The 53,729-nt window shown below is 42.1% G+C and overlaps 1 protein-coding gene across 3 annotated transcripts; it reads right to left on the bottom strand.

The window, feature by feature from the left end:
• Positions 1–14,282: 14,282 nt before the first annotated feature.
• On the bottom strand, positions 14,283–53,310 carry RNF8 (ring finger protein 8; the record flags this gene model as incomplete). Of its 3 annotated transcripts, none has more annotated exons than XM_079712862.1 (8): positions 14,607–14,746; positions 20,235–20,439; positions 22,646–22,753; positions 24,813–24,902; positions 29,963–30,025; positions 33,216–33,956; positions 47,323–47,451; positions 53,200–53,310. In XM_079712862.1, 8 exons carry the CDS (start codon positions 53,308–53,310, stop codon positions 14,730–14,732), a joined length of 1,464 nt encoding a protein of 487 aa, XP_079568988.1. The 3 variants fall into 3 exon arrangements, with proteins under 3 accessions (XP_079568990.1, XP_079568988.1, XP_079568989.1); XM_079712863.1 differs by lacking the exon at positions 14,607–14,746 and adding an exon at positions 19,243–19,274; XM_079712864.1 differs by lacking the exon at positions 20,235–20,439 and having other exon boundaries at positions 14,283–14,746.
• Between the last annotated feature and the right edge of the window lie 419 nt (positions 53,311–53,729).

Here is a 53,729-nt window from a genome sequence, read left to right as displayed (position 1 = left end):
TAATGGTTCTTGTTTTTTACATCACAGTTTTTTCACAAAGTTTTTATCATATATATTATATCACATAGTAATACAGTGTTATCATCTTATGGTTTTTAGGATAGTCAAGAAAAGAAGGAAAAATATATTTATAGAGTCTTCCATATTAACCCAAGTATTTACCATTTCTAGTGCTCCTCGTTTTTTCCTATGGATTTGGGTCATTTTCTGGTGTCATTTCCTTTCAGTCTAAATTACTTCCTTTAGTATATCTTATAAGGCAGCTCTAATAGCAACATGTTTTCTGTCTTTACCTAGTAATGTCTTTATTTTGCTTTCATTTTTGAAGGGTAGTTTTGCTGGATATAGAATTCTTCATTCAGCACACTGAATATGTCATTCCACTATCTTCTGACCTCCCTTGTTTTGGATGAGAAGTCTGCCAACAGTTGTATTAATGCTCCCTATATGTGGAATCATTTTTCTCTTGCTGCTCTCAGATTTTCTCTTTGTCTTTGAACACTTAGACTATGATGTGTCTACGTGTGGATCTCTGTATTAATCTTTCTTGAGGTTTGCTGCATTCTCGGATACACAGATTCATGTTTTCATCAGATTTGGGAAGCTTATGACCATTATTCAAAAAAAAAAAAAAAAAAAGCTCTGCCCTTTATTCTCTCAACTCTCCTTTGGATACAACCATTAGACATATGTTGTATGCCTAATGTCTGTAGGATGTTGTCCCACAGGTCTTTGACCACCATTTATTTTCTTCAATTTTTAAAAAAAATCTTCAGTTGGGTAATTTCTACTTATTTATATTCAAGTTCAATGATTCTTTTTTCTGCCATCTAGAATCTGCTACTAAGCCCCTCTACTGAATTTTTCATTTAGTTATTATACTTTTTGTGGTAAAACATATATAACATATAATTTACCATTTTAACAATTTCTAAATGTATATAATTCAGTGGCATTAAGTACATTTGCATTGTTGTGCAACCATCACCACTATTCATCTCCAGAACATTTTCATCTTCCCAAACTGAAACTGTTACCCATTAAACAATAACCCCCTATTCCCCCTCTCCCCTCAGTCCTTGGAAACCACCACACTTCTTTCTATCTGTATGAATTTGCCTATTCTAGGTACCGCATATAAGTGGAATCATACAATATTTGTCCTTTTGTGACTCACTCTCTTTGCTTAGCATGTCTTCAAAATTCATGCATGTTGTAGCATGTGTCAGAATTTCCTTCCTTTTTAAGGCTGAATTATATTCCACTGTATGTATATACCACATTTTGATTATCCATTAATCCATCAATGGGCACTCAGGTTGCTGCCATCTTTTGTTATCATGAATAGGCTTCTTTGAAAATGTGTGTACAAGTATCTGCTCATGTCCCTGCTTTCAATTCTTTTGGGTATATACCCAGAAATGGAATTACTAGATCATATGGTAATTCTATGTTTAATATTTTTAGAAACTGCCATACTATTTTCCACAGCAGCTGCACAATTTTACATCCACACTAGCAATGCACAAGGGTTCCAATTTCTCCACATCCTCCCTAACACTTGTTATTTTCTGGGGATTTTTAGTGGTTTTGTTTATTTTCATAATAGCCATCTTAATGGGGGTGATAATGAAGTGATATTGCAATCTCATTATGGTTTTTATTTGTATTTTCCTAATTATTAGTGATGTTGAACATCTTTTCATGCGCTTATTAGACATTTGTATATCTTCTTTGGAGAAATATCTGTTGAAATCCTTTGCCCATTTTTCAATTGGGTTGGGTTTTTTGTTGTTGAGTTGTAGGAGTTCTTTATATATTCCAGATATTAATTCTTTATCAGATATATGATTTGCATATATTTCTCCCATTCCACAGGCTGCCTTTTCACTCTGCTGACAGTGTCCTTTGATGAACTAAAGTTTTTAATTTTGATGACGTCCATTTATCTATTTTCTCTTTTGTTGCCTATATTTTTGATGTCATATCCAAGAAATCATTGCCAAATACAATGTCATGAGATTCTCCCCTATATTTTATTATAAGAGTTTTATAGTTGCACTCTTACATTTAAGTCTTGAATCCATTTTGAGTCAATTTTTGTAGATGATGTAAAGTAAGGGTCTAACCTCCTTTTCTTTAATATGGATATCCAGTTTTTCCAACACCACTTGTTGAAAAGATTGTTCTTTCCCCATTGAGGTCCTTGCATCTCTGTCAAAAATTATTTGACCATATATGCAAGGGTTTATTTCTGGGCCCTCTATTCTATTCCATTGGTCAACATGTCTGTCTTTATGCCAGTACCACACTGTTTTGACTACTGTAGCTTTGTAGTAAGTTTCAAAACCAGGGAGTGTGAGACCTTCAATTTGTTTTCAAGATTGTTTTGGCTATGAGGCACCTTGAGATTCCATATGAATTTCAGGATGGATTTTTCTATTTCTGCAAAAAAGAAGTTCTTGGGATTTGGATACGGATTGCACTGAGTGTATAGATTGCTTTGGGTAGTTACTGTATTCTTCAACTCCAGAACATCCTTCGGTTCTTTTCTTACTATTTCCATCTCCTTATGAAGAATCTCTATTTGTTGATTCATTGTTATCATAACGTCTTTTAATTCTTTAAACATAATTTCCTTTAGTTCTTTGAACATAATTATGTTCAGCCTCTTTGAAGTCTTTGTCTGCTAAATTCAATATCTATAGTCACTCAGAGTCAATTTATTTATTTATTTATAAATATTTATTTATTTATTTTGGCTGCTCCACGTCTTAGCTGTGGCACGCAGGAGCTTCGTTGAGGCATGTTTAGTTGTGGCATGCAGGATCCTTAGTTGCAGCATGTGGACTTCTTAGTTGCGGCATGCAGACTCCTTAGTTGCAGCATACAAACTCTTAGTTGTGGCATGCATGTGCGATCTAGTTCCCTGACCAGGGATTGAACGCAGAACCCCTGTATTGGGATCACTGAGTCTTACACACTGGACCATCAGGGAAGTCCCCCAGAGTCAATTTATACTGACTATTTTTCCAAGTATGGGTCACACATTTCCATTTCTTTGTGTGTCTTATAATTTGTGGTTGTTGTAGTTCTTGTTGAAAATTGGACATTTTAGATAATATCTTGTAGCAACTCTGAATTATAATTCCCCCCCCCTGCAGGTTACTGTTATTGCTATTTGTTTGTTTCTTTATTGTTTCTCTGATTAGCAACTTGTCTGGGCTAAATCCATGAAATCTGTCCCTCCTGCAGTATACAGCTAATGATGTCTCTGTTCTGTTTTTGTTTTTGGTTTTTTTGCGGTACGCGGGCCTCTCACTGTTGTGGCCTCTCCTGTTGCGGAGCACAGGCTCCGGACGCGCAGGCTCAGCGGCCATGGCTCACGGGCCCACCCGTTCCGCGGCATGTGGGATCTTCCTGGACTGGGACATGAACCCGTGTCCCCTGCATCGGCAGGCGGACTCTCAACCACTGCGCCACCAGGGAAGCCCTGTTATTTTTTTTTTAATTTATTTTATTTTATTTTTGGCTGTGTTGGGTCTTCAGTTGCTGTGCGCGGGCTTTCTCCAGTTGCGGCAAGCGGGGGCTACTCTTCGTTGCCATGCGTGGGCTTCTCATTGCGGTGGCTTCTCTTGTTGCGGAGCACAGGCTCTAGGCACATGGGCTTCAGTAGTTGTGGCACATGGGCTCAGTAGTTGTGCCTCATGGGCTCTAGAGCGCAGGCTCAGTAGTTGTGGCGCACAGGCTTAGTTGCTCCGCGGCATGTGGGATCTTCCCGGACCAGGGCTCGAACCCATGTCCCCTGCACTGGCAGGCAGATTCTTAACCACTGCACCACCAGTGAAGTCCCTGTTATTTTTTATTCTTATTTTTATTTCTGTCTTCCTGAGGATTGCCTCATGTACTGTGTAGCTTAGTGGCCAGCCACTGATCCTGATCAAACAGAGCTTGTCTTCAGCCACCTCAAGCCAGTAAATCTTCTGCCCTCTACTGATAGATCTGTGTATGGGTGGCGAGTGTATTCATAGTTTAGGCCGTTTTCAGTCTTATCCAGCTTTTACTTTCTGCCACATCCTTTTGTATTTCCTCTGCACATACATAAAGCCTCAGGGCTGGCCAGGAGTGTGTTGCTGACTTGGGCCCTCTCTGATCTCTGTGCATGCATGCAGCCTCAGCCTGGAACATGCTTGCCCCAACCAAGACTACAACCTCAAGCTAGCAGAGCCACTGGCCTTCCTCACTTCTACCTCTGAGATTGTCACTTTCACCAAAAACACTGTTGGGTGTGGCCACTGTCCTCTGCTCCAAACTGAGTGAGCCCCCATTGACCACAGCAGAGAAGGTGCTGGTCCTGACTGTCCTAAAATTTAGAACCTCTGTGTCAGATAACCAGAGGGGGAGTGTGATGGAGCAGGCCCAGGCCAGAACATCACAGATTCTCACTATTCTTACCTGAAGTTCAGCAGTTTTTCAAGCATAAATGCTTCTCAGATTGTTGTATGATTTTGTTTTGTTTCTGGGGAACTGAAATGGTTTTGTCAATTTTTCTTTATGTCAACTATTCCTTTTGTCCTAGTTTCTTTTGGGGTAAATGATATGCTGATCTCTTCACTTGGCCATACCTGAAAGTCCTGCCTCCAGTTTTCTTATTTTAAATGCTCAGTATTTTCTAAGGAAAAATAATATGCAAATATAGCCTGTACAAATACTGTGTGTTCGTTCATGCCTTTACTTCAAAACACAGACAATGTGCAAAGAGAGTTCAAAAACAAAAGTAAAAGAAAGAACCTCTGCTACTTGCATAACTTGTTACTCTATACATGGCCTGTATTATGTGTTAGCAATAATAAATTATCTTAAATAATATCCTGTAACAGTTACCTCAACTGTTAGGTTTGAAAATTCCTAGTCCACACATCTAGACTGCACACTTGCTCACATTACACAAGGTCAAGCTGCCTTATGGAGAGCTAAGAATTCCCATTTGAACTGTCTAGTTTGCAAAACCTGGACCAAAAATGGAAACAATGTACTTTTGTTTGTTTTTGTTTGATCACTTGGTGCAGAATTGCCCAGTGGCTGGCCAGCTACATAACACAAACATGGAAGACCATAGTCATGTATTATCTAGTAGTAAATCTAATAATACTGAAATTCTGAAGGATGAGTAGAATATTTTTAAATATCCACAGCAACTTTAATGTGATATGAAAATAGCTGTGGTTTCTATTGATGGCAAAGACACAGATAATCTAATGTTCTGGGGCTTGTTGCCTAATGTATTAGTTATCAATTCTGCATAACAAATTGCCCCAACATTTAGTAGCTTAAAACAACATCTATTATCTCACACCATTTCTGAAGGTGAGGAATCTAGGAGCAGCTTAGCTCAGTAGTACTGGCTCAGGGTCTCTCCTGAGGTTGAAGTCAAAGTATTGACCAGGATTACAGCCATCTGAAGGCTTGACTGGGCTGGAAGATCCACCTCCAAGCTCACTCAAATGGTCATTGGCAGAAGCCTCACTTCCTTGATGAGCCCTTTTCAGAGTAGGTCAGAGTGGGAAGTGCCCTCTTATCTCTTAGAGTTGGTTACTGAGACCCACAGAAGCTGGGTAACTGGCTGAAGGTCACAGGGCAAGTAAAAGGTAGACTTGAAGCTCAGACTCTTCCCCATCACATTTGCCACCTACACAAGTAATGGAACCTCATGCTGCCAACTCAAACAAAAAGAAAATGTTTTGGAAGGATACAGGCCAGCTCACAGGATTAAGGCAAGGCTGGACCAGGCTGTGTCAGTCTTCTGACTCAGGTGTAAGCAACAGAAATGGCTTCTGGGCACAGTAGTTAGAAACGGAATATACTGAAAGGATTAAAAGGATATATCAGAAAGAGGTTTAGCAGCTATGCAGCCAGGAATAACACCCCAAGTGGTACTACAGAACCAGTCTGGTGGTTCCATAGTCACTACTGCCACCAGCACTTGGGCATGCACAACAAAGCTTGTATGGCAAATACCTGTGACTATGGACAATGCTGCAAGCACTACTGTCACGACTGCTTCTAGAAACACCTCATCAGCCACGATTCTCACAGAACAGCATCTTTGCATCACATTTCCAGTTCACAGCTTGAATATGCCTAATTAAGGCATCCTTGTTCTGTATGCAGCTCTAGCCACAAGGGATTCTGGGAAAGCAAGTATATGATACTTTCAGTTTCTTTCTGGGGAAGTGGGCTTTGCTTCATGAGGAAGGGAACTAGTTAATAATGTGAAAGTAGTTTGGGTGCTGGATAGCCAAAAAGAAGGACAAATGTAGGTGAGATAGATACAGGAAAAGAACAGGAACCAAAGACTTTTGTATGCTTAATTTGTTCCTGCTGTTGCAGCTGGAGATTAAGGTGGAAGACAGAATGGGAGATTAAGAGGTATAATAAGAATATATTCTCAAAAATGAAGAGTTCTTATGAATATATTAATATACTATTTTAAAAATTAATATACCCATAAGGATGTATCTATAAGAACAGTGTATTAACATATATAATATTAAAATTCATATATAAATTATACTTTTATATTTGAATAAATTTATTATATAAATAAAATAATAAATAATTTATTATATAAATATATATGATCTATATAATTAAAAAGAACAAAATTATTTTCATGAGGGAGAGTGCTCATGAAACAAAGCCCATCATTTTATTTTGGGATAAGGACATCCATGTTTGGTTGTAGAACTGTTCCAGCCTTTAAATACTAAATCCACACATCAGTTCTCTGACTTCCAGCTCTCTCCTTCAGATACTGTTCTTTGACCCTGTAGATACCTCCTGCAGGCCCCGGACTCACCTACTGTCTAATTATCATCTCCCTCCTGTCTTCATTTTTCACCCTAACCAGGCTTGAATCCAAGCTCCATCACTTCAACCCCATGGCACCCCCTTAACCAAAAGCCCAACTCTGTAATGTGGGGGTGTGGGTGAAGACACACCCAGTATGCTAGCTCTTGGGTGGGTAGGCAGCACTGCTAAACCACTTCCACAGAATCTGATAAAACCTTTGTGGGAAGCTTTTGACCTTTCGACCCTTTATTAGGATGTAGCTCACAATGGCTTTTTTCTTTTGTTCAGGGCGTAAACACCTAGAGCGGTGCCTAGTAAAAAATGGGCATCAAATAACTATTGCTGAATTGAATTTATTGGAAATATCCAGAATTCAAATAGCCACTAGATGACAAAAAATTCACACCAGATTCAAGTATTCACAGAGCCCGAAGGAGGTGGACAGCAGGGATAGTGGGTCTGGAAATTGGATTTAATGTGGGGATCTGGGTTAGACTCTGGTAAAGCAACAACACGCTGAAAATACCACTTGGAGATTAAATTAATGAGCTCAGGTAACCCCTGGTGGGCACACTGTTTGGGGATATTGTTTGGGGATGCTGCAGAGGAAGGAGGTCCAGCAAATGAGCATTTATTGTGCAGGATTCACAGGCTCTTCTAAAATGAAGAAATCAGCTAAACAAGACAGTTCATTACTTTTCATCAACACAAGGCCCCATCTTCTCCTCAGGAGCTCCTACTCCTACTGCCTCAACCCCCATTTACGGAAAAAGCTAAAAGAGTTGACCAGCTGGGAAGTTTTACTGGTGTTCAGAAGAACAAGCCCTTGGCCTACGCTTAACAATGGCAGCATTCTGCTCAAACCAGGCCCTGCATCTGTTAACAAGACTGCTTCTCTGGGTAAGAGACAATGATTCCAGGATTCTAACCTTCTTAGATACTTCTTAGGTTAGGACCACAATGCAAGTTAGATGTCCTTTCTCTTAATTTCTATGTCAAGCAGATTTAATTGTAGAATTTTTTAGAGGCCTAGGGGAATGAGTTGTTGAGACAAACAAACCTAGGGCACCCCTGAGTTATCCTTAGATATGAAGTGAGACGATTCTATACAGAGTCAGGCTATAAAAAGCAAACAGGCAGTGGGAGAGACCTGCCCATCCCAAGCACTCTTGCAGATGTGGTGAATGCCTGGATGGTTGTTCACAGAGCAAAAAGTAGTGAGAGAGAAGAGCTGGAGATAATGAGGGGATTTAGGTCTTTCTATAAAAACAGCAGTTTCAAATCAGAAAAACAGATAACAGGTATCCAGCTATCCAACCCACAAAGGGCAAAGTCCCCCACCCTGGCACAGCCTGATTGCTGGGATGAAGCCTGCCTAGAGGTAGAGTAAGCCCTTTCTAGGTTAATGTAATCAGATGGATATGGGACACCTGCCACTCACTGCAAAGCACTTCACAGAGCTAGCTGGCTGCATTCATCTGCTTAATAAGGCCAGAATCTGAAACAAACCCTCTTTACCCAGTTTCTCAGAGCCCTGTTTTAGAGAACATGCCTTTAATTAAAGCCAGACAGCACAGTGGTGGGGCTCAGCTATACTGTGGTTTGGTGCTGCAAGGCAGAAAAGTTACCATGTATCTTTCTAGGCAAGCAAAATGTAGATGGTGTTTAATATCAGATTTCCCTCGAGGAAAAGAACATACTGTAGCTTGGAGAAGTGATTTCAAAGTTTGGGTTAATTTTTGGTTTGTGTCCTTTAATAACAGAACATTCAAGTTTATGTTTGTGAGCAGTGCAATAACTGGAATAATTATTTAGGCCTCACTATAACACATCACAGTATTTTAGAGATGGAAAAACGGAGGCTCAGAGAGGTTAAGTTGTCCAAGGTCACACAGTTACAAATGGCAGGGCTGGGATTCAAACCCAACTAGTCTGACTTTCAAATGTTTTCTTTTTTCTTTTCTCTTCTTTTTTTTAAAGTCTGTATTTAAGAGCTCACTTTCTTAACCTGTGTGGCACACTTGAGAGGAATGTGGTGTTCTGGAAGGAGAGGTTGCAAGTCACTCTTGTGTCCAGCAGCCAAGGAAGAGAAGGATCATTCTGTGAGATCAGTCTCTGCAGACGGCCTTCAGGCTCTTTGAGTTGAGATGTATCTCCTTTGAGGATCTTTCCTCTAATGATGTACAAGGGGGTTCACCGCAGAATTGTCTTAAAGAGTAAAAAGTGGGAAGCACTGGTCCCCAATATGACAGCCACCTGACTATGCAAGAACCAGTTAACTGTACAAACTACACAGCTCATTTGTAGTCACCCAACACAATTATACGTCACTCAACATAAATTATAAGAATTTCAGTGGCAATGACACGAATCTTACTAGAAATGAAGTTGACTTTCTGAAGCCCTTACCTTGTCAAAATGTAAATGGCTATTCATACAAAGTGATGGTTGCACTATCTTTTTCTTGGATTGTTGGGAGCAGATACCCTGCCTTGGCTTTATTGAAGTTTTGCACTGTAGGGTTTTGGGGAATCGGAAGCCTAACTGATTTCGTTCTTATTTCAATGTAGACTAATGGACCTTCGGATGGAAGTAGTTATACTAGATTGTAGAACCAGACTTACTAGACCATTACTAACAAAACATTTAGAAAAAGTTATATCCGTAAATATTTTTAAAAAGAAACAGATTGAGCCTCCTTGATTTTAATAGAGAACTCCCACTAGGTGGATTTCCAGATTTCCCTTTTTTCCTTCTTCACATACCACTTTATGGGTTCTACGTCATTTTTGTTGCCATTATTTTTGTTGCCATTATTTTTGTTTTGTTGTTTTAGTTAAAAGTATATATTCTGATATTTATTTAATAGGACTTTGTTTGAGAGCTGTATGAAGAAAAGAAAGAGTAAAAGGTTTAAAGCAACCTGGATCTTAAAGAAAACTGGAGAAACAAATTATGGTGCAAACACATAATAGAATAATAGGCAGCTGTAACAAAGAAAGAGGAAATTCCTTACGTTCTGACATAGAACAATCACCAAGATATAACTGAAAAAAAGCAAGGTACAAAATACTGTGCAGTTTGTTATCATTTGTGGAAAAGAAGGGAAAGAAGGCCTACATGTGTGTTTTTGCTAGTATAGACAGAGAAGATCTCTGGAAGGATATACAAGGAAACAGCAACACTTGTCACTTCTGTGCAGGGAAGTGTCACTGGGGGACAAAGATGACAGGGTTTTCTCTTTAGGTCCTTTTGTACCTTCTGATTTCAAAACATGTGACCATATTGCCTTTTCAAAAAATGTATATCTGGTAGATGGAGAAAAAACAATTTACAAAATTCAACATTCATTTATGATCAAAACTCTTACCAGGGATTTCCCTGGCAGTCCAGTGGTTAAGACTCCACACTTCCACTGCAGGGGGCACAGGTTCGATCCCTGGTCAGGGAACTAAGATCCCACATGCCACAGGGCGTGGCCAAAAAAAAAAAACAAACTCTTACCAAATTGGGTAGAGAGGGAACATATCTCAACATAATAGAAGCTATTTATGAGAAATACACAGTCAATATAATACTCAATGAGGAAAAGCTGAAAGCATTCTTGCTAAAATCTGGAACAAGACAAGGATGCCCACTCTCACCTCTTCTATTCAACATAGTACTGGAAGTCCTAGCCACAGCAATCAGACAAGAAAAAGAAATAAAAGGCATCCAAATTGGAAGGGAAGAGGCAAAACTGTCATCATATTCAGATGACATGATTCTATATATAGAAACTCCTAAAGACTGAACAAAAAAATGACTAGAACTTATAAATGAATTCAGCAAGGTAGCAGGATACAAGATTAACATACACAAATCGGTTGCATTTCTTTACACTAACAATGAAATATCAAAAACAGAATGTAAAAAAAAACCAATACCTTTCAAAATTGCACCCCAGAAAATAAAATACTTAGGAATAAACCTGATCAAGGAGGTGAAAGACTTATATGCTGAGAACTATAAAACATTAATAAAGAAAACTGAAGATGAATCAAAGAAATGGAAAGATTTCTCATGCTCTTGGATTGAAAGAATTAATATTGTTAAAATGGCCATACTGCCCAAAGCAATCTATAGATTTAATGCAATCCCTATCAAGTTACCCATGCCATTTTCCACAGAACTAGAGTAAGTAATCCTAAAATTTATATGAAACCATAAAAGCCCAGAATTGTCAAAGCAATCCTGAAGAAAAAGAACAAAGCGGGAGGCATAACCTGCCCAGACTTCAGACAATACTACAAAGTTACAGTAATCAAAACAGCATGGTATTGGCACAAAAACAGACATATGAGGCTCAGTGGAACAGAACAGAGACCCCAGAAATAAAGCTACACACCTACAGACAAAGGAGGTGAGAATATACAATGGGAAAAAGACAGTCTCTTCAGCAAGTGGTGTTGGGAAAGTTGGACAGTCACATGTAAATTGATGAAGTTAGAACACACCCTCTCACTATACACAAAAATAAACTCAAAATGGCTTAAAGACTTAACACATAACACCATAAAACACCTAGAAGAGATCACAGGCAAAACATTCTCTGACATAAATCGTACCAACGTTTTCTTAGGTCAGTCTCCTAAGGCAATAGAAATAAAAACAAAAATAAACAAATGGGACCTAATCAAACTTACAAGCTTTTGCACAGCAAAGGAAACCATACACAAAACGAAAAGACAACCTACAGACTGGGAGAAAATATTTGCAAATGATGCAACTGACAAGGACTTAGTTTCCAAAATATACAAACAGCTCATATAATCCAACAACAAAAAACCCAATCAAAAAATGGGCAGGGGGCTTCCCTGGTGGCGCAGTGGTTGAGAGTCCGCCTGCCGATGCAGGGGACACGGGTTCGTGCCCCGCTCCGGGAGGATCCCACATGCCGCGGAGCGGCTGGGTACGTGAGCCATGGCCACTGAGCCTGCGCGTCTGGAGCCTGTGCTCCGCAATGGGAGAGGCCCACGTACCGCAAAAAAAAAAAAAAAAAAAAAAAGGGCAGAAGACCTAGACATTTCTCCAAAGGAGAAATACAAATGGCCAATAGGTATGTGAAAAGATGCTCAACGCTGCTAATTATTAGAGAAATGCAAATCAAAACTACAATGAGGTACCACCTCACACCGGTCAGAATGGCCATCATTAAAAACACTACAAATAACAGATGCTGGAGAGGCTGTGGAGAAAAGGGAAGCCTCGTACAATGTTGTGGGAACGTAAGTTGGTGCAGCCACTATGGAAAACAGTATGCAGGTTCCTCAGAAAACTAAAAATAGAATTACCATATGATCTAGCAATCCCACTCCTGGGCATATATCTAGACAAAACTCTAATTCAAAAAGATACATGCACCCGTATGTTCATAGCAGCACTATTCACAATAGCCAAGACATGGAACAACCTAAATGTCCACTGACAGATGAATGGATAAAGAAGATGTGGTACATATATACAGTGGAATACTATTCAGCCATAAAAAAGGAAATAATGCCATTTGCAGCAACATGGATGCAACTAGAGATTATCATACTAAGTGAAGTCAGTAAGAAAAAGACAAATACCATATGATATCACTTATATGTGGAATCTAAAATATGACATAAATGAACTTATCTATGAAAGAGAAACAGACTCACGGACATAGATAACAGAGTTGTGGTTGCCAAGGGGGAAAGGGTTGGGAGAGGGATGGAGTGGGAGGTTGGGGTTAGCAGATGTTAGCTATCATATATAGAATGGATAAACAACAAGGTCCTACTGTATAGCACAGAGAACTATATTCAATATCCTATGATAAACCATAATGGAAAAGAATATTAAAAAAAGAATATATATGGGCTCTCCTGGTGGAGCAGTGCTTAAGAATCCGCCTGCCAATGTAGGGGACACGGGTTCGAGCCCTGGCCCGGGAAGGTCCCACATGTTGCGGAGCAACTAAGTTTGTGCGCCACAACTTCTGAGCCTGAGCTCCAGAGCCTGCAAGCCACTACTGAGCCCGTGTGCCACAACTACTGAAGCCTGTGCACCTAGAGTTCATGCTCCACAACAAGAGAAGCCATGACAATGAGAAGCCCGTGCACCGTAACTAGAGAAAGTCCATGCACTGCAACCAAGACCCAACACAGCCAAAAATAAATAAATAATTTTTTTAAAAAATTTATTAAAAAAAAGAATATATATATGTATAACTGAATCACTTTGCTGTACAGCAGAAATTAATGACATTGTAAATCAACTGTACTTCAATTAAAAATATTAAAAAACAAAAACAAGCAAACTGTCATGGCTGAGCAGAATCTTTGGAGTTGGTCTCTGGACACAAGTCCACCATCTCCCTAGATTGCCGACTTTTCTTATTAAAGCACTTTTCCTTTCTTTTAAAAAAAAAAAAAAGTATATCTGTACTCTTCTAAAAATTTATATATCCCATGCAACCTATAAACAAAACATATGTATAGGGGAAACAGGAGACTGTTATATCAAGATGTAGTCATCTTTTCCTTCTTTTCTCTGTTTCTCCAGAATTTTTTGATTTGGTTATAATGGCTATCTTTAAAGTATTATTTTCTATGTTTAACTTACTTCTTCCTTGACTACACCAGTATTTCAATCAGTAATCCCATTGAGAAAGATGAAAATGAAGACTAGGGACGCCAGAATCCCCAAATACACAGGATTCAACAAAGGAAAAACCTACCATCCCTATGAAACACATGGGGTAAAAATAAAGAACTACAGAGAACTGTTCTCTAGGTAGGCAGTAAAAAGGGAGAGGAAAATACCTTTCCATCTGGAAGCAAATCATTGAATGACATAATGCACAACCAGTTTCCTACTAGAGCTCCTCATTTTAAATAACTACTCTTCAACTTCCTGTGTTTTCCTTCATTCTCATCACTGGTAACCAAGGATACCACAGATTTTCCTAAGCTCCTATTTCCCAAACATCAAACTAGTTTTCTTTGTTTAAAATGGGAAAACAGCAAAAGAGAAATGACTTTTAATTTTTTTAAAAAGCATAACAAGTTCTCATAAAATCACTGCCCATGTTTGCTGAAATTGGGTAAAATAGATTTGGAAACAACTTCAGAACACCAGCTGAAAGAAGGGAATTCACTCCATCCCAAAACCAGGTAGCAGTGACTCATCTCTGGAATAAAAAGGAGACATACCAGTTGGGGGCTTAACAGAGCCCATCTGCTATGGCCACGATCTTGGCCTTGGCTTCTTAGGCTGACATGCACTTGAGTCTATCATCGGATACAGTCACTTTCTTAGTTGCAATTTATGAGCTGCCAGTGTTTACTTGTGAGACTGTCTGGGAGCTGGAAGGGAAGGAAGATAAATATACCAAAGCCCAGCTGAGCAACTGATAGGTTTTATATTTTATTTCCAGGAAATGACATTGTTTTCACAAAAAAGAGGTATGCCATCCTCTCAAAGAGAGGCTGCCTTCGCCTTCAGGGGCAGCCATAGGGATACACCCAACCTGCCCAAAACATGTATCAACAGAGGTGCTTCTGAGGTACCAAAACAATAACAACAACAAACTTAAAAAGCACAACAGAAATACATAACCTGTTCAGTGTAGTGAAGCAGAGTCTCTTAAGTACTCTGAAGCAGTCGGTGCTTCAGACAATGGTGGCAGCAGGGATGGCCAACATGGAGGGTCGTGACGGAGGACTTCCTAACTCAGTCTCTGTCCCACGTGGCTCTATCCCATGCTCTGTCTCAGAGCGGCCCCAGACCTGTCCACAGAGAATCCTCCAGACCATCCCAAGTTCCCATTGTCTGGCAGTCTTTCAAATGCCCTTGGAGTACGGTCTTCAGAACAGTCTCTTTGCTTTGGAGAGAAAAAAAAAGAGAGAAGTAAAGGAGAAGCCTGCATTTCCCTCCCCGGGCCTCCCTACTGCCACCCTCAGTCTTTTCCCCACACAGCAGCCATGGTGAGCCAAGAAAATAGATGGCAGATCATATCACTCTGCTCAAAGCCCACTCCTCGCTTCGCCAGAGTAAAAGTCGAAGTCCTTCCAAAGGTCTATAAACCCCTATACAATTTGCCCCCTGCCCAACCTCCTGACCTCACTTTCTATTCCCCTTCCCATCGTTCACTCCACTCCAGCCACACCACCTCCTTGCTGTTCCTCTTATCCCCTCTGCCTAGGACACCCTTTCCCCAGATGGCAGCATGGCCACTGCCTACTGAGCTTTACTCAAATACCACCTTCTTCAGTGACTACCTTAACTACTCTATCAAAAACTGCCAACGCTCTCCTCATCACTCCCGACCGCTTTCTTGCTTATTTTTTCTCCATAGCACAAATCGCATCTAACTTATTAGATTTTCACTTCTCTTTCTATTCTTCATACCTAGAAGAGTGTCTGGCACAAAGCTGGCCTTCAATTAATATCTGTTGGAGGAAGGAAGGAATTACATACACAGCAACAGGCAGGGAGAGGTGCAAGTTCTTCCTCTGTCCGGGGGGGGGGGGGGGGGTGCGAGGGGCTATTCACTGGCCTCTAGTGTTTTCCAATAGCTGTGCTTCCTTGATCCCAGAGAAGCAGGGATCTTGGCTTACACAAAGGGCAATCTCAAGACCTTCCTTGAGGTTAAGGTCTCAAATGCTTTGGTAGGCAGATTGAAAGTGTTATTAAATTTATATACAAGGGAACAATAAGAGTTTTGGGGGAGACACACATCAAGGGATAAGGCAAGGAAGGACAGTAAGTGACAAAAGAAGAGAAGGGAAGGAAAAAGGGTGGGGCAAAAATGGGAGGTGGTGATGGAGGAATAAGAAAAAAAGCTTCTATTAATAAGTCTAATTTTTGATCCCATGATAATTTTGCAAAGCATGAATTTTTACGTCAAAATTTTTAAAGAATCCAGTGTTATAAACTATTTGAGTGCATGCAGGTGGACACCCCAACCCATGCCAATCTTGCTGAGTGCCACTTTCTCTTAAACACTGTCCTATGCCAGGCAGGCATGCTGACTTCATGCACATGACCCCCTGGATTCTTGGGGCAATACTAGGTAGATAAAAAGTACTTGCTAACAAGTATCCTCTATGGACGAGGTCAAGCTGGCAGACACTGTTACTGCTGCCATTCCCCATATAGTCCTTTACAAGGTTCTGTCTTTCAACAAGTGATGATGGGTTAACACCAGGGAAAGCCTTCCAGGTGGGCAATCAGATACCCTCTTCAGAGGCTGGGAGTTTCTCCTGTCCTGTGTCTGGATCACGCTCCTCCTAGCCTACAGGAAGCTGGCAAGAGCCACAGGCCGTGTGATCTTACCTGGGCCAATCTTCCCAGAGACCACCAACCTCTGGAGGGACCTCTGTCTCAGATTCAGGAAAACTATGGTTCATAAACCTTTCTCCCCGCCTCAGCACCCCTGAAGGCCAAGGCATACTCCCACCAGTAGCCTCGGCTCAATATTACAGTATCAAGGGAGCTGGGAAGTACAGTTTGAAAAAGCCCCTGTACTGAAAATCACTGTTCTAAAGGACCAACAAGATTTTATTTCTAGATAATTTGCTTTTTTCTTTTCTGAGCACAACCCAAAGAAACTGCTAGGGAAAGCTTAAAGTGAGAATGTTAACACTCTTGTCAACCAACCAACACTTAATGAGAACAGAACAAATGGGAATGGGGGAGCAGTTGACAGAAGACTCTGCTCCAGCACCTCCCCAGCTGCAGAGGGAGAGCCTCCATAGCGGATGTCACAAAATGTCTTCTCTTCAGGAAAATCTCACGTCAATATCCCAGCAAGCCACAATTACTCATGCGACAAGCACTTACTCAACATTATCTGCCCCAGCTCCAGGGCACCCTTTCTCCAAACACAGGATCTGGCATCCTAACACTCTCCTCCTCCTCCTCTCCTCTGGATAATCTGGCCTCCCAGACTTTACAAAGGATCTATGGCTAATCAGTCATGAGGCATTACTCCTTCCGTGCGGGTATGGGCCTTGAAGACAACAACCAGCCGAGGAGGCCTGGAGTGGGGCTGCTCTCGGTGGAATCAGAGGCCCGTGCTGCCACAGACGGGCAGGTCCTTCTCTCTGAACTCGGGATCAGAGCAACCGCTGCCCAGCAGGAAAATGGCCCTGTCAGTGTCAGAACTCTGACAATTACAGGCTTGCCAATTCTAGTTCCCAGATCCTACATTTGGTTCTTTAAAAATTCCCATGCACTGGGGATTAAACCAGCTTTCAATTGGCAAAGAAGGTTGATATTTGAACTGAGAATTTTCTCTATAAACTCCACACTGCAGCCCAGTGAAGCTGCTGATGGCTCTGGCACATTTTCCTAAATCGGGCCTCAGAACCTTCTGTCTTTCTCTAGAGAAAACCTCAAAGCTGCACTCGTTGCGATAACTGCAGAAACCGAGACTGGTGTCAGAACTGCTCTCAGCCAGTGAGTGGGACAGGGAGGCCGATTCGGTTTACTGTGTTGGCTCCTGGTGTTACTAAAAAGGCAGCAAGGCACCAGATTTAGCCTCTGCAGAGAAAAGAGGGGTCTGATATTATCTACTCTGCGGTATTAACTCTGTGTGAGGAGACTCAGAGATGAATTTAGGACACAGGGCCCTTCTTTCCTTTTCCAGTGGCTGCATGCATCTACCATGCTCGGACTTTTGAGAAGAAACCTGGACAGGGGGCTGGGTGAAGAAAGTACAAATGGGTGTGTGGAGAAAAGGGAACCCTCCTGCACTGTTGGTGAGAATGTAAACTGGTACAACCACTATGGAGAACAGTATGGAGGTTCCTCAGAAAATTAAAAATAGAGCTACCACACAACCCAACCCAACAATTCCACTTCTGGGTATTTAACCAAAGAGAATGAAAACATTAACTCAAAAAGATAAATCCATGCCCAATGTTCACTGCAGCGTTTTTGGCAATAGCTAAGATATGGAAGCAACTTAGGTGCCCATCGATAGATGAATGAATAAAGAAAATGTGGTATATATATACAAGGGAATATTTCTCAGCCATAAAAAAGAATGAGACCTTCCCATTTGCAACAATATGGATGGACCTAGAGTGTATTATGCTAAGTGAAATAAGTCAGACAGAGAAAGACAAATATCATATGATTTCACTTAAATCTGGAATCTAAAAAACAAAACAAATGAGCAAGCATAACAAAACAGAAATAGACTCATAAATACAAAGAAGAATATGGTGGTTGCCAGAAGGGGGAGGGATGGGGGAATGCGTGAAACAGGGGAAGTGATTTAACTTCCACTTACAAACTTCCACTTACAAAATAAATTAAGTCATGGGGATGTAATGTACAGCATAGGGAATACAGTCAGTAATATTGTAATCACTTTGTATGGTGACAGATGGTAACTAGACTTATTATGGTGATCATTCTATAATGCATAAAAATACCAAGTCACTATGTAGTACATCTAAAACTAATACAACACCGTAAATCAATTATACTTCAAAGAAAAAAATAAAAACAGGAATAACCCCCCAAAAACAAAGAGAAAGTACATGGTGTCCCCACCCACACAGAGACCCAGCAAACTTAAGCTCAAAGGCTGACCTTGGTCAAATCTGGGTTCCCAGGTCAGTGTTCCTCTCAGAAAGGGAAGAGAGAAGAAAACAGAAGGCATTCACAACACCTCAGTAGACACTTCCTAAGCCTTGGCTGTCCTCATGCTCCTCTGGCACTGTGTAGACATGTCTTGTTTGGGCCACCAAGGGGGGCACTGCAGGAACAGGTCACTGCTTCTCACGCCTCTGTGCTTATGCCAATTCCTCTGCTTGGAAAGCTACATACCTAGGGAACCTTTAGGACTCAGTTCAAATGGCACTTCTTCTGTGAAGCTTGCTCCCATACCTCCACCTGTCCAGGCCGAATTGACTGTCCTCTCCTCTGCAATTTTCCAGCACCCTATTATGGAACTTGTCACATTACCTACTTGCTTTTCTGTCTCCTCTGCAGACTATGAGAGCTGAGACAATACCCTGTTTATCTCTTTATCCCAGTGCAGAGTATAGTGTTCTTATAAATGCTTATGGAGTGACCGGAGGTGGAGAGGACGAGCAATGAATTCTGACAGATTCAAGTGGCTCCTGGGAGGTAAAAAAACCTACGGGGACTCAAAATTGGGCACAAAGTCCAATAGTACATAGTTGTCAGAAAAGTAGAAAACACTCTGGTTTCAAAGAACTGCCCCACCCTCAGAATGTCTTCCTTGGGCATAACAGGCTCAACACCTGGCCTGTGACAGGCTTGCTGCCCTCACAATGGCTGACCAACAGAGGGCCAATTCCATACCATAGCTGCTTGCAAATCAGCATCAGATTTCTGGCCCTACTCAAAAGAGGCTGACATCTGTTGAAGGGCTAGGAGAAAGAGAGTGATAGACAGAAGATCCTGTTCTTAGCAGTGTGGCTTCTAAGCCTTCAGCTTCTCTGGACTTAGAGAAAGGAACATCCAAAGACACACATGAACATGAGTTCCCGATGGCCAGGTGGTGGAAAGCACCTGGAAGGCCAGTGAGCTTTTGGTTCTTTTCCTCTGATTGGCCTTTATGTGCAACCAATTGACCTCACAGCACTCTGGCTCTGAGCTTTCCCAGAGGGTAGTACTGTACTAGATTTCTAAAGGGACTGAACATGATAATCAGATCCACTCTGTTCCTCTTTACTCTCATCTCTGCCCAATAACCAATCCTTCTGATCCATTGGCTTCCTTGTACTTTGCCCCAGGATACATTCTTTTGCCACCAGGACATTCAAGTCTCAAGCAGAGTGGCTCTGCAACCTTCAACACAGCAGGCCCCAAGTATGATGAGATCACTTGTTTAAATTAGCAGATATTCACTATGGAAGTATGGTTCCTTGAGGAAACTCACCCACTCCTTCCCTAATCTCTTTATTTAAACTCTCTCTGGCTGGGAAACCTGTTTGTACCACATCCTATTTATAATTTATTGTATACCCAACCCAAGATTTCTGTAACACCCGGACAGCAACTAAACTGTCTTGAACAACAGCACCATCTAGTGACCAGCACAGCAAGCTGTGTGACCATGTGTTTTTCTAATCACATCCTTTTTTATCCCCCAAACCAAGACACATACACCTAAGCCTCCCCATTCCCTGCTGGTCAAATAACAGTTAATTCTACCTCAAGTCTTTCTTACATGTTCATTATCTTTAACTCCCTTTACTTTTCCCAATTTCTTCCACCTCTTCCTTAGCTCAAGAATCATTTATCTTACTCTTCCCGATCCAAAAAACTCTGCCTATGTTTGTAAGTCCTTTGTTGAGGGGACTTACCTCTTGTTCACACCCACTCACCTTTTCGTTCCCTGATGAGGACAATTCGTCGTTCTTTCACTTCCGAGCTCAGATTATCTACCATCTTATTAATGCAATTGTCTAGAACCAGGGAGTGGGTTTTCGACTTGATGTCCTTCCGACAAATGGGGCATTCTATCTTCCGCTTCATCCACTCACTGATACAGTAGGAGCAGAAACTATGGGCACAGTTCAAGGTGACAGCCTATAATGGGAATGTGAACACACAGATCAGAACTGTGATGCTTACTTCCCCAGGGCGGTTGCGATCTCAGAACCAACTCAGATCACACTGCCAACATGGGTTAGCTACCCTGCAAACAAATGTCACTGGACGCAAGTAGGACTAGTAAGCGTGTGAATGTTTGGTATAAATACATCACTAATTCTCTCATGAAAACAAATTTATGTCCTAATGGTGAATTAGCACCTCAATTTTAATATATGAAGGGGAACACACAGTGAATACTCAGTATACAGAATGGTAGGAGGCATCATCTTTACTCAAAAGCAGCTAAAAAAGTATATGTAAAAGAGAACTTAGGCTGGGAAAAAATGTAATGGGTTCAACTGATAGTGCCTTAAGTAAGTAAGCCTGTGAGAAGAGAGAAAGCAGAAGGAGGTCTGTATGTGAGGGGCTCCTATGAGTAATTCCAATGGTCAGCTTTCTGCCAGGACACTTTTCACTCCCCAAAACATAAACCATTCTCCTCATTACTCTTGTCTATGTACATCTCCTAAGATACAACTTTTGTGAGGCTCAAAAGTCTTCCTTCCTGTTTTTAGGATAGCAGTGGAAAATAACACAGAAATCATGTATTTTTCAAATGCCAAGTTGAGCCCAGAAAGCCAACTAGGAGACTTTCTTGGTAACGAATGAGATAAATTCTCATAAACGGGACTAAAAACCTGTCTGATTAAAATGAAACCTCTTCCCAACACTGATTTTAAGAGGTGACCCGCAGAAAAGGTCAGGCACATGCTGTAAACCAAACAAAGTCAAGTTATTTGTCTCTTACATGCCGTGCAGATGCTCTGGGTTGGCTAACTCATCACCCATTCCAACCACCCTTTCCTTGTCTTCTTCTATTAGGGTCCGTAAGCCACATCAAAAGAGCACGAACTGAGTTTCTCCAAAGTAGGGAATCAAATGACTAGGAACTATGGGGGAAATTATGACCCAAAGTCAAAGTAGATCCAGAGCAAAAGAAACAGGTCTACCCAGGAGAGATTTTTCAGGAGGCTAATAGACCCAATCTCCCTAAAGTCCACCAGAAAAAAGGAAGCAGTGTGTGTATGCATTTTCTTTTTAAAGGAGTCTGAAAAGCACTGTCATTTAACAAATTGAGTTTAACACCTGTAGTGTAAGATGAACTGGACACAGATAGTAGAATGTGTGAAAATAAAAGAGGACTGTGCAGGACTTCCTTGGCGGTCCAGTGGTTAAGACTCCATGCTTCCAATGCAGGGGGTGTGGGTTCCATCCCTAGCTGGGGAACTAAGATCCCACATGCTACACAGCATGGCCATAAAAAGAAAAAAAAAAAAGGAGAGCCTGTGCAAAAACAAGACAGGATAACAGGGAATTCCCTGGTGGTCCAGTGGTTAGAACTCTGTGCTTTCACTGCTGAGGGCACAGGTTCAATCCCTGGTTAGGGAAATAAGATCTCACAAGCCACGCGGTGTGGGGAAAAAAAAAAAAGACAGGATAACAGATGGTAACCTAGGAGAGATGTTTCATTTTCATAAGGAGCCTCAGAGTTCCTGAAATATGTTCCACTTGGCCACTGAATTCCCAGCAACCATACATCAATGGCATTTACCCCCCTGTTCAAAGGCTGCACTGCACACCTACTCTCAGCACTGTGCCCATTCAGAGCAAAGAAAGAATAGTTTTATTGAGCAGCTTTATTCTGATACTTCAAATTTCTAATGCCATCTAATTCTGGATTGTGCCAGAATCAAGTGGTTCCCGGGAGGTAAAAAACCTGTAGGAGTTCAACACTAGGCACAAAATCCAACAGGACATAGTTGTCAGAAAAGTAGAAAGCACAGGACATTCTGACCTGTGGGAGGGTGGGGCAGCTCTCAGGTGGTTCTTTGAAACCAAAGTGTTTTCTCCCCAATACCAAAGAGATAAAGGCTTTATTACAGCCCAAAACATTGATTCTGCCAAACAGATACTCAAGAACAAATGAAATAAGAAAAAAGACAGTGGAGGTAAAGAAGACTACAAAAACAAATGAGAAGTGACTATCCCTAGCAGTCACTTTGAGGTCAAATAGCCACAGTAAGTTCCTGGAGGAAAAACATTCTTTAGAATGTTTCCCTACAGCAGAAGCAGTCTGTGTAGCCGAGGCTCCATTCAGGGTTGGGAGAGTGAGAAGGCGTGAGCCACCATTCATAATTACCTCAATGAAGTATTCTGAACAAATAATACACTGGAGCTCATTCTCTAGCACGTCATTCACATGGCTAAGAACTTCCTCCTTCTGTGCTTGCACCTTCTCCTTCTCTTCCTGCAAAAACATACAACCCCACCTGTCATTCGAGAGAACCAACGAGAATGCAAAACAGGACAGGAAGCAGGGTTAATAGTCTGCAATAGGATTAAGAAGGAATCTAAATTAAAAATTCACCCTGGGGGCTTCCCTGGTGGCGCAGTGGTTGAGAGTCCGCCTGCCGATGCAGGGGACGTGGGTTCGTGCCCCGATCTGGGAGGATCCCACATGCCGCGGAGCGGCTGGGCCCGTGAGCCATGGCCGCTGAGCCTGCGCGTCCGGAGCCTGTGCTCCGCAACGGGAGAGGCCACAACAGTGAGAGGCCCGCGTACCGCAAAAAAAAAAAAAAAAAAAAAAAAAAAAAAAAATTCACCGTGGCACAGCAACATGAAAATAAAACTCTTTCTGCAAGGGTTACTGTTTCTCAGAACTGCTTTCTAATATAGGACACTATCTTCCTTTTTTTCCCTCTCTTGACTTTTTTACTATGTATTCGCATTGCAGGTTCTGTCTCCTTCCCAAAAATTAACCAAATGAGAAAAACTGAAGGTAGCATGCCCACTCCACCAACCACCCAAGACCAGAATGAGGAATTAAGTATCCTATAGCAAACTGCAGTTGAGGTGATACAAAATCATCCCAAGCAACCAAGAACTCACTGGATAAGAAAGAAATGAGGAACAGTCCATAAAGTTAGGAAGCTTGAATTAGTACGTAAGGTCCCTTATGTTCTTTGCAGCTGCCTCTCCTATAAAATAAGGATAATACCTATGTTCCCTAGAGGCAGGAGGCTGGAGAGATGGCCTCTTGAAGTACCTTCAGGCCCCACACTCTATGATGCTTGTCACTTCCCACTCCTGCGGTGCAATTTCCCTGTGCTTTCCCCAAGAGGTCAGACTGCTTGTAGACACACTTTTTAAGGAGGATCTAGGTGTGCTCTCTTGAAGCCAACATTTATTAAGTTAGCACCTCATCTCCAAAACAGAAGGGATCAGGAGCCCCTTAGGGGGAGAGGAAAAGCCATTTAGGGTATATTTGAGTGGTTCATTTATTTCTCATGTTTTACTTTCTCTTCTAATCAAAGCAAAGACTGTCAGACTGCTTAGGGCAGTGAAGAGGGACTGGACCCAGTTATAACTAGAGTCAAGTTCCCTGAAAACTTTTGACTTACTGGATTTAAAAAGATGTGGTGGTTTCCTGGAGGCTGGGGAAGAAGGAACTATGTGATTTAAACAGAGGATAAGGATATCAAACAAACTAAAAAGAGAGACTCCTCCTTTTCTGTATTTTGCTCCAGATCTGTACATGAGGAGGGGTGGGCTGAGAGATGCAGTCAGACTCAGGCGTAAGTTTCAGGTCAAAGGATGCAAACTGGTAACCTGTGGACTGGATCCAGCCTGAAGACTTATTTAGTCTGGCATTCATGGTATCAAAACACTGAACTGTTGCCAATACTTGAAAACTGGGGTACTTTACATAAACATTTGGATTTCCATCTTCCGTGGAAAACTCAGATCGGACAACACTGGGCTTGCATATCTGGATGGCAATGACTGGCTGCATCAGAGAAGAGCTGCGTCTTGGGGTGGGGGTGAGGGTGCACCTCTGCCTCACAGATCCCCACTATGTTCTTACACCCAGGCCACTTTAATCACTTCTATTATCGGTCTGACCCCAGTGGGCACTTGAGTTTACAAGCCCTAATTTAAGAGTTCCACAGATTTGATATGGGAAATAAGTACATAAATGCATCAAGATGAACTATTTTTTATTTTGACTACACCACCCCTTAGCCTATATGAGTGAGACACTCTGAAGGAGCATTTACCACAGACAATGGACTAGACTCCAGGATGTGTCTTATTCCCAGCATTTTGCTTCTGGCTAAAGGAAGGAAATAGATGTTGTCTTACAGGCAGAACCTTCTACAGCCCTAACTAATTTTACAGATTATTTCCCTTGAGGAAGGAAACAGCCATAACCTCTCCCTTCATTCACCATACCAACCTTTGCACTGTGGAAAATGCTGAGTTGCATGTGCCTACCAAATTCTAAACCTTCACCTTCTTTCCAGTACCTTGGTCTGCTCCAATTCTTTGTTCTTGGCTTGAATGATTGCTTCAAAGTCCTTCTTGCTGCGATTTAGCTCTTCCATCAGAGCCTGATGCTGCAGAAACATAGCAGATACATACTCAAGATGCGTTACACTGCATTGTTCCTTTCAGCCACCATGCCTGTCTCTCCCTCTGTCAGCAGCTTTGGTTCAAGAGACCAATGGATTGGCAATTTCAAAATAATGTTTTTGTTCCATCAGGACATCCCACTTACATGCTGCTTTTTTCAGGGAAAGGGGCAGATAGGGAGGGATGCCATCAAATCTATTAATCCCTCTGGAAATAACCCAACTTCTGTGGCCATCCAAATCAACTGAAGAATTTACACTGCCTTCCAGAGAGTCTGATTCTGTGGGTTTGGCTTGGGGCCCAGGGATGTACATTTTTTACAAAGCCACACAAGTGATCCTGGGAACAAATGCTCAAGAACTAGTAAGTAACTCTAAGGCTACCCAGCACTGGGAGCAGCTTTTAAGAAATAATCAGGGAAATATGGATTCAGGAAAACTAGATAATCATTTTCTTTGAAATGAAAAAGATCTTTAACCTATTTATTCTATAAATCACATACTACATGCTCATAGGCAATGCTGCCTGAACCCTGGCTGTGTCTTCTGGAAGCTGGCATGCCCAAGAGCTAACAGCTCATTCATTGTGACTAACTGCCTACATCAAATGTCAAGAGGTTCCATTTCTATGAAACATAATTTCTGAGCTCCCTCATACTTAAGTATATTTTAAATCTAATTTCAAATCCTTTTTTAAAGAAGGTGATCTTTCTTTTATTTTATTATTTTAATTCTTTTATTTGGTTTTTTCTTTTTTTTCTGTTTTAATGAGAACTATATTTTCAAATGGTGGACTCTTTCTGCCCATAACTAAACTGAGGAAGACCTGCTGACTTAAAAGTCCATGGGTTGGGAATTCCCTGGCGGTCCAGTTCTTAGGGTTCTGTGCTTCCACTACAGGGGGCACTGGTTTGATCCTTGGTGGGGGAACTAAGATCCCAGATCCCACAAGCCATGTGGCATGGCCAAAATAAATAAATAATAATATTGTATCTATGTTAAATCTGCTGAATTTAATAACCGTGCTAGGATGATGTAAGAGAATGCTCTTGTTTTGAGGAAACAAATACTGAAGTACTTTAGGGTAAAGGGACGTAAAACATGCAATTACTGTTAAATACTGAAGTACTTTGGGGTAAAGGGACATAATACATGCAATTACTTTTAAATAATTCATAAAGAAATATACACATGGAGAAAGAGAGAAAATGGTAAAGCAACTCTTGGTAGCTGAACCAATAGCAGAAACTGCCTTCCTCCACATTTCATATACATAAGAAAAATAGGGCTTCCCTGGTGGCACAGTGGTTGAGAATCCGCCAGCCGATGCAGGGGACACGGGTTCAAGCCCTGGTCTGGGAAGATTCCACATGTCACGGAGCAACTAGGCCCGTGAGCCACAACTACTGAGCCTGCGCGTCTGGAGCCTGTGCTCCACAACAAGAGAGGCCACGACAGTGAGAGGCCCGCGCACCGCGATGAAGAGTGGCCCGTGCTTGCCGCAACTGGAGAAAGCCCTCGCACAGAAACGAAGACCCAACACAGCCAAAAATAAATAAATAAACCAATGAACCAACATATAAAAAAAAAAAAAGAAAAATAATCTCCCAAGTCAGTTAGCTAATTTACACTTTGCAGCTGAAAGTGTGCTTTGCTGATAACTCAGCTGACTCCAATTCACCTTCTACATGTCCAGAATCACACTATATAACGGACATTCTGAAAACAGAAATGGACTTAAGAGTCCCAGTAACTTACAAAGTCTAGTCACTTAGCCAAGTCTCTTAACTACTTGTGGTTAAAGTATAGTTACTTATAAGATGCAAACATCAAAATGACATTTGTGAAGAGTGCGTTGTAAAATGCAAAGTGCTACATAAGTATGGGTAGTTTCTAAAACTGTTTGTGCTTTTTTACCCTCTTATAGCTGTGTTTAAAATGTTGGCTAGAAGAGTTAAAACTTGAAGAAACATTTTCTTTTGCACAGGAGTCCTTTTATGCTCATTGTTTGCTTATAAGGAAATACTTCTGAATAAGAATTTAACCATTTTCTGCACACCTACATAGAAGGTAACAAATTATTACACTGTCTATAACTCAGCAGCCTTTCTAGGCTAGTACCTATTTCTGGCTTCTTTTAGGAGACACAATCATAACAAAAATATTTAATGTGCCAGGCATTGTGCAAAGTGGCTTACATACATTGTATAATTCTCACAAAAACTCAGTTAGTTCGATGCAATTATTATTTCATCATCAGTAAAATGGGGAAAACAACAGCAGTTGCCTCACAGGGCTGTTGTTAAGGATTTGAAAAGACTATACAAAGAGCATTTAGCACAGTGCCTGGCCAAAAGTAACCGCTGCACACAGTTTACCATTTGTTGGTACCTTCATTTTACGGATAAACAGACACAGAAAAAGGCAAGTGTAAGCAACAGGATTTTCAACTCAAGTCTGACTCCCCAAGTTTTTGTCACTTTCTTTCTTCTTCCTTTTTTTAAAATTATCTCCTCGTACAGTAGGGGGAAATAGTAAATCCCCATGATAGTGGCTGAACTTAAAGCCAGGAAACACCTAATTTAATTGTCTTTGACTGTCCTCACCCCCTACCAACGTCTGGTAAAGTGAGCTGCTCACTAACTTCTTGAACTAATGAAAGACTAGGTTTCTAACCCGGGTGAGCTAGATCCTTCTGGGCTGGGTAGAGTCTCCTCGTCTCTGAGCTGGTGTCCCTGGCTGCAGACCTGAAGAGGCTGTTCAGGTCCTGTTTGAGGAAACGGACTTGTCTTCCCTTCCTCAAAAAACAATTTACCAAGGGCCACTGCCCTCCGACCCACTAGGACTTGAAGGGTCCCAACCTACATTTGCCTGTGATAACTCCTATACGTCTCCACCACCGCCACGGCGACATTTTTGGAGCCCAGCTTGCCCCCGCCTTCCTCTTGGCAGGCGCCGAAGGTGGTATTTCTGAAAAGATATTACTCAAGAAACACATTTTAAAATGTGTGGTCTGGGGGCTTCCCTGGTGGCGCAGTGGTTAAGAATCCGCCTGCCAATGCAGGGAACACAGGTTTGAGCCCTGGTCCGGGAAGATCGCACATGCTGCGGAGCAACTAAGCCTGTGCGCCACAACTACTGAGCCTGCGTGCCACAACTACTGAGCCTGCGTGCCACAACTACTGAAGCCCACGCACCTAGAGCCCGTGCTCCACAAGAGAAGCCACCGCAATGAGAAGCCCGCGCACCGCATTAAGAGTAGCCCCCGCTTACCGAAACTAGAGAAAGCCCGCGCACAGCAACAAAGACCCAATGCAGCCAAAAATAAACTCATTTAAAAAAATAAAAAAACAATAAAATGTGTAGTCTGCAGAAAAAAAGCAGTTATGTCAGAAGTCCTGAGTATTCATCTTGACCACTAATTAGATGCATGTGCCTTAATTTTCTCATTTATAAAATGGGAAAATAGGTGCCCCCCTACATTGGGGTTAATAAGAAAAAAAATAACACATATGAGAGCACTCAGAAAAGTTTTTAAAGCTCTATGTAAATGTAAGTTATTATAATTATAGGCCTGGAAAATGAAAAAGAACAGCTTCAGAAGGACCACCAGGTGGACCGAACAATAACCATGTTTGAGAGTGGTAGGTCCCCCAGGCATGCTGTTATAGAACCATGATCTAAAAGTATCCTATTTTAGGTTAATGAATGGAGACTGGCCAAGTGCATTATGCTAAATGATAGTGTGTTTTCCAGTCTGTCTCAGTAGAGGGTGAGGTGTTGTGGGTGCAGGGTGCTTAATGATTCCTCAGGGATTTTCAAGAGCAGAACCTTACTCTTTTCCAGTCAATTTCAAAACATTATCTGAATATTAATTTAATAATCCTCTAAATGGGAAACATGCCTACCCCCCCCACCCTAGAAAATACACAAGCTTAGAAAATAAAATTCCAAAAAGACTGAATTTTTCACCTAATGCTTTCCAAGGCTGTTTGTGCACCCAAGGTAGGCACCCTCCCAAGCATGAAGTAATATGTGACTGTTAGCACTGTAAAAAGGTTGGGAGGTAGGTAAGCAATAAAAGAACCGAATGATATGGGCTTCCCTGGTGGCACAGTGGTTAGGAGTCCGCCTGCCCACGCAGGGGACACGGGTTCGTGCCCTGGTCCGGGAAGATCCCACATGCCGCGGAGCGGCTGGGCCCGTGAGCCATGGCCGCTGAGCCTGCACGTCCGGAGCCTGTGCTCCGCAATGGGAGAGGCCACAACAGTGAGAGGCCCGCGTAACGCAAAAAAAAAAAAAAAAAAAAAAAAGAACCGGATGATAAATTCTCCTGAACAAATTCTAATGCGATTACTCATTTTTCTCAAGGAGATACAAACACTCACTTCCTGACTTATAACAAACTACTAATCATTACACATAAAGAAGACAAAGCAGGTTTTAAAGATGCAAAAGAACTCATAAAAAAATAAACAGAGGAGAGAGGTAGTCAAGTTAAACTAAATAAATTACAGGCAATCTTTTAGGATAATTTTATTCCTGTGAGCCTTGCTCCCTTCAGTAAGTTGATACGTTTTGCTGATGGTTAAACTGCACATTCTCAACCTAACCTAAAATGTTTAATTGGAACATTCTCAGATGGTTTCAGGATGGCTTCAGCTCAGGAGTGGTGAGGTAATGGAGGCCCTTGCAGGCCCTGGTGGCCAAGTCACAGCTCGCAATTTCCCTCTGCTGCTCTCACCTTTCTGGAAGCGCAGCCACTCTCCTAGAGAGCCTCCTAATTGCTACAGGCTCATTTCATCTTCACCAAAGCAACTCATGCTCAAATGAAGATGTAAGCTTTCATGCTGAGGTCTGGCATGTCTGTGAGGCTCCAGTCTCCAACCTGATGGCGTGAGCAGCTGCCACCTGCTCTGTCTACAGACTGGAGATGCCGCAGAGGTGTGCGCTAAGCAGCAGAGGCGGCCGATGGCCACAAGAAGCCTGGTTGCCCCCCAACTCCGCCGCCCACTATAAGCTCAGGACAATGGCAAGAGATTTACCTCCTGCAGAGCCTGGGCCAGCTGTTGCTTCAGGTCCTCTTCTCCTTGCTCTTTCTCCAAACCCTGCAAAGCCAAAAACAAAACGTAAGGTTACCCTGCAGGAAGGGGGAAAAAGGGACAAAATCCAGTAACAAGCAGAGCAGACCTGCTAGCGTGAGCATCTGGAAACAACAGGGGGCAGGGAGTGGGTGGAAAATCTCCCATTTTACTTCAAGCTGTTGGCAGTAAGGGACTTAAGCAGAATTAAACCGCTCAAATACTGCACACCTCAGGGCTGTCACCTTCAAGCCACCACTCAGGGTGTTCTGGAGAAACTTTGGATTAATACTCCAAGTCCCCTTCACTGGCTAATGCTGTGATTCCCAAAAGGATGTAAACTGAGAGCTTCTGAGTCACCAAGTATCTAAACTGAAACACAATCCCCTGAGCTGGCACTCACAAGCTCCACCATGTTTCTTTCCTCAATTCTGGCCACTCTGTCTCTCACTCTGAGTCTTTACCACTTCTAGCCCATAAACTGCTCCTCCTCCTGCCTTGCCTGAGCTTATGCTATATCTCCTCCACCCGCCCCCTCGAATGTGGATGCCTTCTACATCATCACTCCCCTACATCCAGCACCTTCCAGAAGAACCTCTGGGCCCTTCCCTCCTTAAGAATTACCTACCCAGGACTTCCCATGTAAGACTCCGCACTCCCAAGGCAGGGGGTCCAGGCTCGATCCCTGGTTGGGGAACTAGATCCCACATGCATGCCACAACTAAGAAGTCTGCATGCTGCAACTAAGAAGCCCGCATGCCACAACTAAGAAGCCCGCATGCCTCAACTAAGAAGTCTGCATGCCACAACTAAGAGTCCACATGCCACAACTAAGAGTCTGAATGCTGCAACCAAGAAGTTCACATGCCACAACTAAGAAGCCCACACGCTGCAACTAAAAGATCCCATGTGCCGCAACAAAGACCTGACACAGCCAAAATAAATAAATTAATTAAATAAATATTAAAAAAGAAAGAATTAGCTACCCATTTAATATGCCAACTGGAAATTGTTCTCTAATTTAAATATATTGACTTGAAACTGTTCTGATTATTCTGTGTGTATAATACATCTTTGTCTCCTAACCAGATATATTCCTTAATGGCAAAAATCATTTATTAAGCATCTTTATACCCACCCAAACTCAAGTATAGTGCCAGGTAATGTGGGTGCTCAAAAAAATCTGTGTGGCTAATACATATAAAATAGATAACTAAAAAAAAAAAGAATGACGTGGAGAATTCCATAACAGACAGGGTCCTCCTCCCATTATAGTAGTTGAAAATGCCACATCCTTGCTTTCATGATGTCCTCTGAACCCAAAGTGCTATCCTGGAACAACCAGACACCCTCAGAAACTGGTTACTTGAGGTTACAGGGAGTGCAAGATTCCACTCCATGGGGTGGTGGTGGAAGTATCATACAATAACATTTAATTTCCAGAGGAGCAGCAGAAGTGATTCCAGGCTTGTGTTGAGACCCCAGCATTAGCACTGCTGGCTCTGCAGGTGAGATGTTTGTGCCCAGTGACAACAGCATAGCATCTTCCTTGGACTCGGTCTGTCTCATTCCTGACTGTGTAGTTGCCAGCCTTGTTTTCGCAGTCCCCCAGCAACTAATGTTGTTTAAATAAATTCCTTATATTGCAAAAAAATAAAAAATAAAAATCTGTGTGGGAATTCCCTGGCAGTCCAGTTGTTAGGACTCTGTACTCTCAATGCTGAGGGCCCGGGTTCAATCCCTGGTTGGCGAACTAAAATCCCACAAGCCACGCAGCGCAGCTAAAAAAAACAAAAATTCTGTGTGAAGTAGCAAGGGTTAAATGAGCTTCTGAGCAAGTGGTAGGGGTAGGATAAATTCTTAGGAGAGGGGAATGCAACTAATAAACAAAGGACTAGATATACGTCACTAGGAGCAATTTATATATGGCCCTCTCATTCCTGGAGAAATTCTCTAAACCAGTCCTTTTTGCCTTTCTTTACCATTTTGATAAGGAAAAAGATTTCACAGCTATGTCTTGAAGCATGCCGAAAGCAGCCACAAATATTAACAGTAACTCTTGTTCCTGAGCACATAAGCCTTTAAAGAGAGCTCTACTCTGGTGAAGGTGTCATACACTAAATATGTAAAGATAAACCTCCATCTATTAATTTCAAAAACTAGTTCAGGCTGGAAAAGGGCAGCAAAAAGGTACACATAAGCAAGCAGTGTATACCCTTAGAAAGACCTATTTAATCCATGGCCTTGGTTAAGACCAGCAGTTTACAGGGATAGCTGAGATTAGAATGAAATCTACAAACTGTTCAGAAATAAGCCAACACAACTGGTTGTTTCTTACCCTGAGTAAAGTACATGAAAGAGAAAAGCTTATTCACTTCAATACTGATTGGCCCCTCTTAGTTCTAAGTCAACAATGGGGAATTCTTGACATTCAGTATTACCTGAGCAAGTAGGTGAGAGTAAAACATGTGGCTCTTGCCAGATGGGAACTGGTATTTTGAGCAGAACCAGGATCAGCCGTAGCCTAGAAGCTTTGTGCAAGAGCTTGTCATTTAAACAAATGACTTGAGGATGCAGACACATTTGCCCTCACCTTGACACAGCTAAGACAGTCATTATTTTATCTACTAAAGGCCCTGTGGAAGGTGGCTTATCACTCAACCCAACAACTGAGTCATGGTGTACCTGTCCCCTCCCATGCTGGCTACTCAGGTCAGACACAAACATTTTCTGCCTTTCTAGCCTCCCACTTCCTAGGTTAGCTACAGAGCTAACAAGTTGCCACGTAAATCAAGGGCAGAGTAATCAGGTGACCTACACCTGCCTTGGGTACAGGAATTTGGCTTTGACCTCAGAACAGAGAAAGATTACTCATGAAGACAACTATTGCGTTAATTGGGGTGTGCGGTAATTTGAGGGCATCTTCACCTTCATCCAACCTCTCTCTGAATTTACCTCAGTTCTGAGATGCCTCACCTTTACATCCTGTTATATCTTGGCTGGTTCCGCCAGTCACCTTTCCCCATCTTGGCATCCCAACTCTGGCTCTTGATCTGATCATCATGCTGAACCTCAAAGTTTTCTGTTCCCATTACATCTCCTGTCCCTGGCACTCAGCACTTGGTCCCTGATACAGAAACAGAGAGTTCCGGCCAGAGGCTCACAAAGGGCCTGCCCATCCCAAGGGGCACTCTTGTCCTTCCCTCCTGTGTGGTACCTGGAGATGCTGCTGCTCTTCCTGGAAAGTCTTCTCCAGCTGCTCCACTCTGGCTTGCTGTTGGGCCTGCTCTGCACACAGCTGGGACTGTAAATCCTGCAGTTCCTGCTCCATTTTCACAATTTTCTTTGAGTTCCCTTTTTGGGTCTGCTTTTTCACATTCAGAACAGCTACCTGCTTTTCCTGCAACTGTGTTCTCAGCTTTAGAATCCTGGACATCGTTACCTTAAACAGCTCTAAGCTGCTGTGAGATGCTGAAGGATTTGAGGCTTTCTGCTTCTTACAATGAAGCTCTACAACTTCTGCGGGGCCTGGGTCAACACGAGCCCCTGTGGTCTTCCCACTTAGCTGAAGAGAAGTCAACTTAGGATCCAAATATTCAGAGGGTTGACTAGCCACTTCACCCTTCCCATGTGACTTCACTGGCTGACCAGGTTCACAAGACACTTTACTTATTTTGGATTTCAAATTTGAGGGGCCTTCAGCTCCAGAACCCTCTAATTCATTCAAACTAAATTTCCTTTTAGTTCTCAAGCCCTTATTTTTTTCCATCATCTGGTCACTTTTTGGGGAAAGACAAGGATAAATCCTCTCCCAGTCTTCTTCAGTAACTTCATATTCATACTCTGCATTCTCCTTATTTTCCAGAGGCACCCCAAGCTGGATGTGATCTCCATTATGGATAGAATAGACCTTTAAAGGTTCTAGACGTTCTCTGTTCAGCCAAACACCATTCAGACTCTGGGGAAAGGGAAAGAAAGACAAAATAAGTTTCATGATTTTCCTCCTCTTAATGGAATTTCTCTCCTGCTGCTGCAAAATCTTCTGTCTTTTCAGAAAGAAAATCCTTGGAGGCAGAGTCAAGATGGTGGTGTGGGAAGACGTGGAATTAGTGTCTCCCCACAAATAGGGTGCCTGCCGCCACTGGTGGGGGACTCTGATGCCCAAGGAGATGGGAGGAACCCCAAAGTGAACTGGTAGGACGTAGGGGGAATGAGGGGGGAGGAGAAGTGGAGGCCAGATAGGATTGGCACCCCTGAGGCCAGGGAGATCAGGAGAGGCAGGCGGGAGGGGCCCTCCAGAAGGAGCGGGAGAAGTGCGGAGGGTGACTGCCCCACCCACTCGAGGCCAGGAAGCCTGCTAGGCTCCCAGATGAGGTCCCCTGCCCTCTGAGACCAGGGGTGGGGGGCATGCCTGGGCCCCTTCTGTTCCTTAAGCCTAAGCCCCACCCCCCACAGCCCCCAGGACCTTTTCCAGCCCTGTGGGTCCTGCGCATTGGCTCCGCCCACCACCCAAACCTCACCCTTGCTTAGGCCCCACCTTCCACAGCCAAGGCCTTCCCCACCCCCCACCCCCTGGCCCTTTTTTTCTTTTCTTTTCCCTCTTCCTCTTTTTTCCTAGTGTGATGTACCTTCCAGTTGTTGATTCATCTATATTTTTATTTTTATATTCTTTCTAACATACTGTTCGTTTCCTAGTCTAATTTTATTTTTTACTTTGTTACTGTTCTTTTTTTTTCCACCCCACATGGCTTGCGGGATCTTGGTTCACAAGCTCAGGGTTGGGCTGAAGCTCCTGCAGTGGGAGCTTGAGTCTGAACTACTGGACTAACAGAGAACCTCAGACCCCAGGGAATATTCATCAGAGTGGGGTCTCACAGAGTTCATCATCTTAGCACCAAGACCCAGCTCTGCCCAATAGCCTACAAACTCCAGTGTTGGAAAGCTCAGGCCAAACAACCAGTAAGACAGGAACACAATCCCAATCATAAAAAATAAAAAAGAGAGACGGCAAAAAAATATGTCACAGATGAAGAAGCAAGGTAAAAACCTACAAGACCAAGTAAATGAAGAGGAAGTAGGCAATCTACCTAAAAAAGAATTCAGAGTAATGATAGTAAAGATGATCCAGAATCTTAGAAATAGAATGGAGGCACAGACTGAGGAAATATAAGAAATGTTTAACAGAGATCTAGAAGAACTAAAGAACAAACAAACAGAGATGAACAACACAATAACTGAAATGAAAAATACACTAGAAGGAACCAATAACAGAGTAACTGAGGCAGAAGAACGAATAAGTGAGGTGGAAGACAAAATAGTGGAAATAACTACTGAGGAGCAGAATAAAGAAAAACGAATGAAAAGAATCGAAGACAATCTCAGAGACTTCTGGGACAACACTGAACGCACCAACATTCGAATTATAGGGGTCCCAGAAGAAGAAGAGAAAAAGAAAGGGTCTGAGAAAATATCTGAAGAGATTATAGTTTAAAACTGCCCTAACATGGGAAAAGAAATAGTCACACAAGTCCAGGAAGCATAGAGAGTCCCATACAGGATAAATCCTAGGAAAAACACACCAAGACACATATTAATCGAACTAACAAAAATTAAATTCAAAGAAAAAATGTTAAAAGCAGCAAGGGAAAAACAAAAAATAACATACAAAGGAATCCCCATAAGGTTATCAGTGATTTTTCAGCAGAAACTCTGCAGGCCAGAAGGGAGTGGCAGGATATACTTAAAGTGATGAAAGAGAAAAACCTACAACCAAGATTATTCTACCCAGCAAAGATCTCATTCAGATTCAATGGAGAAGTCAAAAGCGTTTCAGACAAGCAAAAGCTAAGAGAATTCAGCACCACCAAACCAGCTTTACAACAAATGCTACAGAAACCTCTCTAAGTGGGAAACAAGAGAAGAAAAAGACCCACAAAAACAAACCCAAAACAATTAAGAAAATGGTAATAGGAACATATATATCGATAATAACCTTGAATGTAAATGGATTAAATACCCCAACTAAAAGACACAGACTGGCTGAATGGATACAAAAACAAGACCCATATATATGCTGTCTACAAGAGACCCACTTCAGACCTAGGGATACATACAGACTGAAAGTGAAGGGATGGAAAAAGATATTCCATGCAAATGGAAATCAAAAGAAAGCTGGAGTAGCAATACTTGTATCAGATAAAATAGACTTTAAAATAAAGACTGTTACAAAGATAAGGAGGGACATTACATAATGATCAAAGGATCAATCCAAGAAGAAGATGTAACAATTATAAATGTTTATGTGCCCAACATAGGAGCACCTCAATACATAAGGCAAATGCTAACAACCAGGAAAGGAGAAATTGACAGTAACACAATAATAGTAGGGGACTTTTAACACCCCACTTACACCAATGGACAGATCATCCAAACAGAAAATAAATAAGGAAACACAAGCTTTAAATGACACAAGAGACCAGATAGATTTAATTGATATTTACAGAACATTCCACCCAAAAGTGGCAGAATACACTTTCTTCTCAAGTGCATACAGAACATTATCCAGGATAGATCACATCTTGGGTCACAAATCAAGCCTCAGAAAATTTAAGAAAATTGAAATCGTATCAAGCATCTTTTCTGACCACGACACTATGGAGATTGGAAACCAATTACAGGAAAAAAAACTGTAAAAAACACAAATACCTGGAGGCTAAACAGTGTGCTACTAAATAACCAAGAGATCACTGAAGAAATCAAAGAAGAAATTAAAAAATACCTAGAAACAAATGACAATGAAAACATGATGACCCAAAACCTATGGGATGCAGCAAAAGCACTTCTAAGAGGGAAGCTTATAGCAATTCAAGCTCACCTCAAGAAACAAGAAAAATCTCAAATAAACAATCTAACCCTACACTTAAAACAACTAGAGAAAGAAGAACAAAGAAAACCCAAAGTCAGTAGAAGGAAAGAAATCATAAAGATCAGAGCAGAAATAAATGAAATAGAAATGAAGAAAACAATAGCAAAGATCAATAAAACTAAAAGCTGGTTCTCTGAGAAGATAAACAAAATTGATAAACCCTTAGCCAGACTCATCAAGAAAAAAAGGGAGAGGACGCAGATCAACAAAATTAGAAATGAAAAAAGGAGAAATCACAACTGACATTGCAGAAATACAAAGGATTATAAGAGACTACTACAAACAACTATATGCCTATAAAATGGACAACCACAAAGAAATGGACAAATTCTTGGAAAAGTACAATTTTCCAAGACTGAACCAGGAAGAATTAGAAAATATAAACAGACCTATCACAAGTAATGAAATTGAAGCCGTAATTAAAAATTTTCCAACAAACAAAAGTCCAGGACTAGATGGCTTCACAGGCGAATTCTATCAAACATTTAGAGAAAAGCTAACACAGATCCTTCTCAAACTCTTCCAAAAAATTGCAGAGGGAGAAATACTCCCAAATTCATTCTATGAAGCCACCATCACTCTGATACCAAAACCAGAAAATGATATCACAAAAAAAGTAAATTATAGACCAATATCACTGATGAACATAGATGCAAAAATCCTGAACAAACTACTAGCAAACAGAATCCAATAGCACATTAAAAGGATCATACACCATGATCAAGTGGGATTTATCCCAGAATGCAAGGATTCTTCAATATACGCAAATCAATCAATGTGATACACCACATTAACAAATTAAGGAATAAAAACCATATGATCATCTCAATAGATGCAGAAAAAGCTTTTGACAAAATTCAACACCCATTTATGATAAAAAACTCTCCAGAAAATAGGCACAGAGGGAACCTACCTCAACATAATAAAGACCACATATGACAAACCCACAGCAAGCATCATACTCAAAGGTGAAAAACTGAAAGCATTTGCCTTAGGATCAGGAACAAGACAAGGACGTCCACTCTCGCCACTCTTATTCAACATAGTTTTGGAAGTCCTAGCCACAGCAATCAGAGAAGAAGAAGAAATAAAAGGAATACTAATTGGAAAAGAAGAAGTAAAACTGTCACTGTTTGCAGGTGACATGATACTATACATAGAGAATCCTAAAGATGCCACCAGAAAACTACTAGAACTAATCAATGAATTTGGTAAGGTTGCAGGATACAAAATTAATGCACAGAAATCTCTGGCATTCCTATACACCAACAACAAAAAATCAGAAAGAGAAATTAAGGAAACACTCCCATTTACCACTGCAACAAAAAGAATAAAATACTTAGGAGTAAACCTGCCTAAGGAGGTGAAAGACTTGTATTCAGAAAACTATAAAACACTGATGAAAGAAATCAAAGATGACATAAGCAGATGGAGAAATATACCATGTTCTTGGATTGGAAGAATCAATATTGTGAAAATGACTATACTACCCAAAGCAATCTACAGATTCAATCCCTATCAAACTACCAATGGCATTCTTCACAGAATCAGAACAAAAAATTTTACAATTCGTATGGAAACAGAAAAAACCCCGAACAGGCAATCTTGAGAAAGAAAAACGGAGCTGGAGGAATCAGGATCCCTGACTTCAAACTATACCACAAAGCTACAGTAATCAAGACAGTCTGGTACTGGCACAAAAACAGAAATATAGATCAGTGGTACAGGATAGAATGCCCAGAGATAAACCCATGCACATATGGGCACCTAATTTACGACAAAGGAGGCAAGAATATACAATGGAGAAAAGACAGCCTCTTCAATAAGTGGTGCTGGGAAAACTGGACAGCTACATGTAAAAGAATGAAATTAGAACACTACCTAACACCATACAGAAAAATAAACTCCAAATGGATTAAAGACTTAAATGTAAGACCAGACACTATAAAACTCTTAGAAGAAAACACAGGAAAAACACTCTTTGACATAAACCACGGCAACATCTTTTTTGACCCACCTCCTAGAGTAACAGAAATAAAAACAAAAATAAAATGGGACTTAATTAAACTTAAAAGCTTTTGCACAGCAAAGGAAACCATAAACAAGATGAAAAGACAACCCTCAGAATGGGAGAAAATATTTGCAAATGAAACAACAGACAAAGGATTAATCTCCAAAATATACAAACAGCTCATGGAGCTCAATATCAAAAAAAAGAAAAACAATCCAGTTAAAAAATGGGCAGAAGACCTAAATAGACATTTCACCAAGGAAGACATACAAATGGCCAAGAGGCACATGAAAAGATGTTCAACATCACTGATTTTTAGAGAAATGCAAATCAAAACTACAATGAGGTATCACCTCACACTAGTCATAATGGCCATTATCAAAAAATCTACAAACAATAAATGCTGGAAACGGTGTGGTGAAAAGGGAACCCTCCTGCACTGCTTGTGGGAATGTAAATTGATACAACCACTATGGAAAAGAGTATGGAGATTCCTTAAAAAACTATAAATAGAACTACCATATGACCCAGTAATCCCATTACTGGGCATACACCCTGAGAAAACCATAATTCAAAAAGAGACATGTACCACAATGTTCACTGCAGCACTATTTACAATAGCCAGGACATGGAACCAACCTAAATGTCCATCGACGGATGAATGGATAAAGAAGATGTGGCACATGCCGCAGAGCGGCTAGGCCTGTGAGCCATGGCCGCTGAGCCTGCGAGTCCGGAGCCTGTGCTCCGCAACGGGAGAGGACACACAGTGAGAGGCCCGCGTACGGCAAAAAATAAAAAATAATAAATAATTAAATGTGGCACATATATACAATGGAAAACTACTCAGCTACAAAAAGAAACTAAATTGAGCTACTTGTAGTGAGGTGGATGGACCTCAGTCTGTCATACAGAGTGAAGTAAGTCAGAAAGAGAAAAACAAATACCGTATGCTAACGCATATAAATGAATCTAAAAAAAAAAAAAAAGAATGGTACTGATAAACCTAGTTGCAGGGCAGGAATAAAGAGGTAGACATAGAGAATGGACTTGAGGACATGGGGTATGAGGGCGAAGCTGGAGCAAAGTGAGAGTAGCATCGACATATATATATACACTACCGAATGTAAAACAGTTGGCTGGTGGGAAGCAGCAGCATAGCACAGGAAGATCGGCTTGGTGCTTTGCAATGACCTAGAGGGGAGGGATAGGGCGGATGGGATGGAAGCTCAAGAGGGAGGGGATACAGGGACATGTGTATGCATATGGCTGATTCGCTTTGTTGTGCAACAGAAACTAACACAGTATTGTGAAGCAATTATACTCCAATAAAGATCTATTAAAAAGAAAGAAAGAAAACCCTTGAGAACAAATAGAAAAGAAAGGTTCATAAACTGCCATCCTTAGAAACAGCATTCTTCAAACAGCACTTTGGCTTTTTACCTATGTGATGTTCATTTCTCCAGAGAAGTGCCTGTGTAACAGGCAGGAATCACCTTATTACTGGTGGATGAATTACTCAAATAAATGCAGTAGCATTAAAAGAAACTGAAATCGAATAGCTCCTACTGATGTAAACTGGGGGCAATGGCCCAAGACTGGAAAAACTGCTAAGAGTGAAGGAAGTAGCATCTAATGATGAGGTTCCTAAGGTATGCTTGGCCAAGAAAGTCATGCAGGCACTGTCTCTGGATGTGTGTGGCCCCTGAACACATTGGTGAATGAAAAAACACTTCCCAGTACACGTAAACCAAAAAAGAAAGTACCAATACCTTGTACTGGAGTCAAATCACAGGTGGGATCTGATCCAAATAACAGCACCAGAGGTCCATGGGTAACAGAACATGTGGTTAAGAGCTGGAGCTCTGGACTCAGCTTATTAGTTGCATGGCCTTCACCAATTTACTTAACCTCTTTGTACCTCAGTTTTGTCTGTAAAATAGTACAGTTCCTATCTCATACTGCTCCTGTGAGGAGTGACTGAGGTAATACATATAAAGCACCTAGCACAGTGACCCACATAGAACAAATGCTCGATATTTACTTTTGTGGTTTAAATTAAATCACAGTGTGGGGATTAAGAGCATGAACCTGAAGTCAGACTGCCTGGGTTTGTAATTTGGCTCCATTACTTAACAGCTGTGTGACTTAGGCAAGTTTCTTAACCTCTCTATGCCCCAGCTGCCACATCTATAAAATGGAAGATAATAATAGTCTCTCCCTCATGGTGTTTGTGTGGATTTAATGAGGTAAAATATGTACCGTACTTAGAAAAGTACCTGGCACATGGTAAGCATTATATAAGTGTATACATAAGTGTTCACTACCATTATTTTGTTCTGTCTCAACTGATTTATCAACAATCACTTCAACTCTGTGCTCAGCATCTTGCAAAGTAAATATACCTAGTACAAAAGCAGAAGATATGAAAACATCTTTTAGCAGCTGACCATGGAAAGCAAAACACAAGGGCATATTTAAGCAAATGTAGGATTACATAGCACAGCCTATAAATGCAAAGGAATATCATGTAGAGCTGGGTTACCTAAGAGATGCTAAATGGAGATGCTAGGTCCTAAAATAGACCTGAAGCAAATGCAACATTTGAAGTTTAAAGAGACAAGTGGGCATTTTAACCCATATCCAGGACTGGACTTTGGGGGACAGGACAGAGATGAAGCTCACATCTGAACAAGGACTAAGGCTTATGTTTATGTTGGTAAAAATGGCTACCTACACTCACCAAGAATACATACCTGGTCAACCCAAATATGAAGGACAGGGGGCTGGACCACAAGGCACAGAGGATCCAGGGGAGTAGAGACTGGATCTCAGCTCTGGTTTGGTATTAGGTCCTGATTTCTGCTTCTATATTATTTGGCTCAAGCAGGGAGAGGGAGAGAAAGACGAACACAGAAACACACAGAAAGACTGGCTTTTACCTCACTGCCTTGGGCCTAACCTGGCTTATCTGTCAACCTTCTCCTGAACTTTCCATTCATATTCAGCCTGAGAAATAGGAAGTGATCGGTTCTGCAGACTTCTGAAACAACACATGAGGAATTAATAAAGGAGGGGGATGGAGACCAGAAGAGTCAATATTAAAATATACATAGGAAAACAGTCCCAGGGAAAGTAATATGACATAGGAGGCCACCTAATGCCAAGATACAGACGTTTAAGAAAAACTCTAAGGCAAAGATAATGTTAAATAAATAAAGAAGGTTATAGAAGCAGCCCAAGACGAGAGAGAACAAGGATTCCCTAAAAAGCTGGGGCAAACTCTTGAGACATATGGCAGCCCTCCACTAGATCCTCTGTATTAACCTGCCTTCCTTCAGAGCCCTTTAGGTCTGAAAAATAAGCTCTCAAAATTTTTCCATCACATTTTATTCTTGGATGCCTCTGTTTACCCATTAATCACTCTTCGGTGACACCTAGTAGTATAATTTGGACCAAAGGCCCAAATCGGTTCTGTTCACATAGTGACTGTAGAAAAGATGAAAATACCATGGCTATACAGGAACAGTCAAGTACTGCCCAGGATATGATTTCAAATACAATGGTTTAAATAAATCAAACTCTGTTCAATACTTTCTTGATGCTGGTTTTCATAATCACCAGTCTGAACAATGTCAGCAGCAGCAAAGTGATAACCAAAGAAAAGCCTGCCCAATGTCTCAGTCATCAATGAGGAAAAGGTGGAATAACCCTCACCCCCTTAAATACTAATTACTTCACTTAATGCTCAATCTCTGTCCAGCATTTTTAATCGGTTGTTGAGAACAGTAGAAACCCAAAGCCAAAAAGCCAATGTTTCCTTGCAGTTCTCTAGATGACTTATGTAGTTCAGTGGTTCTCAGCTCTAACTGTAGAGTGAAATCACCTGGAAACGTTTAGAACAAATAGCAGTGCCTGAGTCTCAACCTTAGACTGAATTAATTGGTCAGAGATGGGACCTAGGCATCACAATTTTTAAAGCCAGGTTTAGACACAAACACTGTGTATAATCATATCAAGACACAGGGCCCCTTTGCAGTCAACCCTTCACCCATATCCAGGCAGCTACTCATCTGGTCTCTACAAAGGTCTGCCTTTTCCATAATGTTGGGTAAATGGAATCATACACAGTATGTACCCTTTTGAGTTTGGCTGCTTTCACTTAGCATGATGGCTCTGAGATGTGTCCACTTGGTTGCATTACAGTAGCTTGGTATTTTTATTGCTGAGTAGTACTCCAGGGTATGGGTATATCAGCTTGTTTCTCTGTTCCCTAGTTGTTTTCTTCCAGTTTTTGGTGATTATGAATAAAGCCACTATAAACATTCAGGTACAAGTTTCTGTGAGAACGTAAGTTTCCATTAATTTGGGGTAAATACCTAAAAATGGAATCACTGGGTAAGTGTATGTTTAGCTGTAAGAAACTGCCAAACTGTTTTTCAAAGTGGCAGTACTATTTTGTTTTCTCACTTGCAGTGTTTAAGAGTTCCAGTTACTCTGCATGCTCACCAGCACTTAGTAGTGTTTTATTTTAGCTATTCTAATAGGTGTATCAGTCAATATTTCAAAAAATTCTTTACTAAAACATAACACACAAACATAAAAACATACAAATCATAAATGCACAACTAGGTGAATATCACAAAATGAACACTCAGTGTAACTACCACAAGGTTTAAAAAAAAAACAAAAAATCCCCACATTATCAGCATCCCAGAAACATCCTTATGCCTCCTTCTAGCCACTAAGTCCTCCCCCCCACCCCATAAAGTGACTACTAGCCTGGCTTAACATCACACGTTAGTTTTGCCTGGTTTTGAACATTATACAAATGGCATGAAATAATATGTATTCTTGGGACTTTCCTGCCGGTCCAGTGGTTAAGAATCCGCACTTCCACTGCAAGGGGCATGGGTTTGATCCCTAGCTGGGGAACTAAGATCTCGCATGCCACGTGGCACAGCCAAAATATATATATATGTATATATATTTTTTTGTGTCTGTTTTCTTTCACTCAATATTACGTTTGTGAGATTTATCCATGTTGTTGGATATAGCAGTAATTCATTCAAATTCATTACAGTATAGTGTTTCATTGTAAGAATATTCCAGTTTATTTATCCATTCTACTGTTGAAAGACATTTGGGTTGTTTCCCTAGGAGTGATAATACTGTATGTGTGTATGTATGTATGTATGTATATACACATACATACACAACTTTAATAAATAATGCCAAATAATTTTCCAAAATAGTTGTACCAATTTACACTTCTACCAAAAGACTACTTGCTCCATACCCGTGCTAATGTCTGGCATCATCAAAATTTAATTATAGTTACTCTCTGACTACAAGGTGTGTTGTGGTACTCCATCATGCTTTTAATTTGTATTTCCCAGGGACTTCCCCGGGGGCACAGTGGTTGAGAATCCGCCTGCCAATTCAGTGGACAGGGGTTTGAGCCCTGGTCCGGGAAGATCCCACATGCCGTGGAGCAATTAATCCTGTGCGCCACAACTACCGAGCCTGTGCTCTAGAGCCCGCGAGCCACAACCACTGAGCCCACGTGCCACAACTACTGAAGACGGTGCGCCTAGAGCCCGTGCTCTGCAACAAGAGAAGCCACCACAATGAGAAGCCCATGCACTGCAACGAAGAGTAGTCCCCACTCACCACAACTAGAGAAAGCCCGCGCACAGCAACGAAGACCCAACGCAGCCAAAAATAAATAAATAATTTGTATTTGTATTATTTATTGATCAAATAAATAATATGATCATTAATGAAGTTGAACAATGTTTCATGGCTACTGAACATTTGGAAAGAATCTTTTGTGAAGTGCCTGGCTCTTGCCCACTTTTTTTTTTTTTAATTTATTTATTTTAGTTTATTTATTTTGGGCTGCATTGGGTCTGCGTTGCTGTGCGTGGGCTTTCTCTAGTTGCGGAGAGTGGGGGCTACTCTTCATTGCGGTGCACAGGCTTCTCATTGCGGTGACTTCTCTTGCTGTGGAGCACAAGCTCTAGGCACGTGGGCTTCAGTAGTTGTGGTGCGCAGGCTCAGTAGTTGTGGCTCGCAGGCTCTAGAGAGCAGGCTCAGCAGTTGTGGCACACGGGATTAGTTGCTCCGCGGCGTGTGGGATCTTCCCGGACCAGAGCTCAAACCCACATCCCCTGCATTGGCAGGCGGATTCTTAACCACTGCACCACCAGGGAAGCCCCTGCCCATTTTTAATACTGGGTTATCTTTCTTTTTCTCATTGATTTGGAGTTCTATATACATCCGAGTATAAGCCTTTCACTGATTATATGTGTAGCAAGTATCTTCCATTCTGAGCTTGCTTTCACTCTCTTAATGATATCTTTTGATGAATGGAAATTCTTAATTTTGATGTGCTATCTCCAGTATTTTTTAAAAGTATCCCATGTATGGGCAAAATTGGAAACAGGGCTGAGAACCACTGCTCTAGCTGCTGGGAGACCAGAAGTTGAATTGTCCCAAGCACCAAGGTTTGTTCAGACTCAACTGTGCACAGAAGGGGTTAAATCAGATCATCTCTAAGGTCCCCTTTTCGGTGCCAATTTATATTTTGCTCACAGTGCCTTGCCAAGAGTGCTGAACCAATTTACTTAGCATTTATGCTCTCTTTCAACACCATGCCAACTCAACTTAATCCTAGTGCAGGAAGGTACTTTCTCCATCAGTTTAAATCTAGCAGGTTTATGCATGCAAAATGAGGCCGCTGGGCAGGCCTACAGAATACCTGTGATACTATGAATTATAATAAGAAATATATATTTGGTATTCATCCCCATTTCTAGCACAGAGCTTCTAAAACCCTCGAAATTTCCTAAGTGGTAAGAGATCAAGGTAACTTTTGTTAATGTTAATGAGGTGACTTTTGGAATGCACCAGGGTCACCTATGAGGACTGGGTGCCAGGGGAACCAATCCTGTGATTGGAGAGTTGGAACTTTCAGTCTCACCCCTCAACCCCCTGAGAAGGGAGAGGGGCAAGTGGTTGATCACCACTGGCTAATGATTCAATCAAGTACACAAAGGCAATGACGCCTCCACAGAAACCCAAAAGGATGGGGTTTGGAGAGCTTTCCGGTTGGTGAACACCTGGAAGTGCTACGAGAGGGGCAAGGCATGGACACTCTATGCCCCTTCCCATATACCTTGCCCTATGAGTCTCTTTCATTTGGATGTTCACCTGTATCCCAGACCATATCCTTTTATAATAAACTGGTAAATCTAAGTAAACGTATTCCTGAATTGTGAATCACTCTGAAGCTAATTAATTAAATCCAAAGTGGGAGGTGGCAATGGGGACCTCTGATTTATAGCCAGTCAGCCAGAAGTACAGGTGAAAACCTGGACTTGGCAACTGGCACCTGAAGTTCAAGGACAGGGTCCTTGGAACTTCCAACCTACACCCAGTTGGTGAGAAGCACAGATGTTAACCTGGGGTTGTGACTGGCATCTGAAGTGGAGGGTGGTCTTGTGGGACTGAGCCCTTTACCAGTGGAATCTGATGCTATCTCGGGTTGACAGATGGGTGGGGGGACGTCCCCACACCCGTTGGAATTGGTCTCAGAATCATTTTAATACCCTTCCTTCTAACAGGTATCTTTAAAATCCTTTCAACCAGAGCAGTGCAAAATGGTGTCCAAAGACTTTTCACACTTCCTAATCCTTAACTGTTGACACCAGAATTTCTCTCACTTCACACTATATTTTCACTATTCGCAAGTGCTTGTATATCTGCACTTCAGGTATTTCCTAATTGCTGGGCTTTATACACTATTTCACCTCCCTTAGTATTCACATTTGATCTGTGGTTTTCAAATTTGTTTCAAGCAAAAAAAAACCCCCTATATTCAAAGGAAATCTTCCTTAGAGCACTAATGTATGAAACAGGTGAAAAGTGAGAAGAGGGGTTTGCTCTGATGGAAAGAAGTGGGAAAGAAAAGGAGCTAAGTGCAGTCAGCTCAGTTCCTCCCCCTCCCCATGTCCTGAATCACAGTTGTACTCCAGAATCTTTGTCAGATTCCCGAGATCTCTCGACCCCCAACTCACAAGAGACCAAGTCCCCTGGTAACTTAATCTAGTTTCTGGAATAGGACCTATTGCCCCAATTCAAGTGTTCCCTACAAAGTAACTAACTTCAAGTCATTAGACTTTATTGTGGCATAACCTAATCTCTGGCAACATAGAGAAGTAGTTCTCTCTGGGAAAGACAAGTGGGTAGCTAGGGGAGAAGATATCTTTTTTTAATTTTGAATCTTTTAATTTTGTACCATGTATTACCTCGGGGGGGGGGGGACCCTAACTTAAATAAACAAAAATTGAATAAAAGTAACTAGGCTTCCGTGGATTACTGTACCTTGTTGTCCATAATTGTCCATTGGCCCTCGGCATTCTGCTTCAAAATACAGTGGTTTCGGGAAATCATCAGAGGGCAGATTTTTGATACCAACTGGTATGTGACACCGAATCCTCGCCCTACAGTCACCTAGGAAGACAACGACAAGGTAAGAGACACAATCAGCCACCGTACTGAAAAGAGAGGTCCTTTACAATCTTGTCAACCAGCAGTATCCACAAGTCCTGACTTATGAAACCAGACTCCCATGAAACCCAAACAGCTCACTGGCCATCTCCTCCTTCAGCTGCCATGGGAGCCACTGGCTAGAAAAAGGTAAAAAGTTGTGACAAGAGACAGCTGAACATTAATCACGGAATGTCAGGGTTGGTAGGACTCTGAAAGGTCACCTGGTTCAGCCACTCATGGGATGGAGGAATTCTTTCTATACAACCCCATCAACTAGTCTTAAACACTGCCAAGAACTATAGCTTCTACATAAGACAGTCCTTCCAATTTTTTAATGGCTCTGACTTGGCATCTTTCTTCCTATAAATTCCATCCATCAGCCCAGGCTCTGCCCTGGGCACCACCAGAAAATCTCCAATCCTCCTTCACAGGACAACTATAAAATGTCTACTGAATCTTCCCTTTTCTTGGCCCTATGTTCCCAATTACTTCAATGTAACTCCACGGCATAGGTTTGAGTCTTTTTGCCATCCTAATAGGTCTGTGAAGAGACTCCTGGTTTATTTTTATTCCTGGGTGCCACATTAAGAAAAATAAACCTAATTTTTATTACATAGTCAGATGCAAGTATCACTTTCCCAGTTCTAGATATTATCACTGGAGCATATAAATTGCATTAGCTTTCACAGCAGATCTATCATACTGCCAACGTATCCTTAGGCTTAGGAATGATTAAATTTCTTGGTCTAACCCCCCCCTAAGAATTTTTATGCTAAGTCATGTCTCTTCTGTCCTATCCTTGACTAGTTGGTAAATTTGGATTCAAGAGCAGGACCTTACATTGATTCCTATTAAATTTCATCTTGTTAGTTCAGCCTATCATGAGCTTGTCAAGACCTTTCTGAATTTTTCATCTGCCATCAGACATACTCAATATCCCTTCCAGCTTGGAGTCACCCACCAAATTGATATGATGCCCTCATTCAAGACAGATAAAAAGATTAAAACAGGTTGTAACCAAAGGCAAAGCTCTCAGGAAAGCCTAGTAAACATTCCACCACACAATCTAGGAGCACCTTGAACCAGTTATAATTCAACCAAAAGATGGAAAAGTCCTTGTTTTCCATCTTATCCACAAGGTCAGCATGAGAGCCTCTGGAAAAGCTTGCAAAGAAGTCCCAGTTCACATCTATCATATTTTCCTGACAGACCAGTCAAGTTCATAATAACCCTGTCAAGGAAGGAAATAAAATTCTTCTGGGATCCAGGTCGTAGAATTCCCTGCTTATTCTTCTTGGCGCACATGCCACCTCTTTAATGACCCATACCCCAACCTAACCTGGGAACATTAAGCCAAATAGTCTGTGGTTTTCTAAAAGCTGCACTTTTTGTTCCTGTTGAATTCTTTCAAAATCATGCCTGTCCTCCTGAGTCCCTCAAAGACCACCACGACGCTCTGTCCCAATCTATTGCTCACCACAGACTCTCATCTCAGTAACTGACACTACCACCCAACCTACTGCTTAGCCCCAAACCCAGAAGCCATCTTTGATTCACTCTACATCCCTCATCCCCACATTCAAATCATCAGCAAAATCTACTGGCTGTTAATTCAAATATGCCCTAATCTATTCACTTCTCTCTCTCTCTCAGTGGCCACTATCTTAATCCAAACAGCACTGTTTCCTCCAGTTATGCTGGTTTTTTTGTTTGTTTGTTTGTTTTTGCGGTACGCGGGCCTCTCACTGTTGTGGCCTCTCCCGTTGCGGAGCACAGGCTCCAGACGCGCAGGCTCAGCAGCCATAGCTCATGGGCCTAGCCGCTCCGCGGCATGTGGGGTCTTCTCGGACCGGGGCATGAAACCGTGTCCCCTGCATCGGCAGGCGGACGCTCAACCACTGCGCCACCAGGGAAGCCCCACTTATGCTATTTTTGCTCCTGTGCCAGCCCCCATTCTTCACACAGTAGCTGGGGTGGTAATGTAAAAACTTTAAACCAGATCTTTTCCCTTCTTAAAATTCTCTAATAATCCAAACTTCCTTCCACAGCCTTTAAGGCCCTCAATGTCCTAACCCCCTCTACCTCTTTAGTGTTATCTCACATTATGGTCAGAAACACTACCTGAGGGTACTTTCACCTGTCCCCTCTGATTAGAACATCCTTCTCTCAGACATTTGCATGGGCTCCTTATCTTTCAAGTTTCAGCTCCTCAGAGGCCTACCTTGATTACCTGATCTAAAGTTGCTGCCTGATCCCTCCCTGGCCATTGCATTCCTTCACATTATTAGCATGCACTTACCACATCCAAAATTATCCTGCTTGTTTCATTTATTTTTGTCTACTTTTATTTACTTTTCTAAATTTATATTTAGAATTTAAATTTCATGATCAGGGACCTTATCTGTCTTGTGTACCACAGTACCCTGTACTCCTCAGAGCCTCTTTCTGCTCAGTAAATATCTGTGAATAAATGGAAGAATAAAGAGATCTTGCTTATGAGTCCTCCCAGATTCCAGGAGATGGGGATTTTTTTAGGTCAGAAGTTGGAAAATGGGTTATTACCACTGGAAACTATGGAGCAGCAGGCAGGAACCTTACAATCTGACTTGTTCCCCTCTAAAATGTTGTGGTGATCACCTCCACCAAAACCCTGAATCTGAAGTTTTTCAATGCTTTGACAGTTTGCCAGAAATTCCATTAATTATAGAAGTTCCTCTGAATTAATATATATACCCTTTAAAAATGGAACGTTTAAGGATTTATCTGTCATCCATATTCAGTAGGAATTTCCATTTAGGTAGCTTCATTTCTAATAAAGAAAGTATTAAATATTCCATTTTAATACCTGAAGGGAGACAGTCAGATTGCTATTATGGGTAGCCTGGAGAAAGTAATACAAAAAAGGGAGATGAGCGCCTTTCTCTGAAATCACCTCCTATGAACTCTGAATCCAGGAAAGGAAGGAAACACTCTTTTTTGTCTTTCCCTTCACTGTCTGGTCCTAGAATTTACCTTGATATATTGATAATTCATCCACACCATGATTAGAGTCTGCATGAACTTATTTGAATATCCCAGCACCACGCATAACATAAAACTAAATTTCCCATGGGAATTGAGTGCCAACAAACTGCTAACTCGTTGCTGGGGATTGTTTCCATTTACAACAGTTTTGTAAGCCTTTGCGCTTACTGACAGTACTGGTCTACAAGTTCATCTTGTCCTTACCCACCTTCGCTAATGCTTTCCTCCTAGGCATGACTCCTACTGTTTCCCAAATGACCAACAACTCCTCTAGGACCATCCTTTTCCTTTTTCCAACCCTCTTAGGGCAAAGAGCTTCATGAAAACCAAACACAGGAGAAGAAAAGAGAAAAATGAAGATACTATGATTTCCCCCAAAGGCCTAATCACTTATAGGGCCTGGGAACTAGCTAATTTGCAATAAATCTCTATCTAATTTGTTTTTCTACCAAACTCTCTGGATTGGTTTAAGAAGTTTAAAGACACCCATTCAAGCAGACAATTTACTACAGTATTCCCTTCAATGAAATGAGAGGAACCTTGTTTTATTACTGTAGCTGAGAATCTGAGGAGTACTGGGAAGGCAAGAAACTGACTTTACTCTCATTATAACTAAGTAATATCAGCACACCTCCTAAAATCTTATGCACAGCGGCCTGTGCTATGGTTTGGGGATGATTACAATATAAGCAAGACTTCATGTCTTGGCTTTGACTCAGGCCTCTGTCCATACACACTGCAGGCTATGCTCCAACTACTTCCTAAGGTCCGACCTTGCAGACAGCCAGGCCTGGGCGGCCTCTCCTCCACATAGGTCCCAAGGCAAGCCAGTCTTCTTGCTGTATCTTCACCGTTCACTCTGGCTTGTATGGCTCCCCCCTCATAGCGGTGGTCTCACACAAAATTATCTGATAGTTTAAAATATGTGTAGGAGTACTTTATAGTCCTCTTGTCCTTGCTGCAGGGGCTTTAACCTTTCTGCCTGCCCCCTCCCCAAGACTCTCAGTGCTACCAAGCTATTCAGAAGTAATGAATTAATCCACCACAACTGAATCTTAAAGAACAATTAACATGACCACTAAATTCCTTACCGGGTTGTGTGTGAATGTGGTATATGTGCAGGGCTCAGATTAAGTGATGTATGCGAAAGCCCAGTCCTATACAAAATAAGGTATAGTTACTATTATTCAGGTATTAGTATCTTCATTTGTTAAACTTCCTAAACGTATATGCTTTTGGAAAGGGTCGTGCAGGGAAGGCCAATGCTCGAGCTGAAAGAATGAATGCCTAATATGGACTTTTAGGCATTGATAACGTGGATAGAAGAGAGACTGGGGACAGAGGTATCTTCCTCGTGTTCTTCAATTCACAGCATACAAGTAATCCTTTACAATCCCAAATCTAGCAACATTTAAGGCTGGACCTGAATTCCTCCTCTGACTGTTCTTAGGATAGTACTAAATAAACCACATCTTGGCACTTGATCATACAGTCTGCCTGGATGTTCTCAAACTGCTTCATTGCATAAAATCCTCTTTCCCCATTCAAGCAATAAACTCTTTGAGAGCAAAAGTCATTATTATGTGTCCCTTGCAAACAATGCAAGTACTCAGTAAATACCTGGGAGACTGAATTGAGACTATGTAACTTACAGGAAAAATCTAGTTAAACATACAAAATTATCAAAAGGCTTCTTTATCCTTCACACAAATCATTTCCAAAACCAAAACGGTTCCCAATCACCACAAGCTGCTCCCTGATCCAGCCCTCCTTCCCAAGCTGATTGCACTCTCCCCTCCCCCCTTCCATCACCCTCTAGAACCACCTCACGAGTCCTAGCGGCCCCCAACTGAAACCGTGCCTCACCTGTCCTCTTTAAGTTCTTTTCTTTGTATTTATAACCGCATTAGAGAACATCATAAGCAGCTTCTGGAGAGAATTCTTGTATTTCTGTACCTCAACCCATCTAAGGGGGTGCCAGTCGGCAGTACCGAGACTCACAGGATAATTGTGGCCCATACCAAAGCGCCAATTTTCCTCAAGAGTTGGAAAGGAAAAGGGCTTTTTAACGTCAAAGTCTGAGTATTTTAAGGGACACAACCTCAAACTCGCAATCTTTTGCAAAATAAACTTGAGAAAGTTCACGCTCTCAGCAGTCCTCCGAGGTCCTCCCCCCACCCCAGACCCCGGATGGTTCCGTGACTCTCGAAAGTTGGGGCAGTTCCCCCTGCCAGTTCCGCCGCCCCGGCAGGGCGCAGCCGCGTGCTCCGGGTGCGACCCCAGCCCATCAACACAGTCGCCTCCTTCCCCCGCGAAACCCCAGCAGTCCTCATATCCTATACGCCCACCTCTCGCTCTGCCCCTCCACCAGGCTCCTTCCCGCAACCCAGACACCGGCCCCAGCTCGCCCCTCGGGCCTGGGCCGCTCTCCACTGGGCCATCTTTTCTCCCACACTGTCGTACTTCCCCCGGACACCGCCCACCTCAGACCCCCCCCCAACCCCTCGCACCAGACCCCTTTCTCCGTTCCCTCCCCCCCCAGGGCCCACCCTTCACCGCTCTCTTCTCTTCCTCTTCCACCTCCACTTTTCCATGCATCCCTCCCGCCGGGACGTCGGGCCTCCCTCCGGCCCGTGCCTCCTCCAACTCCCTTCCCTCATTTTAGGAAGACCCCCTCCCCCTCACCTCGTTTCCATCCTCCAGCAGCAGCCACTCGGCGTTCATCCCCACGCGCCGCAAGCACCAGCTCCGGTCACCAGTGCGGCCTTCCGTGACCAGGGAGCCAGGATCCCCCATAGCCTACTCGGCCCTGGGTCGCGGTCAGCACAGAGCGAGACCCCGACCCGGGCTCCCCCCGCCTCTGGGTTTCCTCGCGGGCGCCATACCTACACTACAGACAGAAGCAATCGCTAGGCGTTCGCGATCTAAGCGAAAGCTCGCTTGGGCTCCGCCCGCAGCCCGCCCAAGGCCGGCAAGCCGGAGTCACTGCGCCTGCGCGGGAGAAGGGCGCTTGGGACCCTGTAAACCAGGTGAGGGCGGTCTAGCCCCAGGGCCGGCACTTGTTTCCCAACGCGCCCTGATGCTCCCGACACACCTTTCTCACCCTTTATAGTGCCCCCACCCCAGTTCTAGCCTCCCCATACTGGAGCCTCTTCTCTCTTTTCCTCTCTGTTTTTAAAAATTTTGCTTTGTAACGATTTCCATGTTATTTAAAA

Source organism: Hyperoodon ampullatus, assembly GCF_949752795.1.
Source record: "Hyperoodon ampullatus genome assembly, chromosome: 10".
NCBI classification, from domain to species: domain Eukaryota; kingdom Metazoa; phylum Chordata; class Mammalia; order Artiodactyla; family Ziphiidae; genus Hyperoodon; species Hyperoodon ampullatus.
Note: the sequence above shows the minus strand (reverse complement) of the source record. Positions and strands in the feature narration are given on the sequence as shown.